Source organism: Larus michahellis, chromosome 6, assembly GCF_964199755.1.
Source record: "Larus michahellis chromosome 6, bLarMic1.1, whole genome shotgun sequence".
NCBI lineage: Eukaryota > Metazoa > Chordata > Aves > Charadriiformes > Laridae > Larus > Larus michahellis.
In genome coordinates this window covers 62,726,571-62,798,659 of record NC_133901.1, presented here as the reverse complement: position 1 = coordinate 62,798,659, position 72,089 = coordinate 62,726,571, and the positions used below count along the sequence as shown (strand labels likewise).

Sequence of the window (72,089 nt, the reverse complement as noted above, 5' to 3'; positions counted from 1 at the left end):
GAGGAAGAAATGTAGATGAGCTCCAGATTTGCTATCAGAGTGAGAAAAAGGATGAGAAGACAAGTGAGCAAGAACGTAAGTAGTGAAAAATGAGTCAGGGAAGAGGACAGAGTGCTTGTGCTAGCACTGGTTTCATGGGTTACCCTATAGATTTTACTTCATTATTAGGTCATGGTCATTGAAAACAACAGAAGTTACAATTATTTCAGACAACACCAGAGTGTTTTTAGCTACTGCTAACTCCAAGAGACATCGCCTGGACACTGGTAAATGTTATATGTCTCTATGGTTAAAGAAATAAACAAACAAGCCTGACAAATGTTGAATAACTCATCTGTTATTTGCAGTGGAACAAATAAAAGCAGAGTGATGCCTAAGGGGAATTTGCGTTTGAAGACAGATAGAAGGGAAAGTTGTCAAATACCTAATGCAGCATCACTTAGGAAGTTATAAACAGGACTGAGAACTGCTGGAAAAATATTTAGCAGGTGAAAAGAGAAGGCTATTTAGGCCGAGCTCACCTGCCTCTTCCCATTAATTATCAAAGCAAGCAAATGTTTTTTTGTTTTGTTTTTTTTTTTTTTCTATGGGCTAGTATAAGGCTGTGTAGAGTGTTCCTCATCAGGAAGGGGAGCTTTGAGATTTTCATCCCTATCCGCCGCTCTGTCACCAGCTTGCTGAACAACCCTGGGTAAGGCCACTCACGTCCCTGTGCTTCAGTGGCTTCAACTACAAACACCTAATGGTTAGTTCCTCTGCAGGGTCCCTGGTGAAGGATCACTCTGTAAACAAGGCAGCAAAATGCACCAATGGCAAGAGTCAGATAAAGCCTTTGCAACAGGCAGCAAAGGCTGAGCGCACTGCCTGACACAGAGCGAGGAAGCAGCAGCACGCTCTATGGCACTGCGGTGTCACAGGGGTCAGAGCAGTTCCCTGGGGCTGCTGCACGGGGTCCCCAAGGGTGCTTAGTGCTCAGCTCCTCCTGAAGACCCGTGTGGACTGAGGAGCCTACCAACAACAGGGCTTCTGGTTTAAAACTGTCTTTAGTGGTAACTGTGAAATAGAGCCTGTTGGAAGGGAAGAACACCTGAAATTAAGAAAGCCTGATCCAGAACTGGCACTTGCAGATACATAGTCCTCAGTCTGTGATGTTGAATTGACAGTGATTTTGCAAATTATTCTAGATAAACATGGTGGAAAACATTTGTGTTGCCAATGTGAAGGGTAGGATTCTCTTGACTATAAAAGGAGTGGAGAGAATCAGCTCAACTGTAGATACTTACTGTGTTGGCATGTAAATTTGGTCAAATGGACCTTGACCTCGATGTTTTGAAATAGCAGTGATGATGTGTGAGGTCTCCAGACTCCTAAGCTTGGACTTTTTATATGCTTGTTGTTGTTTCCGTGCACTTAGGGCTGACATTTCTAACCTTTCCTCTGCCCCAGACTGTGCTGGGAATCTCATGCAAAATAAAATCAGAGTGCCTTCTATAATCACCTGAGGCCAAGAGTTGGGGGAAAGTAAAAACCACTTCACTCAGCCAAATACTGAGACACTTTGCAGTATAGCCAGAGGATCTGACAGTGCTGAAAAGTTGGCTTCACTTCAGTTCCCCTCTGCCGCATCTTCATCACTCGCTTGCCTCCCAAGCTTAATTCAGATGTAATCTTGAAAACAGCCACATTTTACACTAGTGAATAAATATGACAAGCTGCCTTGTTCTCCTTCTTCCTGATTCCACCTTCTATTGATTTATTAAACCCCTGAGTTTTGATGACAAACTATTTTTCAGCATACTTCTCTGAAGGGACTGTTATCACACATAGATCATTGCCGATGTTGATCCATGCCTTCTCTGGAGAACAGTTCTTGTGGATTTTCTTGCTCATATTTATACTTGTTCATAAGCTATTCTGAAATAAACAGTACTCATATCGAAGTTTATTGATATGATTTTCATGTGGTTTTGGGGGTTGTTGTTTCCCCCCGCTTTTTGTTCTGAATTGTTTTGTCATTCTCTGGATGGGTGTTGGTTGAGGTATGAGTCACAGAAATGAAACAGTATTAGTGCATTCTTTAGTGCTTTCAAACCAATCACACTTAATAGAACAATAATGCTTTATGTCGCGTATTGTTCCATAGGCTAATTACCTAATCAGATAGTGTTGGGGAAGCAAACTTGTAGCAGACATTAATTATCAGTGCATGGACTGGTAGCAGATGGCAGTATTTGCAGTGGAGAATAAGCTGATGGTTCAGTGGATTAATTAAAGCTTACACAACTTCATGCCCTCCACTCAAAACCCAGTGTAATAACAACCGTGTGCTTTTTAAAAAAGGAAAACAGTATTTAGCTCTAGCTCTTTAACTGATTAGATTTTCCTGCAAGTAGTAACAGAGAGCAAAAAGAACAGTCGATTTCCCAAAAATAACTCCAGTGGTCTCTATTTGCCTCAGGAGGGCTCAGTATGGATTTAAAATAATGACTATTTATTGTAAAGCATATCAACAGTTCTGGGAACAGGGACTAGGCGTAGCTATGTGCTTTTCTTTCCAACTGTTGGGCTGTAGAATCTGGCTCCATTTTGCTTTGTCTGTTGGCCAAATTAATCCATGTTACTTTTCCTCGCATCTCCCTCCTGAACTATATGAGAACACTGAGGCATCTTCCCTGCAGATTGGAGATAGTCTGAACTGTCTCAGCGCACACACACACGCACACAAAAGATGCAACTTTCGTCTGGCCAAAATCTGAGTAAAAGCCATTCCAGCTCAGATCTAAGGGAAGGACAGATGCGGCCCATCTTCTACCAGGAGAGCATTCTCTGTCGGGCAGACATTGACCCGCTATCATGAGGAATCCTCAATGTGTTAAGTGTGAATACTGCTCGGCAGTGCTTTGTCTGCTCTGAGAACCGGAGCTTTCCTCAGGGATGATACACAGGGCTGTGGTGCTTCCCAGGAACTTTGTGAGGCTGCTAGGACAGGTCAGCTAGAGCCCTCCCATGCCATGCTGGCGAGGGAGGGCATTTGCGGATGCTGCATGGGCAGCTTTGAATGAAACATCACTGCACCAGCGAGGAGGTCCAAAGGGAAGGGAGTACCAGAGTGGTTTCCAATACCCAGATACCAGGGAGAAATCTGTGTGAAACAGAGTGGTAGACATCTTGTCTTGATAGGCTTGTTTGGATAGCAAGCCTCATCAGAAGCAAGTATTAAAAAGAAAAGGGCTATGCAAAGAAATACCTTACTGCTGTTACAGGCAGGTTTGCTGTGACAAATTGTTTAGAAGTGCACGAGAGAGGCATGCTATCATGTGATCTATTCATAAAGGAAGAAAAAGCAATAACTGCTCTGACACTAATGAGGTATAAAATATCTCACCTGACAGCACCAACACATACAGGTCTTGATTTTTCTCTCGGCAATATGAGCTCAGTCTAGATTTTATTATCTCCTGCTGGCTGCAAACTTTATGGGAGTGACAAAATCGAGACACTAGGCTCCCTCTGTAAGTTGTAAATAAGTTTAAAGATGCAACAGTTTAGTTTATTGTCAGTTTTTGAACTTTTGACAGTGAATATCTGATTTGGTAAGCGATAAACTCACGGTACCTGGCATTTTTATGTACACATCTCAGCTTTTGTCACTGCTGCTTTTGCATAGATCACATTTGGAATCTAGTACCTTGGGTTTCCGCAAGCCCCAATCCTGCTTCCACAGATACCAGGGTAAATCAAGAATAACTTTACCGAGGGTCATAATACACCACTATAAAATATTTGAAAGGACTGGATAATTGGCCCAAAATGAGTAATACTTTTATTTACATAATCTAAGCTCATAAAACCCAGTGCCTGGTCAGTGGAAAAGAAATCAGTGTTACCTCAGAGTCCAGAATAATCCCACACAGACACACTTCCCTTCTAATTTAACAAACAGATTTTCTTGTAATTCTTTTTTTTTTTCTGTTAATTTTTTAATTGCCTCTAACTCACCCTAGAAATGAAGGATGGATTTTCCCAAGTAACAGAGGGTTGGGTTTTTTCCCCTGTCTGTCTGCTGCCTCCCGTGATTTTAATGCATTTGGATTTCTTGACTGATTTGGGGAATTTCTCTTTCCAAATCACCTACAATAAAGAAAACCCTGTCATTTCAGGGAGACGTTAACCAGATTTCTCACAGTCCTTCAACTTTATCTATGGAAGGTTGGAAGCTGTCCTCTGTTGGCATGTGCCAAAGTGTTGTCACCCTGGTTCTCTCGGCCTTCTCCCTGGAATAGCATTTCCAGTGGGATTTCAGAGGCAGATGGACTAAGGGTGATGCGGAAATGGGACTTGCAGGACAACAGTGCCCTGGAGTCACACATATCAGTTGTTAATGGGGGCACTGATAGGAAAACTTTTTTGGCTTTTTCCTTGGTTCTAGTTATGTGAGGAGACCCCATCCTGCACATATAGATCTGTCCCTATATCTTCTAGTAAACGTTTGGAAAGTTAAATAGCTCTGTGTGAATAAGGGCTGGAGGAAAGCTTAAGATTTAAAAGAAATACTTTTAAAGGACCAAAGTCTTGGCAGTTTGATGCCTTAGGCCTGGATTGCTTGGAAGATATTCACAGTCAAAGAGAGCAGGAGTTATTACCATTGTGTTCTGACTCTCTGTTGTACCCATTTCTGGGCAAATCTCTCCAGCTGCGAGAGCACTAGTTTGATTAGTTGACTCTAGTTTTATTTTCCCATTCTATGACACAGAGCTAGTCGTACAAAATCAATCCCAGCAAGGCTTGGTGGCACTTTGCTGCTGACTCCCTGGTGTTTCATGACTGCCTTGAGACTAAAGCTTCCCGGTGTGGCTAAATCCAGTGTTCAACTTTAATTTTAAAATATTGTTTCTCAGAAGTTCATTCAATATATTTCTCATAGCTTTCACCAGTCACAAAATGTGTTTCCACAGTAACAAATAGGGCAATGTAATTGCCCATGCACCCTGCCATAAATCCTTCAGGTGGTGATTTTTAAAATGTGGATAGCATAAAGACTTGGACAACTTTGCTGTTTCAAAGTAAACTTGCAGATTTCAGAGTGTCAGCCAAGCCATTTCCTACCGAGTTTCACTCAGCTGGAGATATGAATATGTCTCTGAGATAACTCACACTCTGGTTTGTTTTTGTTGTTGCTGTTGTGTTTATGTGTCTATCCTTCCTCTTCCCTATGGGTGTACCGGTGGGTCGAGTACAGTCAGATCCTGCGCAGGACTTGCCGAATGGCCAGCTGTTCGTTTGCTGTCATGAGCCCCAGCAAGGGCAAGGGTCTGTCAAAGAGCAGCTCTTTCCCCACTGGGGAGCCAGGGTGGTGGTGGTAGCTCGGGGAGAGGATGTGGGCTGTAGTCTCACTGAGCTCCTCCAGGTGTTGTAATCTCTCCTCCAGTGGTGCATGTTCCCATTTAAACAGGTGTGTGAGTGACCCCTGTGTATTTGCAACAAGCAACAGGCGAAAATGGTCGTGAGTTTTCAGATTTCGTTAAAGATTGGAAAATAAGGCTGGACAGACCCCTGAGAAGTCCCCTAGGCTTGAGTTCATTCTACGCAGCAAAACCTCCTCGGGAATTTCCCTCACTACCACCCCTGTTTCAGACAGCTATTTCGCTGCCCTGCTTCTGTGGAGTTCTAACTGTGGAGAGTCCCCAGCCTTTCTGGGTGATTTATTACAGACCTTACTGATAAGTAGAAGCAAGGTAGAAGGTTTTTTTCCCTACTAACATAAATCTCCTTTCTGCAGCTGAATTAAAATCATTGGATTGACAGATTATTGTGCGTATTTGTGCCAAGGACTGTGTGATGCTTCCAGCAGGCTGGATAAAAATTGGGCAGCTCAGAATCGGCTTGCAGAAGGCCCATCTCAACCTCTAACATTGAGCTCCTGTAACAACCCAGTGAAGACATGTAACGGTCAACTGGGAATTCACTGCATCTCTGCCAAGCAGTTGTATGTCATTCTGGCAGCACTGGCTGCAGAGAGGCACAAGATGACGATTTGTCCAGTTTGAAAGGCAGGAGTACTGCTGGCTTAGACTTAACTGCAGCGGAGTACGATATTCCAGTCTCCATCTCTATTAGGTGTCTCTCTGTTATACTGAGCTGCTACATCGGCCTGTCCTTTAAACCTCCTTTCTCTGCAATAGGAGATGAATGGGCTGGGAAAAGATGCTCCATATAAGGATTTGATGTTAGTGTGATAATATATATGAGAACAACATTAAGTCTAATTTTTAGTATATTAACCTGTCTCCTGCCCTGATTACTAAAATCCTGCCTGGATCAGTAGAAGTGTTCATAGCAAACAGCTACATGAAAAGCACACAGAGTAACAAGAACACGAAATATATGCTGGTAATCCATTTAAATGCAAATAGCTGGCTATTTGAACTGAGATGGAAAAATTAAAATATGTTCAATATTGGATTCATAGATTAAACTATCAATAACAGTAGTTTAAAAAAATATGTGCATATGCATCCTCAAGGAAAGTATTTTACAGTTAAATTCAATAAGTTTTAGCTGCCATAAAGAGAAAGCAGACTGTTTCTTATTAGATTTAACTAGGGCACAACACTTAGCTTCATGCAAGTGTTTTCTCTGAACCCCCAGCTTTTCTTTTACTTTCAAAAAAACACAACCTCAGAACAGGGCTATAAAAGGGATGACGGGCTCATTTAATTGATAATGAACTTTTAAAAGTAGTGTTACCTAGCGTAAGTACTCAATAATCATGAGTTGAAATGATGCTCTAGGCTCAGCTTCTGGTGCTTTTTTTCACTGGAATTTGGAGTCATTTTCCATCTCTCGGAGGCAGAGTTTTTTCCAAATTTAGATGGTCTGAACTCTCTCTTTGAGTGCAGTCTGGATGGGGTTATTACTGTGTGCCCAGCCAAAATTGGGGGCATCTTTCTCCACCACAGACCCAACTCCATGCCTCTCACCATCATTTTAAAGTCTGTTACTTTTGCTACCCTCCAGCAAGGTGAGGTTGCTGCTGAGGAGAGGAAATAATGAGCCTTGCTGAGGTGCTGTGCAAAATCCATTTCAATGAGTCGTCCTTTGCTGCGAAGACTAAATTCACACAAGAATTTCACTTGAGTCTGTGAGCACACCTGGCCAAGATAATTAGAATATAATTCTTTTGCCATAGCTTTGTTTGTATGTTAGAAAGCAGGAAGCTGGAAACCAGGGAAAAGGATTAAATGCAAATAGTTTCTGTTATTGCAAATACAACTTGTTAGCAACGAGTGTTCCTGAGGCTCCCCTGGCACCTGACTGTTTATACACTCGTCTTTGCTTACTGTGTAGATACACAGACACCTTCCAATTTATAAAAAAAAAATAACAACAATAGCACATTCTTGGCACTAATGTGATTTCTGTACCCTTGGGGATAACACGAATATCAATTTGTATTTTTATTGGCTCATTATTTAAAGATCATCTGAAGTCTTCATGGCAGACAGTGAAATGCTTTTCTTGAAAACAGATCTCTTTCAGAATATTTTCTCTATTGTTCGTATCTTTGTTAATTTTAAGTGGACTAGTTAGGTTTGGAAATAGCATTTTTTAACAAAGTAATCATCTGGTATAAATGACAGTGGCTGAAAAATTGCTGCAGGCACATTATTTGTAAAATTCCCATGATCGTGAAGGTAATGCACTTGCCCCTGGATGATGGGATGTGAGATAGAAAGTCATCAGCAAGGAGTTTGTGTACGCTTCTTGATCACATGGAGCTGGAAATTCTCCTGCTTAATCGTCTTTGAGTCCTCTGCTGTCTTACCATGATTCTGGTGTATTTCACTTGCACTTATCAAATGAGCCGCGCTCCCACTTACTGTGGTTGCAGCCCTATTTCCAAGGGCAGGTGGTAAGTTCAGTTAGGAAAGCAGCATTACTCACGTCACTGAGCACCTCATGGCGAGGTCTCTGCAACCTTGGTTAGACTGCTTCTGCTACACAAGTTATAATAATGGCTTGGCTATATCTACCTTTTGCTGCTGTCTCCAGTGAAGTGCATCGCTTTTAGGGCTGGAGGCTGCCTGGGTAAGATTCTGAGGGATGAACAGTCCATCATGTTAAGTAGCAGAATCCTCTCAGCTGTGTGCCAGCTGGTGTGAACTGTGGGAATAAAGTTCTCTTATCTCTCTCGATCACTGATTCTTCTGCCTAGTATAAAATAATCTTTTGGTTAGTTTGCCATATGCCTTGTTTTCTGAAGTATCTTTTAAGCGATGCCTTTATAACCCCATATCTCCACATCTTATGAGAATTATGTCTAGACTTTTAATGAACAAGAATATGAAGCATAACTGTATAACAACCTGGCAATTTCTTCAAGCTAACTATGTAGGACAAAACTTGCTCTCCTGAAACACTGAGCACAGAAAGGGTAGAATTTTTGTATTGTGAAGAATGAAGTTGTCCAGGGATAGACATAGGCCTAATCAGTTTACTTGTGTTGACAGCTCTGGAGCTATACAGTCACAGCAGCTGAGCATCCAGGCTGCAGTGATGGCTGTGGTAAAACTGGCTATGTAAAGGTGACAATTTTTGAATGAAACAGCAGGAAGGACATAAAGCAAACAGCACAGGAAAACTGGACACATTTCTGGTGCAGGGAGGTCCCCTGAGAACAATGTCTTTACACATAGGCTTGCAGTAAGGTAGGATGTGACTTAAACATTTTCTCCTCTTGTAGTGAAAGTGTTCTTGTGAAAGGAGGAAATTGTAGATCAGGGTGTCTTCTTGCTTCTATCTAAAACTTTTCTGATTATCAGCTGCCAAACAGCAAATCACCGTCCCCATCCTCTTGCCCAGAGCTTTCACTCTTCAGGAAAGCAGCTTTCCCTCCCTCTCCCCTCTAGAGAAAGCATCTCTGATACACTTTTCTTACCAGCTTCCTCCAAAATAACTCTAAGGTCCATTAACATCTGGAGTTTGAATGGGTACACAGGATGTTTCAGGAGTGAGCCTTTTAAGGTGAAAGAGCAGAACTGCTGTGTTGTATCTTTAGGAAATACACTGCTAGTTTAGTCATTGCAGGTGCCAAATTAAAACGAAATTGGATTTCAGATTTTTTACATTATGACTCAGAGTAGTACATTGCTCTCCAAGCACAGAAAAGAAGTCGACAGAATGTGAAGAGCTTTCATAACTAATGATTCAATCATTGGGTTTTGACTGTTGTTTTTTTTATTAATGCAGACATTATGACTCTGGGCAGATTGCTAGGTGTTTCTTTGGCCTTTAATTTGCATGAGTAACCCCTGTTAGCCCTAACACCTTTTGAACTTCCAATTCAAATGTTAATTTTGGAAAGGAGGGAGTTGTGAGCAGCAGGGACAAGGGAGAAGAGACAAGCATTTCTTCATGCACACAGCACTGCAGCTGTGCTATCCCAGCCTCTCAGGCTGGGCACACGAATGCTCCATGGGCACACAAATGCCCTATCCCCACTGAGAATGCCACATACAGGAGTAAGGATTGAACAATTCAGTATACCTAACGCTCGTGGGTTGCTTTATCCTTTTGCCTTTCCACTTTTCCTGTTCTTGCAGGTAAAATTGCCTACAGAAGAAATGACTGCAGACAAAAAAAAAAAAAGCCACTAATTTGGGGTAACCAGAGTCAGCAATCCATACTGCGATTAGTTAGTGTAGCTCAGCGTGACAGCATCCCTGACCTATTCCTCGCCCACTGATGGCTGTCTCCCTCTTTCTAGGCTGTGATGGTATGTGTATAAGTACAGGAGCAGCTTTGCCTGTTGTGGCGGTGTGCTCTCCCCTTTGCCCCCACCCGGCTCCTGCTCAAGCCATGGTCATCAGCGGGAGTTGTTACGAGTTGCACTTGAACTATGGGGGATGGCTGGCAACACAGTTAAAATGCTGTCTGGAGTAGGGACGTAGGTATCTTGTTCCTTTGCGAATATGACTACAGGTCAATTATCTCACTCTATAAACAGTGGACAGCCCAAGAGCCCTTTGAGCTCTCCTGCACGGCAGTGGGCTGCACAACAAGAGCAAGGATCTTCCCTTGAGTTGGGGACGCTTGCTTAAGGTTCTGCTCCTCGAGGTTAAGAGATTCCTTGCTGCAACAGATTCTCGGTAAGTGACTAAGAGCATGCTAAACTTTGAAATCTTAGCTAAGTGATATAAAGGATTGATTGCACATATATAATCCTTTAGACATAAACCGTCGACCAAGACTGGGACTAGGATTGGATCCAGCTGCACCTGGACTCGTCTCTGAGGAGTTTAGAAAGCAAGGGGGTCCTTTCTGAACCTCATGACTCAATGGGAGGGTTGCCCTGACAGCTTGTCTGACCCTGGCCTCTATGCAGCAAATAAGCAAGTGTACCCTGGCATCAAATCTCATGAAACACTGTTTCATTCACTACTAACTTTGTTAAATCACTGTTTTATGTTAATAAATATTTCACTACTTCTCTCTTACAAGTGAAGTTAATCACTCCGCCCATGACACCTGTGAATATTTGAGGCAACAAAGGCACGGAGCACTTCAGCCTTTCCTGTGTCATCCATCAGTCTGCCTTCTCCCCATTCATCAGCAGACACAACTTTTCCCAGAAAATCTTTTGAAACTATTGTATCTGTTGAATCCCTTCTTATTGCTTTGGGTGTCCTTCACTAGTTTTTCCTCCAGTTGGGCTTTGGACTTCTTTTCAGCCCTGCCAGAGCAATGCTTTCATATTTCTGTTGCCTGTCTTTTTTTCACCACTTGAGCTCTTTCTCTTTCAGTTGTTTGTTAAGAAGCCCCTTACTTGGGCAAGTAGGTCTTCTGTGGAAATTCACAGTCTTCCTATGGAATGAAATGCTTTGTTCTTGAGATCTCAGTAAGTTTTCCATAGAAGTCAGCCAGCAAATCTTTCTCTCCCATGGCTGTTTCACAGATGATTTCTTTCAATAAACAGTGATGTGGAAATCTTGGTTGCCTTTCAGGGTTTAGGGGAGATATTTTCTCCATTGCATGCGTGCTCTTCATTTTGTTCCCTTCAAATTGTCCCCTGATCTTTTTTTATCCTCCATGTGTCTTTGCTGTTGGTGTGAACACATCTGGTTACTACTCATAGCTGTTGAAGGAATTCACTTGAATTGAATTTGGTGAGGTTGATTTATTTAGGATCTGTTTCCAAAGCAAAAGATACTGTACAAGTGTTATGTCTGCAAGTTTCATAGCCAAGCTTGAACACGCTTACCAGATAAGCCAAGCAAACAGATGTATGCAGAAACTGCAACTATGTCATTTTACCAGTCCCAAAGGAGAGGACAATTGAAGGTGCAATCCTCAATGTCTCTGTTCCGGTCTCTTAACGCTGTTGGTTCCCCTATTTTTTAGTGCTTGTCTTAACATTTCCCAATAAAGTGCCTTAATTTTGCTACGTAGAGGTACCAGTCCAATGACTATGGGTCACAGGACCTGTCGCCATTCCTCATTAACTCCTTCTGTAATACATATCCGATTTAATTTGTTACTGCAATGGATTGTTTCAGCCCACCCTTATCTTTTTTTTCTTGATAGCCTTTTTTTTTATTAATTTCCAAAACTGCAAAAAACACAGTTTCATCAGGAATACTTTAATTTTATAGAAAACTTCGCTTAGCAAATTAATTCCTGCCTATTTTTAGTTCATAAAAAACTTGTGTTATTAAAATAAATGTGCAGTTTACTTCATAGCTTGTTTTTAAAAGCAGACTCCACAGAATTGTTGGTACATTAGATTTCAACATGTGGCGATGTGGTGAGCAGAGCTCTGAGACTGGACCAGAGCATTATGCTCTGGATGAAATCTTTGGAGGTTAGAGTAGCAGAATATGGAGTTTCTAGAGAACGTGTGGTCTGTAAATTGCTCCCCCCCACCACCCCCAGTCTTATAACTTGATCAAATTTGGACAGTTTTTTCACACAAATGGCAAAAGACATTGACAAGAGTTTATTCTGTTCCCAAATGTAAATGGCTTCTGCAGAAGGTGGGGGAAAAGTCAGTGTTCAGAGAAATGAAGACCACGATTCTCCTTCACAATCCAACTACTGTAATATATTTTTCCTTCACCATGATTTTAGCAATGACAGAAGAATCGTTTTGGTTGAAATTACCCACAGTCTGTCAATCCTGGATGGCCAAGCAGAAAGACATTACGTAGAAAACTTCATCTCCAAGCGGTGGCCAAAATTCTGAATAATTTATAATGGGCAATGGGTTTCCACAGCAAATTCAGTCTCAGTGCTGTCAGCTGTGCTTGCTGTAGGTGTGTGTACCAAGCCATTAGAGGACCTCAGTCAGGGTATTACACAAGTCAGGGTAGTATGCAAACTGCCAAGAGCTCTGACTAGGAGGTTAAATCCTACGTTGGTTGCTAGAACAGAAAATCAGATCTAAAATTTCTTGGTAACGCATACTTCAGTCATTTATATTTCACTGCTGCCAGAGACTGCAATAAAATTCTTTTGCCTTCTGATCTGTTGATGTCCCTTTTTAATTAATAAGGTACTATCCTCTTTTAGATCTCTTTCTTGTTCCTCGGGCTTGCTTTCCCGTGTAATAAGAAAGATGAATCAACTGAGACTGAGTTGATGAAGAGATGGCACAATGCCTAGCTAAAGCAAATGAATGTAGCTTCAAAGGACAACAGTATCTAAGAGGTTTATATGAGAGTTGAGCAGGGATCTGAGGATATTCGTATATCAGAAAATACTGATTTTGTTGAAATTTAACCTGCTGTAGGAAAGAGACGAGGTCAACACATATTCCATTTGAAAATTAATTTGATAAATTCCGCTATGTAGCTCTGGAATTGGATCTACTTACGTCACTGAGTCCTTTTCCAGCACAGGCAAACAGTTGGTAGATTCCTGGTACGCAGGAGACTAGAGAGCATCTCTGCACATCATCATACGTGTTGGGCTGCAAAACAGTCTGGTAGGTTTGCATCAGCCTCTCTGACAGCGGTATCACATCAGCGCTCACAGTCATTCTCTGATTGACCTGTCTGTCAAGATACATTCTCTTCATTGTGGCTTTCAGGTTAAAAGTCCCATTTTGCGACAATTACAGCCAATCTTAAGGCACCTTGCTTTCAATTTCACATGCCAGTTCTTTCAGTAAGCTGATGTGGAAATGATCCAAAGCTTGATTTTGTCGTACTAACCAACCAAAGATTTTCTTACACTCTGGAAGCACTTTTTGCTTTGCTTTTTGTTTTAAAATTTCTTTTCATTTGCAATAATAGCTTCACTTCTAGTGAAAGGCACAACAAAGTATGAAATCAGGCAAAATTTGATACCGTTTTTGGGGAATTTTCAGTTTCTGAAAATTGTTATGTCTTTTTTTGTGTCCTTATATGGAAGGAAGAAAAGTTTCAAAACCTGATGTTTTCTTTGGGTAAGAAAATGCTTTCCCTCTAAGTCCTTGCTCAGGTCATGTACTGCGTGGCGAGGAAGGGAGACGGAATAAATGATTAGGAAGGAAAGACAACATTCTCCATATTGTTTAGACATATAATGTGAAAACTACATCCCTTTTCTCTTGGTTTCAGTTGGACTTGGTGATTATATTGCATCTATTAAACACACAGCGGGAATGTTAGCTTGGTCACAGATACTGCATGTTCAAAGGCAGTACAGACTGCTGGCAATTTGCATGTGCAAATGATTATTTTCTTTTCTGTCTTGTTGGTTTGCTGTCATGCATACGGAAGACTACTCTTGGTCTTAGTAAGAACCACTCACTTTTCAAATGATGTGAGTCACTCGGTCTTCACAAGGTCAGTCCGATATCTCAAATGTTCTCCAACTCCACTGCGGCAATGAGCTCACTTGCTATTGCCTGGTCAGAACATGATGCCTCAACTGATCCAATTTGTTGTCCTCTTAAGGGGCAGACCCTAGCCCTGAAAAAAAAAAAAGGGAATAAGTCCACTGCTTTCAACTGAAGAAAGTAGATCTGGTTTGAAGTTTCTAATTCAGTCTCTTTAGCAAATCTGTCATTATTTCGAATTCTATCCAAGCCTCCAGCAGCTTCAAAGAGTGTCAGGGACATGCAGTACAAAGCTACTGCTATGCAACTCAATGTACAGTATAACATGTCAGAGGAATATTGATTTTTCACTGAACATGAAAAACAGAAAAATAGGAAAACACTTTAGCATGACCTTGGCCTTCTGCATGAATAACCTAATGTTTATGTCTCAGCTTACTTTCCTCTTACTTGTCTGAAGGCCTTTGTGGAGCTTTTCAAAAGACAGTGATATCAGCTGTAATATGGAAGTGATTTATCAGCTCCCTGTCGATTTAGGTTGCTATTTCATTTTAAAGTAAGATTTTTCCCTAGATGAACTGAGATGCATTCTGGGGCACTGTAGGTTAGTTTAGCCTCATCTGAAACTCACTTTAACGTCACACAATCAAAGGTTTGTCTCCCACTTGAGTGCTGTTTGTTTTGACATCCTACTCAAGGGCTTCTGGGAAAGAAGCAGAAAGGGCAGGAAGAGAGATAGGCCTGAAGAAAACAAGTCTAATGAGACCAAATGCTTAGCAAAGTGCTCTAGAATTGTCATCACTAGAGTCCTCAGGCTGCAGTTTTGTGATGGCTTTAAGCTAATCTAAGTGTGGGTAGCTGCAATCCCACCTTGTTCACACTTTTGAACCTGCTGGAAGTCATGGTAGCAAAATCTGCGTGTTGGGTTGCAGGGAAGCCTGCCTTACTACTTCAGAAAGCTGACAAGAGAAATGGAAACTCTCTGGACAGCCCAGATGTCTAAAATATGATTGTAGAGAACTGGTTGTTTAATTGAAATAAAGGAAAATTATTTTCCTTGGTTAGAGTTTGGAATAAGTCCATGTAGTGTCCTTTATACCTAATGTAACATCAGCACTACTAAAAAAATCCTTCACTTGCATTATTTTCAAACATGGTTTCCATAAATGAACCTGGATGAAACGTGCATTTCTGAACTTTGTGCTACAGTGTTCCCAATGCATGGGATGAGGTACTCCAGCTGTAGACCAAACTCCCACAGATGTCTCCCAGTAAGTCAGAAAGAATGGCAGAGGATCGTTAAGAACAGAACCACTGTGGGTGCTGAGACAGCTTTTAATCTCTGCCTGGTTCAAGTACCATTCAGCTTCTGCTGTCTTCAAGTCACTGGAGACTGCAACATAAAATATTATCATGCACGTAAAGGAATGTAATTTTGTGTAAATTTGAGTAAGATGAACTTTAACACGAAGTTCTGGGACACTACATTGATTTTTCTATACGGAACTAATAGAGAATATATTTCTTCATGTAGGCTTGTCTCTAGAGACTATGGTTGTGGAAAACTAGTTAAATTAATGGGGGAAAGGATATAAATCTGATGATTTTTTTTTGGATGCTAAATCAATAACTATTTGTGCAGATTAAATGCATTGCATCACTTAGGCTTTATTTTGTAGCATAATGAGAATGTAAAGAAAGAAATGAAAATTAAAAAGTAAAAGCTTCCTGTAAAAGTTTCAAAAGGAAATCTATCTGTTGTCAAGGTTGGATGTGGAGCACAGACACGCTGTTTTTATCTGGGTCAAAACTTTATGTTGACCAAGATAAAAAAAGTACAATTGCAAATTATTTATGAATTTAGCTTAAAATTAAAGATGGAAAGATGGACCTAATGAAGCATTAAATCTGTTAATACCATCTTACCACTCAGTTTACGTCTCACTCATAAATCAACAGCAATTCCTGAACTAAACAAAAACATGAGAAAGAAATGTGAGCTGAATGGGGGATGGAGAAAACACCGCTCCTGAGATTTTTTTAATTTGATGCTGAAACCAACAGTACAAACGGGTAGAAATAAATAACCTTCTCCACCCTTTCTGCCCTCCTTGCAAGCTTTTGAGACCACAGAATCCACCAGAGTATCAGTCAGCCTTTATTTCCCTGACCTTCAGAGAAACCCTGACCAAAGTGTGCCACAAGAAAATTTAATATTTCTCACCTGGAGGATTACTTATCTTCCCACTGCTGCACACCTCTGAGCCTGTGCTCTTTCTGTTCTTGAGTCTGTTCCCTTTCTTTCTTCTTTGCTTTTTATGAAAGAAAAGAATCTAGTTTGAGCAAAAAAGAGTGTGTCTTTATGCTGCTTTCAGCCTGTGACCAGGAAGGCGTCTATGTCTTAAATAGCCCGACAGCGATGTATGTTTATCCAGTTCCGGGCAGCAGATAAGTGTACTGACTCCCTTTCTCGCTTACATAGACACTTTATGCAATTGTCTGCAGAAACAGCACATTTATCTTTGCTGTTCTTTCTTCCTCATTCCCTGGGTATTTGTCTTATTTTGTCTCCAAGAAAACATATTCATACTCATAAGAGAGGTCAACAGCAGCATCTTCAGCGGCTCCTTTTGGCTAACATTGTCCTGAAAGAAGACAATTAACGGCACCTTCATTACCAACAGAAAAGACGGTCAAAGAAGTGGGATCATCAGAAAAATTTCTCTATACTCAAAGAGAAAGGGAAAAACAGATCGTGTTAAAATGAAAGCTTTCCTTATCACTTTAAGTTTTAAATGTTTTATCTGTCTAGGGTGTTGCTAGTCTGCCAGGGATGCTTTTTCTGTTGCTTTAAATAGAAGGCCGTTGAAAGAAGCACTTGCCATGGAACTAAGCTGACCAACGTTTCAACTCAAAGTATTCCACCCTGCTTAAGGGATATTTGAACCAACTCTTTTGATCCACTGCAGATTTTTCGTTCTATTAAAATTAATGCCATAATTGACTCCACTGTATTACAATGGATATTTGGGGATTTAACCCCCAAAAAAGGGTTTGTAGTCTCAGATGGAGGCAAATGGTTTGGAACATTCCCTAACCATAAAGCAGAATGTTACGTTCAGAAGAGGAAATTTGCTCTTGCAACTACTGGCACTATTTTTACGTAGTACCAATATGGTGTCTCAAACAGCTCTAAAGCAGCCATGTGGATTTCTCAACAGCCTGGGTAACTGCTCTTTAACTAAAATTACCCTCAAGTCAAGGAAATTTTAAGAGCAAAGCAGTCACACAGCAGAGCTATATGACACCACTAGCCAAAAGTCCTCTTTATCTCCAGTCTAGTAAAACACCAGCAGAGTCTAAAAGATCATTTGCAACAGGGCATCAGCTGGTCACTGAAATTTAAGGCCAATAGCAACAGGCCTAGATTTGTTAAGTCTTCCCAATAATTCCCATCACTAAAAAACCATTCCAGGGACTGTTGCCATCCATGGGAAGTTATCAGTGAGATTTCCTCGAGTTTTTATAAATAAAGATTATTAATATTTAGCTAACATGCAAATCACATACTAAAGAATTATTATTATAGCTGTTGAGACTTTAAGATGAAGGATATGAAATGAAAAAGCTTTGTACTGATTTTTTCATGATTGACATTGGAGCTTTGACATACTCTTGACAGTCCCTGCATGCTTCCATTTCATGTCTCCTTCCTTTGTGTTTTCACTTATTCTCTAGTTAAAAATAACCACTGTGCACAGATTTCAACCCTGTATTTCTTCTTCAATAGAACATGTTAGGTTGTGACAGATGTGTATGTTTCTAACCTGAGTCTTGATGATGCTGAAGTTTGACGCAAGTGGCCTAAATTACATGCATCACGTTTGAATAGCAAACTCTCTGGCAAAGTAACGCTCTCCCAGCTTGTTTTTATCACACAGGCATACAGACTTGGAGAAATAAAACCATCTCTCTATCCCCAGGGGTGTTGCAGACATGAATGACCACTGAATTCAGATGGAGTTATCTTTGGGTGCTCAGCTGGAAGCTACCAGTTATTTTGAACCCAGTGTATTGTACTGCTATACTGGCTGTGTGTGTGCCCTCCTATTTCTACTGTATGAAATGCATATCTTCTACATGTCTGTCAGGTGAACAATACCTCTGATGGTAATGGTGACTCTGCTTCAAAGCAGCAGGTAACAACCACTTTTTGGTCAGGCTATTCTTTGTTCGTGGAAAGGCTGTGCAGTGTTCCAGGAGTTAGAGGTTTCACAGCTACCAAATCCACATGCCTGAGTTATTTTTCCTAAGCAAGCCCAGTCTATATTTGGATTAATAGTGAGGGAACCCTCAGGTTGTTTTCTCACTTCTTGGACGGTGTAATAGTCAGTGCTTTGTCCTTATTTGGCTTCTGATCAGCTGAAGTCATGATTCTGGTGCAACACCTAGTGATAGAGTCTGCCTCCCTAGGCTGGCTATAAAGAGTGGCTACAAGCTCTGTAGAATCTTAGTGCCACCAGTCAACTGGGCATTTAACTTATTCCATGAAAACGGAAACCTTTTTTCTTATCAAGACTGAAGTTCTGGGTTCTTCCCAAGATTAGGAATGAAATGAGAAAAATATTATGTGAGTTAATCCTTTTTGTGGTGGTGGTGTCTGCATCTACCAGATGGATCTTGTTTTTCCAAAGCACAGTCTTCACGCAGCTTTGGGAACCTGGTAGGGTGAATCAGCCAAGCATGATGCAGAGAGCCAATAAATGTAGAATCAAAATAGCTTGGTATGTTCTGCTTGAAAAAAATAGTGTTTTAAATTTTCACTGATATTTTTGCATTGAAAGCTCAGATGAATGTTTCAGAATTTAGGAGATCTTTGTTTATTTTTTTCCTGATACAAGTCCATTTTCTAATTGTCTATAATGAATATCTATAAAACACCCTCAAGATTATTATTCATTATTCAGATGTGAGATTTCATTGCCAAGTACCTTCAGGTATGTGTACGTTGCCACCTCTTCTTGGGTCAGACGTGTGCTTTTGAAGCAACATCCACTTGCCATACTTGAATTCACATTGCAGAGCAGTTTCAGAAGATGCAAACTGTTTGGGAGTCCATCTGCAGTAAATCTCCCCCAAAATAAGCTCTTTGAAGATGTCAGGTCCTTAGTACCAGGTGTTTTGCTCTACAGATCCATTCCCACCTGAGTTAGTATAGAGATAGACATTATTCAGAATGATTAGAAAGGTTTAGTAGTTTACGTCCAATTTGCACAACCAGCAATGTGAATCTTTGTCCAAGCTACCCTCATCTTTCAAGTTCCCAAAACGCGTCCAGCAGTTTCACACCATGCTTTCTCATGAGATTTACCATATCTGTGTTCCCAGATAGAAATACCTTCAGAGTTGCAGTGTGTCTTTAGTTCTTATTCTGGCTGAAACCCAGAAATACATAATGAATACACAGAAGTTAAAACCATTCGTACAGAGGGTAGAACTATATCCTTGCAGATTCCTTTACACAGAAGTGCAGTGACTTGAAGGCACAGATTAGATAGATTAAGCATAGATCTTTAATGTCCGTGTTTGGTATATTCTCTGTTATTTAGAATACCATGCTGTAAGTTGTATGGGCTTTTATTGCTATTAACGTGCACTGCACAAGCCATCCTTAACTTCTCTGCATCTCTGCAGTGTGCTGTATACCACAGCTTAGAATAATCGTGGATGTTTCTGCTGGACTTGTTCAACCTCTTTGTAAACTTCACGTGGTTTTAATGACCAGTTGAATGAGTGCAGAATACACATGAAGAATATTGCAGAAGGACTGAGAAGTGTTTACATTTGTAGCATCCTGGCTTGTTTGCTTTTGCCTTACTGTTTCTGTTTCTCCTTTCATTTGCTTTTATTGTGTTGTCATTTATTTAGTCTCAGAGGTAACTGTTTGGGTGCCTTAATATGTTCAGCATCTCATAGCACAGATATATGCTTTCCCTCCCTGATTGCACCAAGCAGATACAGAGATTAAACTGCTATGATCCAGTTCTCCCTTAACTCAATGAGAAACACTTGCTGCCATTTCTGCAGCATTGGCTCTGACTTGCTGTCTGGAGAAGTTTGTCCTGCTGTATCAACTGAATTGGGTATCTTGGGACACTAGTCACCCAAACTGAGTGCCTAAAATGTGGCTAAGTGTGTCTCTCTTACATATTTTGTTAGTGGTTCTGGGCACAGACAAAACATTTTCTGGAGATATATCATTAATTCATTGCCCATTAATGGCCTGCCATATGTGTAAATGTCTCTGGACAGTCCCATGTGTCTAATCTGCTTCCTTCATCATTCAAAGATATTTCGTCTGGCCTGGCTTATATTTCGCTGTGATTACACTCGAGGATAAGAGTTTTCCCATGACCTTTGTATTGGAATTAAGGCATTGGAAAGATCTCAGCATTTTTAAAATATTGTTACCAAATCAAGACAGAAAAGGGACTATAAGTACAGATGAGAAGTTGCAGAATAGTACTCCACGTTGGCCAAGCAAACAGGAAACCCTGAAATACAGATATAGTATTATCAAAATCAGATTAGATGTGGAGACTTTTCACGTAGGGGGCTCACTGTATGTTCTCTTTAGATTAACTACCTTTGCATACGTGTCATCAAAAAAATTAACCTAAAATATTACTGTACTGATGAGTATATTTAAAATCTGATGAAAAAGCCAAGGGATTTCTTGCAAAGACACCTTTGCCTGCAAAGGACTTGAGATCTCCCTTTAGAGACGCCCAGAAGATACTTTGTCACAGCTACAACTGTGAGAGCAAATGATCTCTGGAATAAAATTACCGGTGTCACAGCTGTCAAGACTTCTGTGTAGGAGCAAGGAAGCTGTTGGTCTTGTTTGGCTTTAGCTACTTTTATGCTGATTTTATTCAGGTGCATCGATCTGGCAGTACTGCCATAGGTCTGACTCCTTTTATGCTGCAAGTATCTTAGCACGTATTTATATTATTTTTTAAAAGCCAAAGACTTTTAAGAGAGAGGGAAGCTCAAAAAGATCACGTCAGTACTCTAGTGCTAAATTAGACACACTCCCGTGGTTAAAGAAGAAACAAAAATACAAGATTTCTCTTACTGACACAATCTTCTTTTTAAGACTAAGTCTTTCCAAAACAAAGGACTTCAGCAATGGATTAGATGTCAGTGTGAATGTATCAGGACAATGTCCCCATTGCCAAAAAATAAGGGTGGTTAATACTGTTCAAATATCTAGATAAGCAAACAGAATCATCTTTTTCTTTTTCTTTTTTTTTTTTAAAAAAAGGAAGTCAAAATCAACCAGGAACAAGAAGCTTTCTGTCCATTCTCTTCTACAGCTAAGTACCCAGAGAATTTAGTGCCTTCTTTATGATTTTCTGACTGTCATCTGCAGTACCAAGTAAATTGTGATATTTCATGACAATTAGGACTCTCTTAAAAACCTGCTTGTTCATCTTTCATCTGGCAGGACAAGCTTGTTTACATTGTTTCCTTGGTAATTCCTCCTTTTTGACAGCATTTGGCAAGTTGTCCAAATTGTAATTTGTCCCTGGACACTAAGAATGACGCCCAGATGCTTGTGGAAAGTGTGGTGCCTTCTTTCATGTCACCAATCTGTTTTCCATCGCCCCTGTCAGCTGGTGTCTGCAGCGTTGCAGAGCTCTGTGGAGGAGCCGTGCCGTCAGTGCCACACATCTCCGATGGTCCTTCTGGTTTAGTTTGCAAAATCTGGTTTCAGCTTTTTGCATATTCAAACATCAATTCAAGTGCTTATTTGCACTGATATGCTCTTTACCTCGTTATTCTAATGTTCATTCAACTACTTGAGGGCTTGATACCGTAGCAGCAGTGCCTGACTGTATCAGGCCATAACAGATGTTTGCACAGGGACAGGCACACAGCTCAACAGAGTCACGGTGCCTTTTCCATTTCCCAAGACAAGATCTAAAGGCTCTTCCAGAGCAGTGTCACATTTGTCTTCAAGGCTGCTCTAATACAAACAGTAATCTTTTGAGGAGAGAAGAAGGCGCATCCCAGAAGAGGAAAAAAGTAACTTCAAAATGAAGAGAAACAACAATCTTCCACTGAGAAAGACAAAAAAAAACAATTGAGAAAAATAATCTTTTCTTCCTACATGAACTCATGAGCTCAACAGACAGCAATAATATTTTTGAAATATGCTTTAGAAGTATCTTTTCTTTAGTGTTTAAAGGAAATAATTAAGTTGGAATATTTTGGCAAAGTGAGACAGTGTCTGAAGCAGAATATTTTCAGCAGGTTATATTAATAGAAAAAATCAGAACTCCAACATTTTCAAGAGCAAAGTTGCATTATGTTTGTCTGGAAAACCACAGAAGTCTCTTTTTCTGCCTCTCTGTCTCTCTCCATTTTTTGAAGGCATATTAAGATGTCTTTCTAGATCAAAAATATTTCCACCTCGTTTGTTTCTTTTCAGACAAAAATTGTTCTCTCTGATGTTTTCATGTTTCTTCAGAGAACAACACTAATTGGCTTCCATCGCAAGAAAACATCTCTCTAGAAGAAAATAAATGGTGGCTGCTGTTCCTTTACATCAATTTTATGTTTCTTAGTTACGTCAGCACAATGGATGACTTTGATTCTTTTTTTTTGAGAAAGGGTATGGTTCCTGCCTAATTTTTTTTATTTATTCATTATTACTTGAGGTAGATAAGAAACAAATAGAGGTAGCTGAATAATTTGATTTGGGGGCTGTATTACATTTTATTTCTTTTACTCTGAAATAAATTGGTTTTGTAACATTTCCTTTTGCTCCTTCAGGCTTAGTTCTCTTCACTAGTCACAAGAAAATGTTTGTGACACAAAAACTGAACATGAAACAAACTGAATGTCTCCCACACATAGACAATAGAAACATCGAAGTTCACATATGTAGTAAGACTTTTTATTATTTTTTTTAACATTTACCTTGGACATTTCAATGCTGCTTTGCCAAGTAGATGTCACCTGAAACCAGTAACTCAGAAGAAGTGACTCAGCCCCAAAATTTTTATTAGGAGCACAAGATTTGTGGATTACATCTTGCCGTTTTGTAGTGAACCCCCAAATCATTTCTCTTAGAGGAGTTTCTCTTTCAATTTGTGACTGAGCCTTCATCTATCCTATAGAGTGCTGTGCTGATATACTACTACAGGTCCAGAGACCTCTGTAGCTGTGTCAGCTCAGCGTAGTCTGTGCCTAGACTGATGGATTTCAAAATAGGGACAATAGCACGCAATCTTGGCATTCCCAAGAACTATAACCCTTCTCTATCCTGTTTCCTATTTGGATAATGGGATAATCATCATCATCATTTCTCCACATACCTTTTGGTATATCTTTTCCATTTAGACCCTAGGTGGCCAATTGGTGGCTTATTGGCTCAGATCACCCTGGTCAGCTGAGGCTCCTTTTTTAGAGTTACATCACGCAAATGGCCAAAAGATTCCTTCAGCATGATGGTGGCTGACAGACCTGATCTCTAACCACGGAATGAAGTGAACCAGCAAGGGCTGAGGAAACCAACAGTGTGCCAGATGCACGCCCAACAGTGAAGTGACGGGACCCTGGAGGAGCCATTCTTCTCCTCTTCTGGCTGGTATTAATTTTTTACAGGGAGGTGGTTCATATCTTTTCACATGACATTTATAGTCGGTGAACTGAGGAGGTTGTCCACCCTTGATATCAGACAAGTTGGGAGGTTTAAGTTGTAATGATTGAAGTTCAATACAGGGAGCTTGTTGACTGTACAGGCAACACAGGCAATGCAATCACGACATTGTAGGGAGAGCAAGTATCAACCACTCAGTCATATAGTCTGAACTTTTAGCCTCACACCACTTTAATTGCTAAGGAAACACCAAAGCAAATGTCTGTGTCTTTTTTACTTATCCTTTGTGGTCCTCTCTAATTATAACTGCTCATTTTAAAGTTGGTTGTTGTTCTCAGACTTTGATACCTTTCTCCAAACACTTTTGGAGAATATCTCTTTACCAACCCAGGCCTTCCAATTGTACCACTCATTCCGAAATATGAGCAAAGAGTACTGGACTTTGGCAAAATACTACAGATGCCTCTTGTGCCTCTGTGATGCATTCTACACTAGTCAGCAGGTAAATGGGACTCAAGGTACAAGCAAGTAAAGGCCCTTTATCCATTCATTCTGTGCAGAGTCAAAAATTCAGGTGGCATAAACTACAGTAGCTCTGATGAAGTCACCTGCTTTTGTCACGTTAGGCTCAGTAAATCTCTGCTGGTTTGTGTTTGCCAAATATGTGACCCTGCTTTTGTAAAACTGCTTATTCCAGAAGAACTTAAAGATTCCTAAACATTTCATGTTTCTAAGAGCGCACACTTGAAAGGAGGTGAAAAGGAGAGATCAAGCTACTGCTAAAATGCCCACGTATCTAAATCTCCCAGAATTTGATAAGATATTTGACTCTGTACTGATACATTCTGAAATTTGGGTACTGCTCTCTCTGGCAAACTGACACAGAAGTGTCCTTGCTGCTGAGAAATGTCACCAGACTTTTCTCAAGGCAGGACCGGACTGAAATCAGTTCTGTCTTCACGCAGGAATGCTGAGCCTATCAAAACAAGGGACTTTCTAAACCACAAGATAACACGGGTTCACTTAATCTCTGAGAATTGTCAATGCCATTTTCAGCAAAGGAAGATGAAAAATTGTTCCATGTCACCAATTATTCCAATCAGAATAAAATTAAAAGATCGGTCACTATTTGTGCTCTTGGGTATAAGTTGTTCAGAGGAAGGAGATATTCCTGAACTCAGCTGGTGTTCACTTCATATCCTGAAGCATGAAATTTGATAACACTTTTAATTTTATACCAGCTATTATAACTGCACCTGTCCAACCCTTTCATCTCTGCCATGACATTTTCATATCTCATTATTCTCCCAGTCCTTCAAAGTCAGGTGATCTTCCTGCTCCAGGTTAATGGCCATACAGAAGCCTTGTGACCAGGTGAGTTATTGGATAGCACACCAGAAAGCTTGTTCGTATCTCCCTAAAGCAAAAATTACTTTGTGACAAAGGAATGTTGTTGCTTTTAGGTTTGATCTTTAATTCAGTAAAGTATCAGAAATATCATGAATTGCATTAGTGGCTCTGCTACTGTTAATGATTTATACAGGGCAAATAACTAGACAAAACTCCAAGCGAGCTAGAATTTCGTAATTACATGCACGCAAATTACCAACATCCTTGAACATCAGAAGCATTAAGACAATGAGAAGCTTTCAGCATAATTTCCTCTAAAAAAAAACCCCAAAACACAGCAAAACCTGTGTTGGACCTTTTTAATTTTGAAGACAATAGTGAAAATGAAGAGAGATGTAAATCAAATGAGGAACATTTGGGACATCCTTGGGAAATCATCTTAATCACTGGGAACAAATCCTCAGGCACACACTGCATGCTGGGTGATTAAGACAGGCAGGGCTGATTACTGTTGAAGAAGTGAATCAGCCTTTCACAGGTCAGTCTGAAAAGGCTGAAAAAAAACCAATGCAAAAAGAACTTATCACAGAGCAGAAAAATAATATCGGTATTGCAGTAGTACTAAGTTTAGGCAAATTCTGTTCAGGTCAGATAAGCAAATGGACTACATGAGACAAATACATTAGAGGGAGTTAAAAATGAGCCACATGAGATTATGAGGTGATTCACTCACAATGGAAGATAAAAGAAAATACTTAAAGAGATCTAGACCTTTGAATACCATGAGATCGGAGAAAAGGGTGGTGAAGGGTTTTGTGAACTGTACCAGGAGACAGCTTGAAGCAAAATAATACAAATAAAGAAAAACAAATACAAGCCGACTGTTTAAACATTCCTGACAGTACAGCATTTGACATTAAATTAGCCTCCTCAGGCTACTGAGAATAGCAATATCATCTGGATATTTTATAATAAGCCTAGACAAAGAAGAATAATTAATAGAGACTAAAAGGCTAAATAAGCTGCATAACTACAACCAAAATAACATTTTGATATTTTAGGACAAATTCTCATCTGACTTGACAGTTTGGGGGTGTGGGAGGCTGTTCATATTATTCCTCCTGTTTTGCAGAAATGTTTCCATATAGCATTGTAAGTTCTTTAAAGTCCCCATCAAGGCAGTGGAAGAGATGGGGAAAAAAAAAAAGTGGTCTCCTGTGTGGTGCCCCTCATCTAGAGTCCCCTGTGCTTTTGTTTCTTTGGACCTCTGTCAAGGAACATGAGCTGAGTTTGTCTCACTGTGTAAAGCACTGAGAGATCCTTGGATGATTCCTCTCTGTATGTATAAAGGAGGCCTAAAAGATTCAGGAGGATGAATCTCACCAGTATCCTGAAACGCTTCAACAATGTTCCATTTTCCCAGTGTTCAGTTCTTGCATAGTAGACTTGATGGCCAGCAAAGCTTGCGAAGCCTATTTCTTTCACAGTTGTTACTCTTTGACAGAATATATTGCCTTTGTGAACAGGTTTTATCAAGGAGTGGCTGAAGGGCACTCAGGCTATCTAAACTTCACTGAGGATCCACCAAACTGCGTGTGGATGAAGGTTTTCTCTGGCCTGTCAAGGGTAGCTGACTGCAAACTGCAGAATTAGAAACACGGGAAGAACATGAGTGCAGAATTGGGCCAGGATTACAAGGAAGAAAACACTGTTTGAGGCAGTATTTGTTAAAGATCCTTAGTAGTAGTAAATAAGAGAAAGTACTGTAGGATCGGTGATTAACGATAGCTTGGTATTTGGCAAGGAATAGACATTTTCAGCATTTCTGTTTTTAAGACTATTTACATGAAATTTCCACAACTATACCTAAGCTGTTAAAAAGAGTAGAAAAACATGCTGTATCTCATAGTGCTACATGAGCTGGATCTGTCAAGTGGGCACTGCTATCTTTTTTAACCTTTTTACTTCCTTCATTAATGTTTCTCCTGTTGATACAATTTTGTTGTCTGTGCTACAGGGACAGCGAGGGCGTCAATTGAGATAATGACCGTAATACGGAAGGTGCTGCACAGAAGAGGAATGTTGCTAGCAATCACATTGTAGCTAAACAAAGGTGAGCAAAAGACAGAAGTCTTGGCCCTGCTCACAGTCTGGCAGGGTCACCACCAAAATCAAGCTCCGCTAAATGGCTTAATTTTTACAGAAAATCTTGATATAGTCAAAGGTCAGCCTTTAAGACCCAGAGAAACCACATCCTGAGTATGCTTGTGTCAGCAAGCTGTGGGTACAGGCACGCAGGCCCACCTGCACGTGGTTGAGGGGGGGAGTATTTGAGGTTCCTCTTTCTCAGTACAGCTTTCTATCCCTTGTAATGCTTACTGGCTATGTAGATCTTCACTTTACGCACGAACAAAGCCAGTCGAGCTTTCCACCCATTCTGTTATATTACCAGGCTTCCTTAGGAGGACACATTACCTTCAGAGCGAGACAAAACATAAACTGGAGAGAAAGCACGCTAGAGAAACCTGCAGGTGAAGAGGGAGTGAGAAGAGGAAGGAGATAAATTGAGCTGGATATGGCGGTTAGGGTTTGGAAAGGCAGAAGGTACATCATCTGTGGGTTTTTTTCCATTTGCAACGCTGAATATTCTGTTGTATTAATCAGCGTCAACTTCACAGTGGCCACTTGGGTGTCAGCAAAAAATGAATGGCCAGAGTAGTACTGGGGGGATTTAATCAGTCTCTGAAGCACAGTAATGAATTAATTTGTTACACACACAAAATATAAAACCATAGAAATATGTTCCCTCCTCTCTTTACCTGAGGAGGGTTTTAATGTGTGAGTTCTTGTTAATATTCACTTCTCTGTCAAATATAAGGGTTATGCAGCTTTGCTGGGTGATGTTGAGATGTCGCAAATGTGCTTGCATTGCTGTCCTGAATCAGTGATTCTCCTTGTAGTCATCAAGCCCATTTGTATGTAAAGCACAGCTTTACTTTGAAACTGAGGAAATAACGAACCTGAGTAGTTCCCAAATGCTAGGCTAAAGCAGTATATTTTGTCCCCTCGCCTTTGCATCATGCTGTCATTTCTCACTCAAGGAATTAGACATAGAGGTTAATGAGTGCCTCTCCTCCCCATTCAAATCCTGGTATGGCGGTGTTACGTCCCAGTCCAACTACATTGGGCCTGGGAGAGGTTCGCAATGATTCCAAGTGTGAAATTAAGATGTAAACAAGGTCAGATGCCGCTGACTGCAGGTTTGCAGGTTTATTGATATTCCCCAGCAAAAGTCACTAAGACAAGTGATAGAGTAAAGGCAGAAGTAGAGGAAGGGCAGAAAAGAGAAGCAGTATTACGGAGCGTAGCAAGAGTATAGTCACCACCACAAGCCCGACGACATCTCAGCGGTCCTCCGGAAGTTCAGCGGCGTCCTGTTGATCCATTGTTGATGGTTGGGGGGGTCTCGGTCCCAATTCCCAAATTGTGGTGGGTTACTGCGCCAGTTATAGTCCAGGTAGCCCAGGTCAGTCTGTAGCTTGACCGATCAACGTGACGGTGGCCTTTGCCCAGCTAATTGTCATTTGACACGGATGCCGTATAAGCTTTTCCTGCCCCCTTGCTGCTTGGGCAGCGCTTGGCTTCAGCAATTTTGGAGTTAACAACAGAGGCTCGGGTGGCCCCACGGCTAGGCAGGGTCTGGCCACTCCAATAGCCAGAGGCCTACACCCTTTCCAGCTGGGGGAGCAGCACACCCTCTTCAGCTGGGGGCAGTCTTGGGTGGTGACTGGTCAGCAAGAGGATGGTCTGCAGAAGGTGCTAAACAGATACAAGCAAGATTCTTATCAGCCTGTGAGCCTGCTGTTGATTTGCAGAAGCTTAAGCAAGCTTTGAGACAATTAGTTTCAAGTTCCAGTATTTCACAGGCGGAGGTATTAAGAAGAAAATATGAAGGCTGCACTAAGGGCAGCGTGTTTAATCATCAGTGTCTGCAGATGTAGCCATATATTCCTGACCGCTGAAAAATGCAGCCTCATATAGCTTTGTGGTAGTTGCTTCCCCAGAGGTAATCCGGTGCCTAGCTGACTTTCTAAAGGAAATGTCCTGGTTCTCCCACAACAATGTTGGGCTGAATGTGGAGCTGACTGGGTGATATTCTACAGTTTGTACTGACAAGAGGTCAAACAAAATCAGAAGAGCCCTTCTGCCCTTAAAAAACATGTGTGTCTATCTCAGCAGTTTAATCTGTGCTCCCATGTGTCTCTTGAATGTCAAATAGTGGTTTCATTTGTATAATTTATAGTGTGGTAGCAAGCAAAGGTTGTAGCTGGGTTTGCTCTGTTTTAAACACCAGTAAAGTAGAGAGCAAAGTCTCTGCTCCAGTGTACTTCTATCCTACAACCCCAGTTGGTGAGATGAGAAGAGAAAGGGATACCTGTACGAGAGAGAAGAATGGGTAAAGGGAGAAAAGTGTGAGGAAAATAATCAGATCAAGAGCCAGAAAGACTAAAAGGAGGCTTCGGGAAGCAGTTAAAGTGATAGAGCTATTTCAGTGGTAAATGAGAAGAGAATAAGATGAATTGTCCACTTTTCATAGTCTGAGTCAGCTTAATCACAGAATCGTAGAATCTTCATGGTTGGAAAGGACCTTTGAGATCATCGAGTCCAACCAAACAACCTACAATCTCTGCCACTAGAGCAGGCCCTGAAGTGCCACATCTAGACGTTTCTTAAACACCTCTAGGGATGGTGACTCCACCACCTCCCTGGGCAGGCTGTTCCAGTGCCTGACCACTCTTTCAGTAGAATCATAGAATCATAGAATCATAGAATCATAGGGTTGGAAGGGACCTCTGGAGATCATCTAGTCCAACCCCCCTGCCAGAGCAGGGTCACCTAGAGCAGGTTACACAGGAACATGTCCAGGCGGGTTTTGAATGTCTCCAGAGTTGGAGACTCCACCACCTCTCTGGGCAGCCTGTTCCAGTGCTCTGTCACCCTCAGGGTAAAGAAGTTCCTCCTCATGTTTAGGTGGAACTTCCTATGTTCAAGTTTGTGCCCATTGCCTCTTGTCCTGTCCCCGGGCACCACTGAAAAGAGCCTGGCCCCATCCTCCTGACACCCACCCTTTAAGTATTTATAAGCGTTGATAAGGTCACCCCTCAGCCGTCTTTTTTCCAGACTGAAGAGACCCAAATCCCTCAGCCTTTCCTCATAAGAGAGGTGTTCCAGTCCCCCAATCATCTTTGTAGCCCTCTGCTGCACCCTTTCCAGCAGTTCCCTGTCCCTCTTGAACCGGGGAGCCCAGAACTGGACACAGTACTCCAGGTGCGGCCTCACCAAGGCAGAGTAGAGGGGGAGGATGACCTCCCTCGACCTGCTGGCCACACTCTTCTTGATGCACCCCAGGATGCCATTGGCCTTCTTGGCCACAAGGGCACATTGCTGACTCATGGCCATCCTGTTGTCCACCAGGACTCCCAGGTCTCTTTCAGCTGAGCTGCTCTCCAGCAGGTCAGCACCCAACCTGTACTGGTGCATGGGGTTGTTCCTTCCCAGGTGCAGCACCCTACACTTGCCCTTGTTGAACTTCATAAGGTTCCTCTCTGTCCAGTAAAGTCATTCTTCCTAATATCGAATCTAAACCTCCCCTGCCGCAACTTCAGACCATTTCCTCTGGTCCTGTCATTATTCACTTGGGAGAAGAGGCCAACACCCACCTCTCTACACCCTCCTTTCAGGTAGCTGTAGAGGGCAATGAGGTCTCCCCTCAGCCTCCTCTTCTCCAAGCTAAACATGCCCAGCTCCCTCAGCCTCTCCTCATATGACCTGGTCTCCAGACCCCTCACCAGCCTGGTAGCTCTCCTCTGGACCTGGACCTTAATGAGACGGTAGTAGATGACTTCTGAAATATCAGTCTTGATGACTGATTTCTCTGAAAGAAATTCAAATACCCTCCCCAGTGGGGCAGCGTGACAGCCATGAACATGCTACCATAGTTTATGGCACTTGCAAAGGTATTGTTATTACTGAAGACCAACACACAGTTCAGGCAAAAGTCTCTGCCGTGTGTTTTTCCATCCTTCGTGGTGCTTGAGGTGCCAAATGATGTTTCATCATCTTTAGAAGAATCTGCTTCAGTGAATTTATGATAGTGTGTCTCACTGCTTTCCTCAAGAAGGAGACCTTCTTGGAAATATTCCAGGAGCAGGAAGACTGACCAAAAAGGAAAGCAGATTTTATCACTAGAGATCAGCTGTAGCTCAGGTTGAGTTTGCTGCTATTATAAATGGCTTGAGATTTATGCAGGCCAACAGTGCAAACAGCTGCTCCTTGCTATTTCAAATGACTGCTACCAGTTTTATTGTTCCCAGGCAGGTAAGCACAGTGCTGTGAAAAATACTCGCGTTTCAAAACTGGACTGCTCAGATAATGCACGTTACAGAGTCTTCTCGTTACCTGTCTTTGCAACCAGCTGGCTAACTGCTCTTCTTCCCATCCGTAAAAAGCAGGGGGCATGTGTGCCCCTGTCGTGAGCAATTCAGCAACCACGGCCATGCTGGCTTTGCTGCATTCTTGTGTGTGATGCTGCTGCGGTTGTTATCATGGCAATTCCTGACAGCTCTGTTTGAGGGATCAATCTGGGATGCCTCAGTTTTGGTAAATCCATCTATACCATGAGTGAATTGCAAAAACACAGACTGTTCACGGACTATTCATTGGCATTGCCTTGCCTGACCCATGGGTTCCTCCACATGATGTCTCACAGCAAGGTGTGTGACAAGGGCCACCTTGAGAACAGGAATCACCAAATTTTGGTGAAGAGGAAGTATAACTAACAGGTTTGCCCAGTGATAATATGCTTCCTTTGGAATCTTCTCATGGCCTCTGTGGCAGGCAAGATCCTGAGCTGGGTGAACTTTTAGTTTGTTCAAATACTATTCAGTGTGGTTTATTTCTATGTAGTCACGAAACAGCCCTGGGCAGCCTGTGGTACCATGCCGCCTGGGGCTGGGTCACTGTGCCATCTGGTCAGAGGCGCTGGAGTCAGCTGGTCACTGCCTGCGTAACCTCAGGAGAGCTAACAAATGTGTCAGGAAAAGCATTGGAAGTCACAGCACCACTGCCTGGCTCTCAGGAGGCACCACACTGGTGTGCCAGTCATTACTCCCAGCCGAGAGGTCCTGAGGCACAAGGATCACGCTTCAAACTGCCCAGCAAAGAGTTCAGCACCATACAAACCCGAGCACGCAGGTGGCCCATTTCTCCCTGTGCCTCATCCTGGTAAAGTTTCAACACAAAGAGTTTACCTGGTAAATTATATCATCTTGGTGAGTGTGAGGGCTGAGGGACTCCTAGGGGTGCAGAAGAAGGAGGTTCTGCACCCAGCTCAGCCGTGGGCTCCTCTTGGCTTTGCCATTTTCTTGCTCTCTGCTCCAGTTCCTCCTTGATGAGGGAAGGATAAAAATCGCTTTGTTTCCTTAACAAGTGAAGTGTGTGCTGACTGCAGCTGAACGGCACCTCTTGCCCTTTCCAGGACTGTGCTCAGGACGGGCAGCTAAGGACACACAGTGGCACTGCTTCATCCATGTTTTTATTATGTCTAGGTTTGGATTTCATCTTCTCTCACAGAGCTTTTGTGGCAGCCAGCATATGGTGCTGTAGTACCTCACAACCCACGTGCTGTACTCACTGCCTGGCAAAACTGCTGCTGCTACCGCTGTCAGACACAGTATTTTTGCCCTTTAGTGTTAGATTGTTTAAAAAAATCTGACAGGCTGTCACCCAACAGCTGGTCTTTTCACAGGTGCCAGAAAATTAACCTCCAGAGGGATCCTCATCTCCATCAAGGAGTTTGTAATAAACAACTGTTTAAAGCAACGAGACCTGAAAGGGGGAAAGCTCCGGCAATAGGGCCAGCGTGGCCGTGGACACGTGTTCAGTGCTCACCTCTGCTAGTGCTCACCACAGCCAGCCTCTGCTTTCCATCGCCTTGTACATCAGTGGTGACCAATTTAAAGCAAACTCATTAATCCTGCTGCTACAGAATAAAAATCCCCATGTTGAAACTGCATATTTACCCACATCTTAACTTGGAAATAATCACAGTACACAGCAGAAGTACTGTTGATTACTTTGTCTGATCACATCCTTAATTAGTGTTACGCAAATTTAGCGGGTAACATTGAGACTCCAGGACATGGAATCATTCAATAGGATGAAGCACAGGACCAGCCTCCAAGGATTTTTAGCACTATGCGGGAATTCACTGAGCCTGGGCAAGTCAGCCACATTGCGGGCATCTTTAAATACAACATGGATACTTATTTACCCCAGAGCAGAGCAACGAGGAGGTAATTCCATCTTACACCCTGCTCTGATCATTGCTGAATTAGAAATCCTAGATGGTGTTATCTCAAATTCTGATAAATATTTTTCTCTCAACCAACAAAAAAAGGGAGATATGGATCTTAATCCTCTAACCTGTAAATGACTATTGAATTTGAGCTTCCACAGTTTCAAGTCTCTCAGAAGATGTGGTTTACAGAAAGTCCTGAGGATCACTCTGCTGAAAAATCCAGCCTTTCTTGTAAAAGTGAAAAGTTTCCACCTTTAACTTCCCACTCATTTTCTCTTCGTGTTTACTACAAGTTTCCAGGCAGAATTGCTTTGCAGTTCCCTCAGCCTCCCCTGTGAATAGAGGTGACTAGTCAGAGGAAGCCAATACCTCCTCCTGCTTTTTCATTTGAGGGCCACCTTCAGTTTTGCATCTATAGGGTGATATATGAATGCCTTTGCTTTGGACTAGTTTTATCAAGGTCACAGAAGGTGTCATTATTGCCTATAGCAACGACTGCTTCCCTCAGCAATGTACATGACGAAGTGTCTCGGTGATTTGCTTTGAGGAGGAAGTTTGGATTTTGAAAAGCAAAATCAATTTATGTTCTCATTCATACTCCCAGATTATGAGAGCATTGTTATGAGATCACTCATAAGAGTTAGGAAACAGATCATTAGCGTAATTCACTCGATATGGTTATGCCAAAGTTAATTCACTTTTCAGACATGTAATAAGGTCCCATAGGATCATTACTTCTTTGCTACATCATCAAAAATAATGAGATTCATTTTTCTCAGTTTATGTGGAAATAGACACTGTCTCTTATCATCCTCGGCTGAGTGAAATCGACGTCTGCCGCAGTTCCTTTCTTGAGGTTTTCCAAGGTGAAAAATTATTATTTAAAATGTGTGATTTGACACATTAATACAAGAGGTTCAGATTGACTTTCCCTGACAGTTGAAAATTTTATCACTAGCAGGATGTGTAGATGGATGGACGACTGTGATAATAAGATTTCTTGTATATTATTTCTGAAAAATAGAAATGGTATTTCTCAGGTTCATTAATAAGAGAAAAATAGGACACAAAAAATTATGCTAAGATGAAAATTGTTTGCTATCACATGTAGTATAAATCAGTATGTTTTGCCTATGTGCTTGACAAGTACCGTCTTAAAACATGAAGCAAGGCAGAGAGACTATAATTTACTTGAAGGTTCTACCAATTCAGGAAGGGGATATGCTGGGCTCTCGGTAATGATGCGTGTGCAGAAGTTACATGTAGTTTCACCCATGGAAAGTCTCACATCCCTTCGCGTAATAGATTCCAGACTGCATTTGAACAAAGTTGAACAAAGACTTTTTCATGATCATTTTAGGAATGTGCACAAACATAAACAAGAACATTTAGAGTTTAAACTGATGGGACAAAAGATCCAAATAATTTTATAGTTCTGGCTGCTGGTGTTAGTTTTTTGTCCATACGGGCAATTTTCCAGCCTTTGCTCTGTTATCTGCCCTCCCAGTTTGTATGTTCATGTAAAAGGATGGACTTGCAACCCTCTCCTGGATTTTCTACCCTCAGTATGGGAATTACAGGGAGAGGGGCCCATGCTTCCTATGGTAGCCTTTTATTTGTCATATTTATGCAGTTAGCCAAAGACTTATCTTTGTGTGTTTCATCTTATGCAGGTACACAGGCTAACTTGTCATTTGAAGGTATGGTTTTCCCTGCTGTATTCCTTGCAGGAGACTCAGACTAACACTTGTTAAACTTGTATAGCATCAGTTCATTGATAGCAAGCCTCAAGCTTATAGAAACCTTACAGTCTTGTAATACCTACCTGGGTATTTCACCTTTGTCAGGCTTCAGTCACTACTCTAGTGTCACTGTTTTCTGCTTCTGTGGACAAGGTTTTGAGAGTATTTCTGTTATAATCCTCTTGCATTTTAAATGACTTTACATTTCCTCTCATAAACAGTGTCCAGGGTCACTGCTGGCAGAAAGGCCTCCATTGAAGGAGAATAATATTTATAGTAGGAGTGAAAATCAGAATTGCCTGAACAAAGAAAGGTTCTACAACAAAGGGACTTGGGAGACTCCTTATTTCTGTGCAAGGTATTATTTGTAGGGACTCGGCACAAGACATCACTGCCTCTGTGCCCACAGAGGGAACCTGTCTAGGCCAGGAACTATGGCTCTTGCACCCACCAACCCATTTAATGTAGTGTTAGCGTATACTCAGGAGGCTGGTTTATAATGTGTCATATTGTCTTTCCACAGTGCTGTCGTATGACCTGCAGGGCGACCAAAGGTGCACAGCTCTTGAGACAGGTCTCTGAGAAAAGTACACAGGGCCATTACTGCAGTCCTTAGTTGCAACTAATATACGGAACTTCCTCTTTACTCTTCAGTTCTGAAGAGCAAGTGGTAAAAGTTGACTTCCTCTGGTAGAAATCCATCAGAAAAGCACCTGACAGCCAGACTCCTTGGGGACAACCTGTCATATTCCCAAAGATCCCTGCCTATCTCCATGCAACTCAGCCTGTACTTCCCGTACTGGCATTATATATATAATTCAAGCACCCAAGATTCCTGTGTTGGCATCAAGAAAGCCTTATGTAAATTCCACTCTTGTAGGCAACTTTGTGAACGATTCATTGTGCATGAGACTGCAAATAAGGAAATCTGCATTTGAACGGCAAGTGTATCCCTCGTGGTAAAGTCCCATTGAATTTCAGTAAGGCTGTGTCAGTTTGTGCTCATTAAGGAACTGATTGCTTCAGTTTGTTTAGTATATTTCCTAGCCTAGACAAAGCTGAATATAAAAACCACTCCTTGTGTGTCAGCTTAATTAGAAGTGAGTAATTTAATGAACACAGTGTAATTAATGTCTATTATGCCATGCAAAGATCTTATTTCAACAAACTGGATAGATTTTTCTTTCTCCTGCAACTGTAGCAGCCTGATTGCATTTGATCAATGTAATAAAACATACAGTTGCATAATATTGTTTGCAGGCCTTCACTGGGAACTTTAATTGCCTATTTACTAGTGCCCAGTGCGTTGGGCATGGACATCCTTAACCACAGTGTTCAGCAGTGTCTCAGTGGAGGTTTACATGATGTTCTAGTCTGAGACTATTTCCCCATGAAGTTCTGAATTCAGGTGATTCTTTGAAGAGAGAGAAATAATAGAAAGAACAGTAAGTACAAAGAGCTCACAGTGTATCAAGTCCATTCAGCCTTCCCTGTGGAAGGGAAAAGAAAGGACTTAGTTTGGAAATGTTTTTAAGATGTGACCTTCGTTTCAGCATAGCTAATTTTTGTCAACATTAAATATAAGGAAATCCACAAGGTGATGAGTTCAAATTCCTGCTGGGCTTAAAAGCCAGCTTGAATAAACAACACACAAATAGGGGAATCATGGAGGTAAGAGCAAGAATTTCTGTTTTGAACCCTGAATTATCTATTTCTCTCCAAATATGAGAGTAATGCTATAGTTCAAACTCAGTGCTCAGAATAATTTCTTTTAGGCTTTTTATTTGTGAAATCTAATATCCTTGGTATTGAAGAATGGGAAAACTAGTGAGGAAATGCTCTTCAGGTGTCTGAGTTTCCTAGAAGAGTGAGCTTCAGTTCTGTGATGCTGAACATATGCTGTTGGCTTTCAGGGTCTTTTAACAGAATTGTCTTGTGACAAATTCAGAATTATCCCTCCATTAGGCTTGATTGTATTCTCATTTAAACTACAGTAGAGAAGGAGCAGCTGTTTTCAAGACAAGGAAATTTCATTGATGTAAAAATAATAAAAACAAAGAAAGAAGCAGATCTTGCCATCTCCCACCTCAGTTCAATGGATTCAGGTACATTACTGGCAGGATTGAAACATGAAATTAGAGTGGGATGAGGAGCTCCTTATTTTCAGATGTGGAGAAAAATAAAATTGTGCAACTCATGCAAATCATAAAACACCTCCAAAGACCAGAAGGTCACACAATGAAAAAATGAACTATATTAATGAATAATGTGCCTGAACAGAATGAATATGTATTAAGGTCATAAATAATAAATAATAAAGTCACCACAGGTGTTATCTTTTGAACTAAGATGAAAAAAGAAGATATTTAGACATGCCTACAAATGTAAATAATGTGGAAAAGCAAGTACCTCAAGTTGTATGTGCTAAGAGAGCTCAGATTCAGATAGCTTAAATGACACGATTGTCTTAATTTTCAACAATAGGAAGGTGTCTTTCAGTACTTAAGGTCAGCTACCTTACTGAACTTTCATAGGACATATTTGTAGGCATTCCCAGCTTTTTATTGTACATATTAGATGTGCTTGATTTAGGCTGACTTGATATATTAGAAATGATTTATCCTCAATATGCATAACAAGAATTTTTTGATATTTTTTTTATGGCACATAATAATAGTCTCCAAAGTCATAGTTCTCCCTGTAGACTAAAACAAAGGCCTCATATCTCAAGAGCTTTATCAAGGGTTCCAGTGTTCTTGTTCTCACCACTATCTCTGAGGCTCTTTGCTTCCTTATAATTTTCTCAAAGTAGCATCAGAACCAGAATGGATACCAAAATCACTTTCAACAATTGTAATTTAGTTATTAATTTTGAAATAACCTATTCACGCTTAGCATGTGTTTGCAACAATAGTGAAATAGGCAGCTCTCCACAGTGCACCAAAAAAAGAGTCTCCAAATCTCATAAAAAATGTAGTGGTAAGGCAGCTTCTTATCTCTGCATGAACATGACATCCATTCAATTCAACTTACTAATCCGCTTTTTCCTAGACATAACAGCAAAATCTATATTGACTACAGTAGAATCAGATTCGGCCTTTTGAGTATGTAGGCTCTTATATTGCAAATTATGGTGGGATGCAGAGGAAAGGACTCGGGGTAGGACATCATAAGACTACATGAGTCAAACTTGTTAAAGGAAGTTATGAACAAAAGAGGAATCCACTAAAACATGTATATTTTTGCTTTGCATAGGGCCATAACTAAATCGTGCCTTTCCCCAGTGAAGTCAGTTGAGTTTTGATACTCAACTTATTTTATATCTTTATTTCGCACCTAAATGCACATACTTAATGTTACAGCTATAGCTCACTGTGTAGCAGAGATCCCATCAGAATTGAAATCTCAGTGCCAGTCACCTGCTTCATTTATTTCTTGCTGTGAGCCTAATGAGAAAACAGCCAGAGCTACCCTGAGAAACTGAGAGAAGAAATATCACTTTTCCAGAGGTACCAGGAAATTCAAACTGTTCTGAACATGGGAGCCAGTAAAAGCAGCTGAGCTATCAAGAAACATCATTGTGAAATAAATAATCATCTCATTTTCAGCGTGATGGGCTTAGATTGTGAGTGTCGGAGCCACAGGAAATAAAAAAAAAGGGAATTGGACAAAAACTTACTCAAAGCCTGGTGAAGTGAACTAAAGTTTATCTAATGGCTTCAATGGAAATTGCATCACAACACTTTTATTCCCACCTTCTCTTGTGAGCAAAATTCTCTCAGAGTGTCCAAATAAAGTACGCCCTCAACGTTGTTTACTAACTCCTGAGTGTGCAGCAGAATTAGTATCCAAGAGATAAGCAGTGTCACAGATGACTGTTTTGAGAAGAATATGTGGTTTCAAATATCATGTTTATGTGGGAAGATGGAAGTTAAGAAAATGGCAAGTTTTGCTTGAGGGAAGAGCGAGGCAGCAGTTCTCATTGCTCAGTGGATCCCTTCGTATTGAAACTTCTTTGTTCTGCAAAGTCAGCAGAAGCCATTACGGAAAGAACTGATTGAAAGTTGTTTTATAGTAAATAATAAAAATAGTTGGAAAAAGTTTACTTTAGCTATAGCTTTTGTCAAGCGCTTAAACTTTGATAAAAACTTTGACCGTTGTTGATCAGAACTCAGCTTCTTTTGGTCAAGCTCAAAATACTACAGGATTTTTAAAAAGGCCTGTATTCCTATGGCAAAGACATTTTCTTACTGTCACAGAAAATTAGGGATAAACTGCTGTGTGTTTATGACAAGCAATTTTTGGTACTTCAGATAATCTAAGATTGTTCAGAAGGTTTTATTGTGAAAAAGCAAAGCTGCATGCTTTCTACAAATGCATTATTAAGAGCTCTCTAATGGTTCTCCACATCTGCCAAGAAACTAGGTCACAACAGAACTCTCTGAATATTGCCAACATTTCAAAAAAACACATTCTGATCCCAATTTGGGGAAGTGCAGAAAAAAAATAAAATCAGGATTTTCCATACTTTTGACTCTGTTAAGAGTACTGAGATGTTGCCATTCCTAGTGTTAGTTGCAGTTGGACTAGATGACTGTTGTGGGTCTGTTCCAACTGAAAATTATTCTGTTCTACTCCATTCCATTCTATTCTGTTCTGTTCTTATCGGTATAGCTGGGTATTGGTTTAATGTGGAAGGCACTCAGACACTAGAGAGGCTGGTGGCAGCATGAGATGCCAAGACATCTATTGTGGCAGAACTGATTTCAGAGATTGTGGGAGAGAGCATTTCTCATTTCCTGTCGGTGCCATTGTCTCCATGTCAGCAGTACTAAGCTTGAGCTTGATCAAAGGCCATCATGCCGAATAATGTAAAAACACAAAGGACTTTCAGTCCTGCAGAAGAACATTAGCAATAAAAGCTAGGATCCGTCTGATTAGATAGCATGTGGAAGTTCAGTGATTATATTATTATTATTTTTAATAAGTGTGCATATCAAATTGCATAGCAAATATGAAGTCATTTGATTGTATTTTCCAGAAAAGTATCTTATAGCAAAAGGAGTAATGACTAGTTGTTCAACTACAGAGAGGAAGGAGTTTACCTGAGTGTGGGAATCCTCATGAAAACAACATCCATTCTGGCTGTTACAAGCCTGGTGGGTAATCAAATAACTCTGTTGCTCCTCCCCTACCTGCAGCTTCATCTCAGCTAACACAAAATGTTGCCTTTTTCTTCTTGTACCCTAATCTTATGACTCAGTAAAAACAGGCATTGAGCCAGGCTGGCTTCGTGCAACCAAGCTTCAAGATGTTGTTTGTCTGGTTGTTTCCACACTCACTTCCACTCACCTTATGGTGGATACCAGATACAAGTGCATTCTGTTCTTGCTGTGTCGGTGACCACATCCTGCAAATTCTTAGGCTTGGCACCATGGGCCCCTGCAAACGTACCAAGATTCCTCTTCTCTACAGGACCAGGATGCAATTAACACACCTTTACAGTAAACAGAGGTTGTGTTGTGTAGATACAGACTTAACTGTCTGATTTCTAAGGAAAATTTGTATCTCTTGCCCTTAATAGGTTTAAGAGGTAGGAAATTGCACAAAGGTTGGGAAGGAGAAAGGGAAAACCTGGCCTTAATTATTTTGAGGCCATTTATCATCTCTTCTCTATGTAGTTTTTTGCCCTATATCTAAGATGATGTGGTACTGAGTGGCACTTGACCAGGTTAGAATGACCAAGCCACAGGGAAGGATAAGGATTTTTACACTTGCGTCACACAGAATCAAAAGAAAAAACATTTTTATTTCACTTTCACACTCTGTAGGATGTCAGACTGTGCTTCATTTTAGGGCATTCGATGAGAGAATTGAGTGCAGAGGTGATGGTGCCTCAGTGGGAGATGTGCCTTGGTGAAGGATGAATAAAAACTGACTGCAGACGCTTTGGGTGTATGTCAGAGAGAGCCCAGGTTACAGCTGTGCCTGTGCAGAGAGGAGGAAGGGCATGAGAAGTTTCCTCTGTTCCCAGGTGCATTTTGTGCAGCCTGTCCTGTGATTCAGCCCCAGTAGTTGTCCATGAAATCCTACCTGCAAGAAAACCAAGAAAGGATGGAGGACTCAGAAAGTACACTAAGCAGTGCCTCCACCTATATATAAGTCCCAGCCTCAAAATCTTTTCTGACAATGAGATTATTTCCCCCTATACCCGGGATCATTAGAGGTATTCCGTTTCCCCCAGCACTTGCTTCCTTCAGCCACAACCTTTATTAGCTCTGGCAGAGTATCATGGCAATCTCTTTCAAAAAAGAAGGGGGAAGTTGCAGAACAGCAGTTAGTATTTTCGTCAATGAATAAAAAGGAAAGAAACAGAAAAAATGGAGGTGAAGAGAGGTCCTGCCTTTCCTTTGGGAACATTGCAGTACCGATATCCGAGGATGTACCCAATAAATAAGTTTCTTCTTGCGTCACCAGAGGCGTCCACTAGCATTGCTTTATTGAATGGTATTGATGCAGCTGCCATGCGCCTGTTCCACATCTGAAGAAAATGAAGAGGTTTCTGAGAAGAAGACAGGCCAAAGGCATGCCTCGGATGGAAAATAAATTTCCTCCTCCACCCTAAAAAGTGGAATAAGTATAATCTCCCTGTGGGATTTGCCATGCTTTTTATTATAATAAATGCTATCATTAGTGTCTACTTTGCCTAATTTCCAGAACGCTAAACATGAAAGAATGATCAGAACAGCATACCTGACTGCTTTCTTGCCACATATCTCTATGCTTTTGTTTTTTTTCCCCACAATCATCTTGATAGGAACCAGATTGTAAAGGTATTAACGTAGTTTAGCAGGCAGGGGAATGACAGCCAGGCTTGCAGAATGGTATCTGCTCACGCATTTGGAGTCTGGACGCTCCTTGCAGCACACTTCAGTTTAGCTGTTTTGCTGCCATTAGTTCACTACTGTTTCCTAGCACGGTGACGTGAAAGTCGCACCCCTGTGGTTTGGAAGAATTCTTTAAAAAGTGACAGTCTCCTAAGCGATGATGAGGAAATTTTCATATTTTGTTTCTAGCATTTTCTAGCTGAATGTTTCATATTCATATGTACATATTCATATTCAATACAATATTACATATTCATATGTAATATCATATGAAATTTTCATATTTTGTTTCTAGCATTTTCTGCTGAATGTTTCTTTGCTCCCGCAATCCTACTCGGAGAAGGTTCCGGGAGGAGCATGCTTCTCTCCGCTGCCTAGCTTTGCTTCTTCAGCCACGTACTGTGCAGTTGTGAGCCCTTTCTCCTGCGCGTTTAGCTGGGGTGAGCATGCAAAGCCGAGGCCCAGAAACTTGAGTTTGATCCCAGGTTTCTCCATAGGTCCTCCCCGCCTTCCTGCAAGGCCACCGCCTCACCGCGCGTTTGTGCAGCGCTTCGAGCGCTGGAGGCCCGCTGTCCCTGATGCCTCCATAAAATGTTTGATAAACAGATCCAAAAAGGGCTTGTTATTTCAAACCTGAGAGTCATCACAAACAGTGGCTGTTTTTCAACTTTTCTGTCATCTCGCTGTAGAAGTATTGTGAGGAAAAAACCTGGATTTTCAAGCATTCACACTAAAAATCATTCTTAAAGCAAAATAGCTCATGTATCCTGAGCAGGATAAAGCCATCTAGAAAACAATAGCAATCTGCCTTTTGAGGCATCTTGTATTTTTTGACAGCCTTAGCCCCCAGCCTTTGATTAGATAAAGGCCTGAATATTGCATTACAGCAGAATTACCTACATTATCGAAGCTGCTTGTTGCAATTGTGTTGACATGACTAGCTTCTCGTGTGAATGTATTCTGGTCTTTCTAATCTCTTTAGCATCAGCAGCAGAACATTTTATTTGCAATTGATTTTTAAATTTAGGAGTAATTGAAGTTTAAGCGCAGTTACCTTCTTGCAACAGGGACAGGTTGATACTGTTTAAATCCTAATTATGCACTGATTAAAAGTGATTGCATTGCCAAAATGAGCAAGGGCTACAATTTGTTTCATTCTTAAAGGCTCAGCATAGAGAATTAATTGTGTTTCCAAGAAAACAGATCAACATAAAGAGGAAGCAATTAAGAGTTCATTGTTGAATCATAAATTTCCTAGCAATTTTTGGAAGATAGACAAGGTAGACTTAACTTTGAAAGCAGATCTTGTTGACAACAAGGATTAGCCATTTAATAGTTTTGGTGTTTGATGATACAAGCTTTACCTACTGTCAGTCATGCTAATTTTGCTTAAACACGTAAGGCAGAAATGGGCTTATTTTCATTTCATCCAGTCTTGTAGTGATCTGGTGTTTGCTTTGTTTTCAAATTTAATAATGAAATGACAGCCTGCAAATTGTTCTCATATAATAAGTAGGATAAACAAAACCAGTCACACTTTTCCTCTGAGCAGGAGTCATTTCATAAACACCATAAAAAATAAGAAAGCACAAGAGGGAAACCAGAGCAGCAAAAATCACTTCTACAATAGTGACAAGGTAAAACCTAGAGCCTAAACAGGTTAGAGCTGGGAGTTCTGGATCTGAGCTTTGTGATTGTCACAGGCAATGTCTGAGCCAGGTCTGAATGATCCCAGATTTTGGGAAACACTTAGTCCAGACCTGTGTCTGTACAGTATTACTTTTATTATTTCTTTTTACACAGGATGTGTCTGTATAGTGGGCTCTGCTGTTGCATCCGATCTCTCATTGATGGAGTATCAGGATTCCCAATGAAGTGTACAGGCTGTATATGCCAGCATCGTGGTGGAAGTTGAAAGGTTATTTTTATCCTAGTTGTAGGGTTTTCTTTCCTCTCTCTTTCTCTGTAGAAAACAGTGGTTTCCTTAATTTCTACCAGCCTGTTATTGGCAGGAGAAATTTCAGTAATGAACAATGGAAATGGCAAGCAAAAGTTGCATCTGTGCTTTTATAATTGTACAAGCCATTTGGTGCAATACACACAAAGCAGCTAAAACAAGCAGGTACAGAGAATTCAGTCAATAAGGGATGTTTCCAGAGACACAGAGGGTTATGACAGAGAAAATTGACACTGCTTCCAGAGTGGCTGGAAGCAAGGAAAAACAATGCTCTTTCTAGAGCAGTAGAGGAGCCTGAAGTGGCATGTGTAACTTTTGGTTACTTTGATTTTCTCAGTGGGTTTTTTGGTATGCGTTATTTAGAGAAAATGGCAGCTAAATACTACAGCAGCCTGCCCAATGCTTTTTTAGTTTGAATTCAAGTAATCCTCTATCACTTCTGAGCAGACACTCCTGGTCTATAACCCATGAAATCAAAGTGGGGATGAGCTTGCTGTCTGAAGGAATATCCTTTGAAGTGTACCTACTGTTTCAACTGGTTTCATTTTGGAGAATGGGTTGGGAAGGGCTGAGATTTTTCTTCTTGTCACGAGAATCGTGAATTAAATAATTTTGCCTCTTTGCGCTCGGGTCCTGTTGACTTTCATAGCCTGCAGTGACACGTCCTGGGCACACAAGGACATGGGGCCATTGTGATTAGTATTGTCACTCTGAACATGAGATTGTGCAATATTCACCGCGGGCCAACTAAAAAGTTATTGAAGCCAACTTTTGGCCCTTTTCTTTTTGATGAACGAACAGAATCTGCTGGAATAGGGGAGCGCTGCCCACAGCACTAGCTCAACTCACTGCTGTTTCATACAAGTGCTTCACATCACTGCTAGGTTGCTAATGCTGGTTTCTCAGGACACAGGAAGCTCCAGTTTTTGTCAGATTTTGAGAAATCTCCCAGTATTTCAGTGACAGTAGTGCAGAGAATAGTACCACCACTGGGTTAGGCTTCAGTATGCCAGCAGTTAGTAGTAAACTATGTCAGTACTACCCAGAAATTCAGGAGGGGCACACACACGGTTCATTCATAGGTTCCCACTTTTAGGATATTAAGATGTATGGGAGTTTTCCAATCTGTAGAACAAATTGTCACTGGGAGACCACTGTGCAACAGGAACTGTATGAATTCTGCAATCTTCTTCATGTTACTTTACAAAGTGATAGATACAAACAGCTCACTCAAGTCCTTTCCCTTTTTTGTGATTGCAGAGAAAGACACCAGTTCATGATAATTGTGAAAATTAAGATTGTTTTTAGCCTGGCACCTTATGAAAGTATGGCTCACCCATTACTCTGCATGTCATCTAATGACATTTGATCCCTTTTAGCCAACATCTCCCCAGTGTAGCAGAGGAGCGGAGCTCCCAAAATAATTTAGTTCCTACAAATTTTTGCCAGTTCAGTCAAAAACAGTAGCCCAAATGTCATTGGCACCATTTTTTTTCTGCTGTAAGAGCAAAGCACAGAAAAATAGCAGGAGAAATTTACAATTACGTAAGGCACAGTAGAAAGTCTAAGTTTTATTCACTTATGATAGAGCACCTCTCCTATGAGGACAGGCTGAGAGAGCTGGGGTTGTTCAGGCTGGAGAAGAGAAGGCTCCGGTGAGACTTTATTGCAGCCAGTACCTAAAGGGGGTCTACAGGAAAAATGGTGACAAACTTTTTAGCAGGGCCTGTGGCGATAGGACAAGGGGTAATGGCTTTAAACTAAAAGAGGGAAGATTAAAACTAGATATAAGGAAGACATTTTTTACACTGAGGGTGGTGAAACACTGGCACAGGTTACCCAGAGAGGTGGTAGATGCTCCATCCCTGGAAACATTCAGAGTCAGGTTGGACGGGGCTCTGAGCAACCTGATCCGGTTGAAGATGTCCCTGCTCATTGCAGGGGAGTTGGAGCAGATGACCTTTAGAGGTTCCTTCCAACCCAAACTATTCTATGATTCTATAATCCATTCACTAGGACATGCACATCCATAACAAAGCAGGCATAAAGAAACCTGTATTCTTTTTATCTTATACTTGTCAACTAGTAGTGAAATCAAAAACCAGGCTTCAAGTCAAAAGAAAAATCCTTGATTATGGACTAAGGAAAGGCTTGACTCATAGTAATAATGTGAAAAGCAGTCATCAAAAAGTGCGTAACTTCAACTGAAGGGTTAAATTCACTGGGGTAAATGCATAGCAATTCCACTGAAATTAAAAACTGGTCCAGAAACTGAACAGTTAAATAGCACTTACTGCATCAAATAGTCCTTCAAGAATCCACTGTCATTTTGGGTGACACTCCTGAAGTCAGTGAATTGTCTCCAGACGTATACTGGTGGTAGTGAAGTGAAAACGTCCGTAATTCTGAATTCTGGTCATGAGTTTAGGTAGCAATTTCTTTCTCCTCAGTAACTTTCTATTGTGGTTGAAACATAAACCACTTCAATGGCTCTACTCAATACTTGTTTACTGTCTCTAGTAGAGTAATTGTTCCCAAACCTTTCTAGGATCATAATGATCACCTAGGGAGGTTTGAATGCTGTCCACCCTGGACATTGGCTCAGGATATTACAAAAAAATATTGATTTTCCCATATTCCTTTTTATGTGCGTTGGTTTCTCAATTACATGATTTGTAGGAACTTTCAGGCTCAATTGCTGCATTTGAGAAGATGCAGAAAAAGAGCAAGTCTAACACAGGGTGGCGTGTAAGCCTAAATTTCTTTAGGGAATGCCGTTCCAAAACTCACTGAAATAAGTAGACTTTTTTTGCACTGTCTTCAATGGGATTTGTGTCAGGCTTAGAGGATGTTTACAGATCAGAGAGTATTAAGTTAGAATCTTGGAAATGTTAATGTGTAATATATGCATAATAATAGAACGGTGGTTAGAAATCAATATTTGAGTTTGTCTTATGAAGAAATAATAGAAATCTGCTACTCCTGGGATTTAATGCAGAGTGATTAAGAAAAAAAATCCAGAGCTAATGTTTTTCTGTGCTCCGAGAATTAAGAGGATTCTAAGACTAATCAAAACCTTTCACACACTCTTTTTTTCCATGTTGCAAATGGATCAAAAGTTTGAAAATGTGACTCTGAGATTATTATGTTTGCATAAATATTTTACAACCTGTAAACAAGACCTCTAGTTTGTAAGCAACTTCTTTGCGGAAAAAAAATCAATTTTCCATAAAGAATTCACAGGAAGAGCTGTATGTTCAAAATGTACTTTCCATTTATTCCACCTCAGAAGGTCATCTGACCAACTTCCTGTTCAAGAAGGATAACTGAAAACATATGCTTGGTTATTCAATATTTTTTTTAACTTCTTGAATTTTAGTAGTAAGGAGATAAGTCTGACTCAACATAACCTAAGGATGGATAAAAACTTTGATTCAGCTGTGAAACTTTCCACAGCTTCAGAACATAACAACAGAGCTGTTTCCCTTTTCTGCTTCTGCATTAGCTTTTTCCCCTGACTTGTACCTAGAATATTACGAAGCATCCAGCAGACATGGCTAAATCTGTTAAAGAAAATGATCTGAGGTCATGGCACAGCCCAATATCACTTTGTGATGAAGCAGTTTCTTTTTACAGTCAGTTACGGACACCGACCTGGTATCCAGTGGATAAGGTCAGCATGGGGCTCTTTTGCAATTGTCCTTCTTATTCAGTAGCCTTGGGTTCTGTTTGGAGAATCTGTTTCTTGTTAAAATGTTTGAGTACCCAAGTGTAGCCTCTTTGAATACTGCCACTCACTCACCAAATGTTTGCAGAACACTTGTGGGCTTCCCAAGACATTCCTGAATTGATGGTGGTCTCCTATGATTTCCAAGAAAATCCACACAACCGTAAAAAGTCAGATACCTTGAACTTGCAAGGACAGTGTTCACCAACAGTTTTGAAATGTGAATACCCGTTGCTAGGCTGCTTTGAAAATAAAGCCAAAACAGCATTTTATTTTGACTTAACAATATTAGAGAGCTGCCTACTGAGCCTATTCAAATCTTTTCTGTTATCTGAGCTCATATGGGATGAAGTGAGAAAAACAAGCTCCTGTTCTACTTTTTTAGCATTACAGAGTAGTGGGTCTTTTATACAGCTGAACCCAAAGGCAGGGTTTGGCTAAGATGCTTTACTGTAAAATCTTTATCTCCTCCTGCAGATTTTTCCTATCACTGTACAATCCAACTGAGCAGACTGTATTAACCATTTATTTTTCTCTTTTGAACTGGTTGTGAATTTAACCACTGTTTGCCTTCCTTCAGTCTTATCTGCCCGTTGCTTTTTCTCAAAAATAATTTTGGAATCCAGTCAAAAGGCTGCTTTGGAATGGTTATATCTTATACAGACTGTGTTTCTGCTACAGGTGAATTTCATCCCAAGTACTGCAGGTGAAATTAATCCCAAATCAATCCCCTGCTCCATCCAACCAGTAACCAGCTGTGCAGAATTAAAACTAATATAAAAGTCGTCTTATAGGTTTGATCTTGCTCTGGTTGAGTTGTTCATGTTTAGGTGCTTGAGGGTGATTAGTGGAGACTCTCTGGGGAAACAATTTCTTATGGATGAGCAGTTTGAGTGACAATTTTTATCTCTGGTTCAGCAAGCAAAGGTAAGTGCTATGGAGACTCTCTGTAGCAGGTTATGAAATTAATTGTTTAATGGAAACTTTTCTCAAAACTTTCAGTGGTACGCCCTATGTTCTCAAAAAGATATGATCCTATGTCTTTTGAGTGACAATAATACTAATGTTACAACCTGAAGAAGCCTCTGGGCACTTCTTTCTAGGTACTGTGTACTCTTAAACAGCTGCAGAGAGTAATTGGCTTGTGACTAGTTGCCTAAAATTTAAACTGTTTTCAAAGACTCTACCAGATAACATATGTTGTTCAGTGCAAACAAGAGACTCAATCAATGTCTTGGAGACAATCTTAATTTTGGTATTTCTAAAAAAAAAAAGCTTAGATTTGGAAGTCTTGCTGTTCTTTAATGCTGGGATTTGGGTCCAGGGTTCTCCATTTTTATACTTTCTTTCTGAAGTCAGCACAAATTGTTCTGTAGCTCTGGGTTTCCATGAGCTCTGGACTATTGGCATAAATTCAGAAGGACAGTGTTTTCTCTATGTTACGTAGCAGAACAGAGCTTGGGAAAGGAAGCATAAATAGCAACTCACTTGCTAAATCTTGCAGAAAATAAAGTGAAGAATTCTAGCCCTAAAATTGTGTAATTAAAACCTTGGCAAGTTGTTGGAGTTTTTTTTTTTTAAATATTTTATTTTCCCATCATTTTAGCAATGCAAGAAGCAGAACATTTTACTGATAAAAATGGCTTAATAATACAAATCTCATAGGACAAATTATTTTTAGGCCAGTTTTTATTACAATAATCCATTAAAAAAGAAAGTCAAATATTTTGATACATCAGCCTTTAAATTAATACAGGAATATAAACATATAATTTTGTTTCAAACCATTTATGAAGAACGGCTAAGCTTAGGAATAACAGCGATGCTGGGCTTCAACCTCAACTTCTGGCACCACCGTTTGGAATAAAGGTTTTGTTGAAATAAACAGTCAAAGATTCCTTTAATGCTTACATCCATGTACAACTATTACAGAGAAAATCAAAACAATGAGTGTATGAAATGCAATTACTTTTTAGACAAGATTAATCACAGAAAAAAAAAACAAACAAACCAACAACAAAACCCCAGGCCCTTTATTACTGCTGTTATATGCCTGATCAAAGGATGATAGCATGTTAATTACTGTACAAACATATTAAACACAAATCAGTCTCTCTTCCAATTCTTACTCTTCAACAGGAAAGGTCAAAACCAGAAAGCGATAAAGGGAAGTTAACTATAGAAACACGAAGCCGGGGAATAGATCATCTGCCAGGCTGGGTATGGACTGCAGTCCCCGACTCTGTTTCCTGTTCCCTTTTTCCTTCTCTTTCATGACTTCGTGTAGGGTTTAGTTGCTGGATGCAGTTATCTGAAAAATCCTAGTTCTTTCCGTTACTTCTAGAAATATCTATATGCTATCCCTGCTGCGTACAAGACTGTCCATCCCTTACTACAGGCTGTACAAGTCTCTCTGCTGTTTGGATGCATGGGGAGAGAATTGAGCATATTGTTTCTAGCTTAAATCACTCTCTCCACCCCTGGTAGATCTTTAAGGATAATTACCCTCTCTTAGCTCTGTAGCACAGGCTTGCCTATGAAAACGCTCTTCATGAAGCCTCAGGCTCTTGGCTGATGGACAACCTGAGAAGTTAAAGATGGGTTATTCTTTAGAAATTAAGCCACTTTGCTGATTAGGCTTGACTTTTCCAGCTCAGTCTGATTTTAAAAGAAAACATGAATGTCTCATCTTCTTGGAAATTACAAGGAAGATAAACCCTGCAGTACAATGGGAACAAAGTGACTTGTGAACGGATCATCAATTTCTAGAACAAGATAGTCTGTAACATGTTCAACTAGTCCTGCACTTTGTGGTTGCTGTACAAAGCAAAGTGACAGTGAGTCCCAGGGGTGGCATCAAGGGAACACATAAACAAACCAAATGTTCTTATTTCAAAAAGACATTCCAGCCAAATTAAGCCCTTGTAGCAGGATCAGATAAAGACATAGAAAGTGATTTCTTTTGTGAAAGACACGGGATTTCTGTTCTTATTTTTAATCTGTTAATGAAGTAATCACATGAAGCACTTGAAATTCATGAGAAGGCCGTGATATTGTGTTATGTGAACCCATGGTTTTTGTTGCCTGTGAAGTGCTGAAAGTTGTTGTGGCTTGTCTGGTGAAGATCCTGGGTTTGTCCATGCCTAGCAAGGTGTCCAGGCTGAAAGAAATCCATATGTTTGGCCAGCTCAGTAAAGGGCACTCCATGGTGGTGATTCCTCTTCTCAAACAGCTGATCTCAGGGACACATAGTTTGCAATGTTTTGGCAGATATAACTGGTTGTAACAAAGCACTTTGGGAACTGGAGATGGGTGAGGTGGTATTTTCTGTCTCTCAAAATAAGAGCAGCAGAGGGCTAGTTTGGTTCTCAAAATCACTTTGAAGAAAGGTTTAGTGTTGAGCAACCTAGACTGGGAGGGGAAAATGGTAAGCAACACTGACAAATTGCTAAAAAAAAACCCCAAAAAAACCAAACCAAACAAACAAAAAAAACCCACACCAAAAATTCTTTACAAAGAACTTTTAAACAGTTGTCTTTTCTGCACCACCACCACACCGCCCCCCCCCAACCAGTGAAATAGGTAAGTAACAGCATTACAACTGACAACTTGATATTCCTCCCAAGTAGGCAAACTTAGTTTTTATTTTTATTAGGACACAGCATTAAAAAAAGATACGTTAACATGTGAACTTACAGAACTCTTGGTCTGTGTGCATGCTATTCCCCATCATGACAAGAGACAGTTTGCCTGTGAAAGTAGCAGCTATCCTGTAAATTTACTCTGCCAGATCCTACAAAAGTTGTTAGTCAGATCATCCAAACTGTCTTTATTCACAAAAGTGTAACATGTGTTATATGAAAAATGATTGCACTGGTTGAATTCCTGTCTACTTGGTGAAAAGATCAAATTCCTGGCTCTAGTGGTAAGGTCAGAATCAGCTGCTATTATTTGTTACTATTTGTGTCATGAGCTAACTCTGGAGATCAATGGACAAATGTCCTTCCCACCCAAAGCCACTATTTAAACTAATGTTTTTGGTGGGAATATATGCAAAGGGATCAGTGATTAATTTTGCAGGAATGCCTTTGTACTATTTTAAGTTTCTTCTCCGCATGGGGCATTCTGAGCTGGTTGACCTAGCTGAATCCTAAAGACCTTTTACACAGCTAAAGGCTCACAGTGGAGTCAGTCAATTGACACAAAAGGTCAAGAGACGCCATTAGAGCTGGAATTGGTTAAGAATGTCTTGATGTGCTGGAGCTTTTGTAGGAAAATGGGGTTTTTTCCAACGTGACCTTAGATAGAATCTCTCACTGAAACACAAGAGATGTGTCACAGAAAGCAACTAACCTCAGGGTTAGAGTATTTGCTTAAGAAAAGGAATTGCAAATTCATTATTCAGACCAAGAATATGAACTCGTGTTTTCTGCATCCTGGAAAAGTATTGTCATTGCAGCCAAGTTATTGATATTAAGGTTTGCCTGTTTTTCTAGTTGAAATGTTCCATTTGTGAATCAATAAACAATGAACTTGAGAAGGCTTTCCGTCAGGTGATAGTTTTAATATTCAGCCTACACATCATTCTTCTTCTGGCCTGCTCTGTCTTGTCAAAAACCATTTCTAATTGTCTCAATTTCACCCTAGCATAGTCTTGGATGGGGGGTAAAAAAGCCCAACTGTTCATAGCAAAAGCCATCCACAACTATGTTACCTGAAAGGGTTTCAGTGTCATAACTCCTAGTACTATGTAACATTTAAAAAGAAAATATATCTGTGCAAAAAGGAAGCATGGATGAAATCAGACAATGCCTTGCTTTTATAGTTTGTCATTTATTATAGGAAACATTATTATGACTCCGGGCATCTCAGTGACAACATTCAGTGATAAGAAGTCATCTGAAAGATGAGTGAGGAATATTAATTGGGTCAGGGAGAGAACAAAGCTTGGAACCCAATTCAGCTCAAATCTCGCATTTAGGAAGTAGGTTGTACTGTTTGTCTCACCTCCAGGTCTGAAGTGACGATGGAAATAGGTGGGCACTTCCAAATGATCATTTAAATTTCTACTAGCTTGAGACAAAATGTAATGCTACCGAGAAATCTCCATTTCTTTCTGACTGCAACAGTATAGCTTTCCACAAAACAATTTTTATTATAACTAAATCTGGCCGTGATTTTTAATGGTGTGGCTTTACAGCTAACTTCCAGTGTTCCATGGAGCACCGGGTGAATCTCTCAGTTGAAACAAGGTCTGTTTATCAAGAAATAGCTGCAACCTTTACTGCTGCTAGAGTTTGTGTTAAGGAAAACTATAAATCATCCTGTTACATTACTTCTAAACACTACTAATTAAACTATTTGCCCTTGAGCCCTGTCTTGAGCTTAATCTTTGTCTTGACCAACTCATCTGGAAGATTATAGTGCAGAATTGATTCAAGGACATGATAAATCCACCAACCCTCCAGTAACTAAAGGTGAGTTTTCTTGACCCCAACCAATCCTTTTCAGAACCAGCTTCCTCAGCTTTTACAGAAGCTGTTTATGTGTACAGTTGCATCCTGCTGAAGGTAACTTTGGAGTGACCTTCTTTCTTTTGCCTGTTGTTTGTGTTTTTCATAACATGGCCAGAGTAACTACATCCTGTCATGTGGTGATAACTCAGTCTTTCCAAGATCTCGGGTGACTTTGTTCTATTTGAACACTTTCCATTGAATACCAAAAGTTAGAGGGGAAACACCCTTCTTTGGCTCCAAAGGCCTGTAGATGCAGCAGCCAGAATGTTTTTCTATTGCAGACGTACAGCAGAATCTCTTGATTCAAAGCCCTGCTTTTGTACTTAAAGCTTAGCTCTATGCAGGATGCTCTTGTAGTAGAGTGATGATGAAAAAAGGGAGAAGCAGAGGTTGAGGAGCAAGCCTTCCATCACTAAGAAGCTGAAGTGGAGGGTTTCCTAATAACTCTTTAAAATAACAAGTATAAGCCTTAAAGTAGATTGATTTCACATATCATATGTAAACAGAGTAAAACACCTGTGATTTAATTATTGGCAATGTAGTGCAGGGTGTCTCTCTTAAAGCTGCAACCCTAGAAGCCTTATGGCTATACAACCTTTCTTTCCTTTAAAAAATCCTACCAAGTTCCCAACCCTCATGCCTGCAGTGAAAAGCCAAAAGATACCTCAAAGGTCAAAAAACAGACGCTCTGAATTTTGTACGGCTAGTGCTAACTATAGCGAAAGTAAGAATGCCTTTGCCTTGGAGAATTTTAGTCAGAATATTAAAGATAAATAAAAGGAAAATCATTAACCCAGTTTTCTGGATGAGGAGAAATAAGACAATGAGATTAAGTTACTTGCTGGAATTCTCAAGGAAATATTGTGCTAGTGCAGCGAGCAGAGATGCTTTCCTTGAAGCTGGACAAGCTTCTTGACTGCAAGGTTCCCTTGTGTCGCATGTTGAGAGCAGGTATTCGGCAGAGACAGCCCCAGCACCCTACTGCTCTAGCAGCCACATTCTTTGGCTCTTTCAGTGCTGACTGGAGAGTCTTTACCTGCTTTTGTGACTCATATTGCAGAGATGGATGGTTCATGTTGGAGGGAAGAGGTGACTAGGACTTACCTTCTGAAAAGTTTCTTTTTAACAGGACAATTATAATAGGAGAGGCTAAGGAAGATTTGAGGAACAACAGGCTGCCCAAGCATTCTTCAGTCAGTAAGTCTGAGAAGTCTCTGAAATTCTTTTTATCATTGGATACGGATTTTTCCTGTTCTGGACATGGCTGGACTGTTAGAGCAGGACTTTCTCTGCTGCTTTGTCTGCATCCCTCTCTTGCTCTACCTCCTGCCCACCTCTTTTGAGCAATTTACTGCTTTCTTATCTCCGTGTTTCTGTGTTTCTTAACTATTCTATACCACAAAGTAAATGAATCCTCATTGGGAACTCATTTTCTGTTTCTTTGTGCCCAAATTCAGACTGTCCCACAAAATATTACTTTATACTTTATAGTCTGGAAAAAAACCAAACAACTTTTATTGTCTTATTTATATTTTCTGCGATACATGGAAGTAACCTCTTGCTTGCTGCATTTACTAGTAGCTCTGAGTGGTAAGAACATTCAGCTAGCTTTTTCTGAGATGAGAATATGTTGGTTATGATAAAATTGAGAAATCCCTACATATTTTTTTTTTCTCTCAAGTATCTTCTGATTTTTCTTGGAGCAAAGGGCAAAAGTCTACATCTCAGCACAAAGGGAATTTCAATGAAACTGTTCACCTGCTCCAAGTAATTTTTTGGTGTTATTACTTTTTAATAGTTACCCTTTAGCATGCCTCCTTCTGTACTTTGACATTTAGTTTTAATCTGTGTGTAGCCATAAACATCAGTTCTATGCTTAGGTTGGAGTCTGCCCTAGTGCCCTTGAAGGAGCTTGCAGAGGTGAAGTACATTAGAGGAACATGGCAACGATGTCATTTAAGAACAGACGGTGAAAACCAAACACAATCACAAGTATTTTATTTTCCGTCTCAAATATTGAGATCTAATCCAAAATTCCCTGCATATGAAGCCAAGAGAGATTTAAACTAGAAAGAAATTCAATTAATAAAAATATCTTTTTTGTTGTAATTAGGCAGGAAGAGATCTATGTAGCAAGCTGTAAATGTCAAGAGACCATTGGGCTTTTCGTTCCCAGGAGGCGTGTGCCGAACACAAGAGTTATTTGAATTTCATTCTGATGAGCAACATGTATCCTGATCTGCTCTAGGAGACAAAATCAGAAATGTAGGACTAGAATAGATCTCAAGAGTACATCTAGTGTAAGTCCCCTTCACAGAATTATAGAAAGCTTCTAAAGGACCTCAAGGATCATCTGGTCCTACCATTCTTGGCAAAAGCACAGCCTAGTCAAGGTGGCTCAGCACGCTGTCCAGCTGAGTCTTAAAAGTGTCCAATCATGGGAAATCTACCGCTTCCCTGGGGACATTATTCTAGTGGCTGATTGTTCTCATAGTGAAAAATTTTTCTCCTGTGTCCAGTCAGAATCTCCGTAGGAGTAACATCTTGTCCAATAAAATGTGGTTGAACTTTATTTTTGCAAGTGATGGGAAAAGAAAAAGAAGAAATTTACATAATAGGTACTAGCCCACATATAAGCTTCTATTTTAAAGATTTTATTTTTTTTTGTACTTCCATGGATTCAAGCCCTATTCAGAAACACCACAAAACTGAATAAAGTGTTTTTGCTGGTGAAACCAGTGGGTCCTAGAAATCTTAACAGGAGTTTTAAGGCTTCCATCGTGATTAGAAAATAAACCATATTGGACTGAGCATGTCTAGATGAGGTTTAATAAGGTATAATCAACTTCAGCTTTTAATCTGAACTGGGAAATACGACACTGAAATACATTTCTGTTTAATGTTTAGTTATGTGTACACTCATCTGAAGATAAACAAGCAGTTCCACCAACTGCTGTAGGATTTCTTGAATGCTGGCATTTAAGTGGATTTAAAGGACTTAAGCACTGTACTTAGTTCTCAGTTATCTTATGTACTATGAGATTTTATTCTTTCCTATGATTCACTATTCTCCTCTGTCTTGACTTTTAGTCTGTATTCCTCACAGAAAGCCTCCACTGAAACCTGTAGCGAAATTTTGGGGATTTCATGGAACCTCTGAGTTGGTTTTTGGTGCTAATCTTTGCATGGATAGGATTTTTTGTTTTGATTAATTTGTTCCTTTTCTTTTCATAGATATCTTTTAGGCTAGGGTCAAGGGAATGCTTTTTGGAAAGTTATGCCACATTTCAAAATAATGGCCAAACACTATGTTCAGATACAGTGTCAAAGAACTTTCCCTCAACATCTCATGTGCTTTGTCCCAGGCAGTGGGATCTTTCACAGAAGGATGGCAATCATGTTGGGGGGGTGTGTATATATATATAGATATACTGCGTTCGTACATCAGTCTCCCACATTATTTTAAGTTAAGGAAGCTAGGGGCTGCAGGAGAGCCTTCAGCAGAACTCTGATACACACCTCGCAGAGGAAGTGTAAAGACAGCAGGCAAGCCCTGTTGTACAGCTGCACCAGTCTTCCTGATCATCAAAAAGTGGATCAGAGAAACCCTATTACACAGATAATTTTCTGGAGGGTTCCCTCCTGCAGACATCAACTATGTACTGCCTAAGGAAAGAGACACAAAAGATGTACTATTGGACTGATAAATGCTTTTGTCATACTTAATTGGGATTATTCATTTAGCTCTCTCCATTTCCCCTGCAGAGGTTAATCACTAATGCACACACAAAAAGGGCCTAAAATGTGATCTGAGCAGAATATGCAAAATATCTTAGAGTTACAGCAGTTAAAGAGATGTCTGATTTATCATCTACATTGTCTCCACAGTGCTTGAAGGACTTTGCTTTAAAATTACGTTAAAACAAAACTAGCCAGAGAGCTGCCTTATTCAAAATGTATAATTAAGGATCTATTCAGGGTTTGTTTTGGGTTTCGTTGTTTTTTTCCTCTTTGTTCCTTGATCTTTCAAATCCATTTGTTCCTTGAAGAATATTTCCTGCACTGCAGGACAATTTCTGCTGCAACACGTTGTACACCATTAAGAAAGCATTTCTTTCCCACTAGAATGGGAAGAATTTCAAGACTTCAAGATTGAGGTTTTCTTTTGTTGTATTTTTAATATATCTCAAAGCTATACGATATCCGTATTATTTTACCCCTTACTATTATTATCTGGTATGCCACTTGTATACTGAGCAGATATTTCTAGTTCAGATCTCCATGATGGTATCCAGGCCTGTCAGTGGTGGTTGGTTTTGGTTTTTTTTTTTTTTGGACAACAGACATAGATATCTAACAATATTCCTTCAGAGTATGATGAATGTTGGGTTATGGTAAACATCTGTCACCATATGCTCTTTTCCCCAGCTTGATGAGATCCAGACTCAACAGTCCTGCATAGTAATTTTTATTCTAATCATATCTCAAGTGAAGTGTTCAGTCTGCAACTTCTCTTTAAGCCTAGATGATGAAATATGCTTCTCCACTAGCAGCACCATGTGGTGAATATGTCCGTTTCTCTGAATGTCCCAAAAGACATCCATCTGTCTCTCACTGAGTCTCTTACGCTTAGTGTGAAACAGGGTATCCTCTCTGTGTTGGAGACCTGTAATTCCTGTGTCCATGCAGATCTTCCAGTAGGTGCCTGTCACCTGTGTCTGGCCCTGGTCTTTCTCCAAGCCAACAGTGGGAGCTGTCTAGTCAATATGCTAACACTGTATATTTATGGCAAATGTTGGCATATCTTTGCATACAGCTATATGGACAGATGTGTTTGGATGCCTGTATCCATGTTGCTATACTGGTATGCTTGGGCTAATATCACCTGAGTCTCTGGCTTTATGCTTGATGTGGTAGCTCTGGCTCAACGCATTAGAAGAGTTGTGGATTGCGGTTCAGGACATGCAGGCATACAGAGAGAGTGCAGGTCTGTAGTGGCAGGCTCAATGCATTGCTTTGTCAGCCTCCTGTTGCTTCTTCCAGGAGGCCTCAGAGCATGGTGTCATTTCCACAATCTCTTCTCCAACCCTTACAACACTTCCTGAAAGCATGTTTCTGTCCATGATCCCCTGTTACTCAGCCCATGTTGGTAAGCAGCGACACCATTCATCGTTCACTTCATGCTGTTCCAGAACCTCCCCTGAGAAGATGGGATCTGGCAATATGTCCCTCCTCAGCACAGATACCATCTTTCCTCAACAACTCTGTTATCCTGAGTGCTTCTGTGATCCGTTGGTTATTGTTATTGAGACTGGAGTAGTCAGATGCTGTTTACTTGTTGATTAGTAAACAGAAGTTTCATAAATATAAACTAGTCTTTTCAAAGTAGCAGGAAAGATACCTGATATTCCTGATACAAAGCCAGTTTACTACCAGTCTCTCTTCTGAGTAAAATAATTGGAAGGTCCCTGCTATGGCCCGCTGTTGAGCATAAGTGACCTCATTTCTGCTTTGTATATAGAACTTGATGTTCTGGACTCCTGCTGCCTCAGGACTACATTGCATTGATCACTTCCATAATTCATTTTTTCTATGAAAGAGATGTCACTGCTTTGCTGCCAAAGGAACTGAGTGAGTGATATCCCTGGAGCTGATGCTTAGGGAACATTTTTAAGATCTGTACTCTTCCCAACCAATGGATAATTTATTTCCTTTGCTTTACTGGTTCCCAAGAAACTCTCTGGCAGGAAAACATTGTGTTTCTTCCTTTTTATATTAAATATCAACAATTTAATTGTGTTATCAACTTCATTATGTTACTAGAGAGCTTGTAGTGCATTATCTGAAATGCAAGGGTGATGCCTGTATAATAAATTCCAAACATCCTCTCAAAGTTCAAGATGAAGCAAATTAGCTAACGGAAGTTACCAAGTATGCACAAGTATTCACTTTTTGATAATGCACAGTGTTTGGTCAAGAATACAATGATGATACTTCTCTGGTTTTTGTAGTAATCATTTTTTTTCAGGCAGGACACTCTGTATGGTATGTGACAGTCTTTCAGGAAGTTTTATGCTATCTATTTATTTCAGGGAAAATGAGATGTTAGTTTTAATATAAGTGCTGATGAATTCGACCTCAAGACTACAAGTACTTTTCAGTTCAAGTAGGAAACTGATTTTTGCCTATCTGCTCCACAGTTCAATAATGCCTTGGTTTTTCGGAAGGGCTGTTAGGATGATCGCAGCCTTGTGGGTGGTTAGTGTGGAGTGCACTCCTGAGTGGACTTTTTGTGGGCCTGCATGCACCAGGGTCTAATCAAATACAGAGCTACAACGAAGGGACAGGACTCAACCCCATGACTGGCAAAATCTCTCCGAATCCTACATCCCACCTGAGTCAAGCACTTCAAAAACAGCCTTTGCATTATGTCTGTTGGTGATGACTGAACTACCTTCAAACTGTAAACCAAAGGAAAAATGTGTAGCTTCTCAGTCCTTTAGTGAGATGCTTCTGTCCTTCAATATACTTATTCCTTTTTTTCCTTTGAGTGTGTTTGCCAGTCACTTCACATGTCGATACACAAAATGCTGCGGTTTGCTAAACAAGCAGGAATTCTGTATTGCCTTGCAAAGCTGTAGATATAATGCTGCTATCTAGAACTCAAGCTTTGGGGTATTTGCCATTGTTCTTGAAGTCATAAGCTACTTACCTCCAGGGGACAGAAAAGAACAACTTTTTCCTCTGCATCGTTACACTTAATAATTGAAGATCTACATGCTAAGCAGAGTTTCTTTGCCTGGAAGCAAAAGCAATTTCTGCAGGCAATATATAAGGCTAAATAGGCAATATGTCTCATTCTGCTTACTCTAATGGTTCTCTGACTGTGAATTTTCTTAGATTTTACCATATGCTGAGTGGATTATGAATGTGGTTAAAACTGCGGAGTAGTAAACGTCAAGCAAAACCAGTAAGGCAATTTAAAAAGGGCTTAAATAAATCACTGTTGGGAAATGTTGTTTTCATACAAAGAATACTTAAAAAAAAAATCAAACTAGACAATTATGAACATCAAGGCAGAGGAAAGAGCTAAATTCTGTCGCTTTGAGTTCTGAGGTTGGTTAAGCTGGGGAGGGGTGGATTGTTTTTATTGGCCACATTTAGTTATATGAAGAGGGAAGGAAAGTATTTCTTGGTTTTGATTGCAGTTATTCATGGGCCAAACCTAAACATTAAATTAACCTATATCAGCCTATATAGTAGTAGGTCTGACTTTTTTTTTGAGCTGGTTTAGAAAGCATATTGTAAGAGTTGCTATAAAGAATTTTAAAAGCTGGATTCTCCAAGGACAGAGCAGGAATTACATCTTTGCCTTAAACATGTGCTTAAACCTTCACATGCTGTCTGCACTGGCATTGCAGTTCAAATATCTTTAGAGAGTAGCAAGATTCCTACCCATTTTTCCAAGGCAGAGCCCTCAAATAAAACCTAAACTTAAACCAAAAGTCTGGACTCACGCTCAAATCTTGCCAAATGCTAAAAGGAGTTAAAGTTCTAACTTCTCATCGGGTAATTATTTGAAAAGGGAAACTATTGAGCTGGAGCTGCTGGGTCAGGGGAAGAACCAGATACCCCAAGCAGAGTTGCCAGCCCAGGTAATGTGTGAATATCCCTGTGTGCTTTTAGAATATGGGAATAGTGTCCCTATTCAGCAGAATAGGGAATAATAGCTAATAGTTTCCAGCGGAAATATTTTTCCTTGTGGGGAAAAAACCAAAAACCACAAACATATGTAGCTACCCTGACAATGAAGTTCCTGACCATATTCTTGTGTAGGAACTCTGTTAAACCTTTACAAATGTATCTGTACGCCCATCACAGGAGCAAGCAGCAGTGTACATCTGGGTGAGTCCTTTGGGTTTTTTTTATGCAGGTTTATCTGTGCTATGTAGGGGTTATATTTCTTTGTTTATACAAAAACCTGCATTTTCAGGGTTTGAACTGAAACTTTCTGCATGAGTGAAAAACAGGTTCAGACCATGTCCACTCTGGTCTTGCCTTATGTACCAAATCAAGGTTGGGACACTTGACAGACCTCTCCACTCAGGAGGGAGGTAGAACAAAAAAAGGCTGCTTATTTGGAAATGTTTCTTCTTTTTCTAACACCTAGATATGCCCAAGGACACTACAATGAAAAGGAACAGTTATCCAAACTGTCTGACTTGCAGATATAGGACCTGATTTTATTTTAAATGCCTCTCCAAGTTGAGTAAGATACCCCATGATGCTGAATGGCAATGTTTAGGACTGCTGAGTGCTGCCTCAAACTTTCCACTTCATCTTATTGGAGTCACGTAACTACCCACATACCTGTGCCTCCATACATAGGAGGTAGAGATGGCAATGCTTGCTCAGCCCAGCAACCCCCAGTTTGTTTGTGGAAACGGATTATCAAAGCACAAGTTATTGGTCCATCACTAACCCCTCTCTATGGATTAGCTCAGGCCAGCCCTGGGTACAGACTGGCAGAACTGAACACATGTGACTGGTTATACTGGGCTGTGTGAAGGCTGTCTTGGCAGCTATCAGCTTGGCTCCCTCTGGCAAATAAATAAAGGGAGCGGATCTCTCCCCAGCCTGGCATGATCAGGTTAACAAGGTCAGTGCTGGCCTGGGAAAGAGGTTTCCTACAGTCTGCTGCCTCCTTCCAAAAGCAAAAGAAAAGAAACTTTTTCTTCACAGCTCAGCTGAGCCTACATCCCTCCGCTGTGTTGTGAATCATTGCGGCAAGTGCTCCCCTTGTGCAGAAGCAGCTCTGCTCCTGAAGTTGTCGGAGTCCGCAGGGCTGGTGGGTGACTGTCCCTCAGCTATATGCCTGAGTTTTCCCTAGGAGGGGGAGAGCTAGCAGAGGATGAAGCGCAGTGACTGGACCCAGCCAGGCAGCTGATGTGAGAACAAGCCACCCCTGAGGGAGTGCAATCCCTAGCACAGCCTGATGCCTTGCAGTGTGTCAATGTGCAGGAGCATGGGTTGGAGAAGAGACAACAAAATGGGAACGGGAGAAGGAGCAGGGCTTTAACTGGGAGATAAAAATATTTTCTGAGAGGGAGAGAAAAAGAAAAGAAAACTACCTTCAGTGTGTATGTTTACATCAAGAGAAGAACATCTAAGAGCATCCCCAACCTGGACTGAGTTGGAAATGTCCACTTTGTTGGACCCACAGTAAAGACCTGAGGAGTTAATGGTCAAAAGTAGCCCAGTCTCCACCTTGCTTTTGATCCATTCCTTTCTCTTGCCTGTGTCTTGCAAGCAACTCTGCAACTAGTCAGTCAGTAGAAAAACTCCACTTCCATGCACGTTGGATCAGACTTTGGAAGAGCGGCATTTTAAAAACAACAGAGGAATTAAGAGTCTCTGAGCTAATTAGACGTGCTGGCATGTGTACCATTCCCTCCATCTGCCATGCTTCAGACAGCTATGTGGCTAGGAACAATATTTCTTCACATTCTCATGGCAGATACCATATGGTTTCAGAAAAATCCTCTGGCCATGACTCCATTGGGCTATAGTTTAAGCTTGCTCTAATATAATTGTTACATCTGATTTCATGTTAACCAGTTTGTCTTACCTGTGACTATTTTTTTTTTCTTTCCAAGTGCAACAGTTAGTTTATTTTAATTAGCTTGTACATTTAAAAGTATCTAGCCAAAAAGGTATGAATCCAATGTCCAAATGAATTCTCTGGCAAAAGAAACACGGGGAATATGATCATGATATAAATCATGTTGCTCAAGAATCTGAAGGATTTGGGGACTCTTTCTAATCTTCCTTTCCTCTTTAGATACTGGCTCCCATTAGGAAACACTAAATTTGTTTACTTGGTTTAGGTTTGCATAATCAGAATCATTTTATGTGCTTCATAAGATAATTCGTAATAATTATTTAATTATGCACATTCAGAATATAAGAATAGCAAAGTCTGAACGTGGCTGCTGGTATAAATTTGGTCAGAGGTTTTGCATTTAAGACCTTTCTTTTCAAGCTGTTTCTGTGAGCAAGGTTTGTAGCAGACACAGAGACATAGGCAACTAACTGCAAAACTTAATATTACAGTATCAAAGGTCCTAGTTAAATCAAGCCATGATTAGGTTAATTCATCACCGCTAAAGAAATGAACCCAGACAGTAGTCTGATTAAATGAGATTCTTACAGTGATTAAAAGCTTTTTTTATCCCTTTTTGGCTCTGATAAAAAAAAAAACAAAGCCAAATATCTTCTTGGAGTAAATCCACCATAAGTGCAAGTTTGCTCAAGGGAGGCAATTGCTTCTCAAGACTCTGTATGAGCCACCTGAAATTACTATTAATTATCTGATTGGTTTCAAGGTGCCACTGAATGTCTTTGATGAGTGACTTTGTCTTTCAAGCCTCAGTTTCCTGTCGAGCTTTGTCTGAGCGCTTGAGTACTGAGCATGAGCAATGTTGGGCTCAGGTCTGTCTTTCTAGAAAAACCTAGAAGTCCTAACCCATTTATTCTCCAGCACAATTGTGGCAGCCCAGAGGGCATCTTGCTGCTTGTTTTTCTGTCACTGATCAACCAGAGTGTAGATTTATAATGTCATTTATTTTCAGGTGAGCCATTTCGAGTAGTAATAAAAGGAAGAAAGAAGGCAGTAATGGGGCTATGGGCACCGCAAAGGAAACCTGTAGTTTCCTAGAAACGCGGCAGCAGCGCTGCGTGCCATGAAGTGTGGTATTTAGGGAGGAAGGAGCTTCATTAGGGTTTTGGGCTGGTTGTTTCCCTGGGTAGCTGGGGTGCTAGTGGAGGTGTAAAAGCCTGCTGGAGGAAGGCTTGGTACTTAGGGTGGAGAAGAGGGGGTCCTAGCTGGATTTCCCTCTGCAAAGAGGATAGAAGGAGGGAAGGCAGTGATGGGGAATGAAAGGCTTTGTGTGACCTTGTGAAGTGCTGCCACGGGAGCACAGGCAGTCAACCCAAGGGATGGAGGAGACACTTTCGTTCAGTCCCAGCAGGCTGGGGTCTCCAGGGAAGTGTGGAGCTTGTTCCCTCACCATTCCTGTGTCCACATCTGACAGTTGAGGTCTCTTCTGATGGCAAAAGTCTTGGTGATGTTAATTGGTGAGCCTGCTTGATAGTAACTCCTTGTCCCACCATGAGAGGTTGCTGAGGGAGACAGCAACCATGGCAATGGCCACTGCAACCTTCTCAGGTTGCAGCAAGTCCTCTCCTGAAGATTTATAAGCACTAGAAGCTCAAAAGAAGAATTAAATGGAAGTTTTTCTTATTTTGCTGAGATGCCCAGGGAAGAAAGCTGTCCAGGGGCCGCTTCAGCATCTTTTGCTGTCAATGGAAAGAGAGTCTTTTTTATTGAGACTTGTTGATACCTCGTGATGGGATCTAAGTAACCTGTATCAATTAAGAATCTCAAATAATCACTCTTCTCTGTGTAAGGGGGTGTTGCAAGTGCTGGCCACAGCTGTCATGGGGGTTCATTTTGCAGAGAGGAGGAGAAGTCAGTCCTTTGACCAAACTCAGAAGAGAGATTGGAACTGGGTGGATCTCAGATTCCAAATTCATGCTTTCATTGGCATATATGCTCCTTGCACCAAAGGATGCAATACCCTGGCCATCTCTCTGCCTCAGCTCTTTTCTGTTTTGTTTTTTTTCCCTGTTTTTTCATTTTATGAACAGGGCTTTCTGGACACTATTTTTATTTGGGCTGCTGCCTCTCAAGGAGAGGTAAACAGAGAGGAAAAAATTGCCCTCAGGCCAGCTAGAAGATATTTTTCTCCATAAGTCAGAAGTCTTTAGAAGACCTTTCCTACTGAGCTGATAGGCCTTTAAATGGAACCCAGGGGCCATTTATGAATAGACTTGTCTAGAGATTACACAGGAAGAAGGGACTGTCATGTAGAGAGCCTCATTCACTTTGCTGTCACTTTACTGGCTGGAATTTTTTCTGTGGAATAACTTTGACCCTAGTTGCATCATTCACAAATAGCAGAAAAACAGCAGAAAGGCAAGGCAAAACTAAATACTCCCTTTTGAGTGATGAATGCTAGCAGCAATTGTTAATAGATGCAGGGCCTTTTCCTTTCAAAATTATGCATGTCTTATGATCAGTGATTAAAATCTTTAAATTTTGTTTTCAGTCAGTAAATTAAGCTTTCTAAATTTACTTTGAACATTGAGTGGACTATGTAACACTTCTGTCTCGTGTATGGTGCTTCACATCTCGGAGGTCCGATAATGAATCATAGCAAACTCTTAAGGAGAGGCCTTTTTTGTTGCTTTGGGGTTTTTTTGGATTGTTGTTTTGTTTGGTAGCTTTTCTTTTTTTAATCGATAGAATCCAGAGTGCTTGTGAAAAGAACACAATGTATTTCCCAATCATAAAGTGGACAACCAAAGGCAAAAATAGATGGTACAGTTTGTCGAGAAGGGTTGCAACACAGAATGGCAAGGCATAGCAGTGGGCTGCTGACCTGTGTAGCGAAACAGTTGTATCTGTGAGGCTCCTCTTGCTTCTTAGTTTTACAGGTTACCCAGTAATAGCCAGCAATATTGAAACTTGTAGCACCTCTTCTGCTTAGCATCCAATAACAGGAGAGTGGCAGATGTCTGCTGCAGGAGTATAGATTTAGACAAGTGACGAGAGAAACTAAGGGACTGAGCGCAAGGGCTGCTTTTAAGCAGCTCTGCCTATAAAGAATCTGTGAACATTACTGCAGAAATAAATCACCAGTCTATGGATATTAGACTTCCTGTCTAATAACATCCTTGCAGCTTATAACTGCTTTCTTCTGCAAAGGGGGGAAAAAAACCCCGGTAACTCTGAAGATGACATTTTTATCTTGTGAATGGATGACAGTACTTTTTCGTCATATGGAATAATCTAAGAGAAGATTCCATTTGCCACAATGAAGAAGCTGGTCCTTTGCAACGTATGTATTAGATGGACTGAGAGATTGGGGGAAAAACTGGAAGACAATGACAAGGCATGCAGCAGAAAAACATGAAGAGCAGATATTTTCATAGTTGAGAAAGACTATGTATAGGTCTTAATTCATTATTTATTATCTGGAATTATTGACTTATGTTTCATTAAATGAAGAGTCTGCTGCACTCGATATGAAAAGTAAGGAGGTGCATATATACCTGAAGAACATCAGATTATAACTGCTTTCTTCTGCAAAGGGGGGGAAAAAACCCCCAAATCCTTTGTTACTCAGTCCTACACCTGAACTATAGGTATTGCATAGATCATAGGTCAGGAAGAACCAGCAGAACATACAGTCTAAAAAAAACAAGGGCCATCAATTTTTGTCCCATTTCTCCTTTATTGAGACCAGCACAGTCAATTTGGCAAAAGCTTATCTTCTTAAAAGGCATGTGGTCCTCAGAGGAGGACTTCAGAGACAAAAAAATCCAGCTTTGGTAGGTTTTCTTCACCACTGTACTATTCTGATTTTAGAACTGCATGTTTCAAACTTCATTTTAAATTTCTATTTCAAATCTAAATATTTATGATGACTACTTTTGAATGTAGAAGTTAAAATGCAGAACACTGTTATTTTAGCTAGTGAGACAACGTAACTTTTCAGGTTGCATCTATATGTGTCTAAACACATCTGAACTTTTTTCATTTGGCAGACAATCTTGCAATTTTCTGGCATTCAGTCTCACTGGGAGAGGTCCCAAGATTTTTACCTCTTCCAGATGTGTTTTTTGTGCCTGCTTGTGTCATGAATCAAAAAAAAAAATTAGCCCATCTTTATGATATAATTAGTGTCAAATGAAGTGCTTATCTTCCTGTCAATCCATTTAAAAATAATCACAGATCGTATTAGGATTCTTCTTTAAAAATTCCCTTATGGCTATGGAGAAAGATGAACTTTGAATATCTACCCATCTGAATGTATTGTTTTCTTCATTTGCTTTGTTGATTGTTTATCATCAGGAAAAAAAAAAAATCAGTGTTTTTTGCCTTTGGTTTCCAAGAGACTAGATGTTTGCTCTGTATTTCAGGACTAGAAATAAGAAATAGAAAAACAAAGCAAGGCAGATGTAAATGGTCCTGGTTGGTGACATCAGGAGAACCATATAAGCATAGAGCCTATTTATTTTTAAATCATGTTTTTTATATTCATTTCAGGTCAGCAATAACTGGAAGTCTTTGCTGCATGATAGCTATTTGGACATTAAGTTTTAAAATATGGCGCTGGTCTCCTTCCAGTGTCTGTTACAGCATATACTGGTCTACAGCACAAATCACCCCTAATTGACACATATTAGATTATGAAGTTGATATTCATGGGGCAATGTAGAGAGTATTGTCACTGCTGTCCTGGCTGTATTAGTTCTATTTGAGACAAACCTTTTATATAAAGGCTGTAAAGCTAATATCACACTTCCTCAGGAGGGCATCTCAAACACGACCTATGAAATGAAAGAGGAAAAGAAAATGCTTGTGCAGCCTCAAGGAGAAGTCAAACAATACATTTAACCAATTACATGTTCTGAGGGGAGGATGGTCAGGGTGCACAAGGTTCTGGTACACTGTCCATTCAATTTGCGGTTTTCCCTGGGAATTTATCGGTATTTATGCCATTTGGTGATATATGAAACAGCAGTGGAGACATCAATCAGTAGAAACAACCTTGAAGGCTTGATCTACTAATTCTGATGAATTTTGATTCTTCTTGTTGTAACTGATGCTAGCCTTAGATCAGACACTCAAACCGTTTTCTTCATCAATCCTCTATTTCCAGCATTGTGACAGAAACTTGATAATTTCTATTGATTGTACTTTCATGAAAGGAAACAGGAGACAGTTACCTCTGTCCTCTGTGTCCTGGGCTGAGTCTGAATTCCCAAGTTTGGTCAGCCTGCCAAGAACTGATGGGCTTTATCAGCCATTAGTTTTCTGACTGTTCAGCACAGACAATCCATAGTGTTTTCTTTCATGCTACCTTATTTCATCTTATTTTCTAAAAAAAGGACTTCTGTCTTTCCCATAGTCAATGCCCGCTTACTCTGCGTTCCTTCAATCTAACACTGCAGTTCTTAATATGCTTCTGAAAAAGCAAATTGCTGGGAACATTTTAAAGTGATGATTAAGTAGTGCCAAACCTAAGCCAGTGCTTTAGGAAAGACAAGCTTACGTTATCTGTCGTTTCAGCAATGTTGCCCTATCCCTAGTTAGACAGGATAATAAATAACAATAAAAAAAAATAACGTGAGGCAATATGATTGATTTCAGGAAATGCAAGAACTAGCGATTGCTTACAAGCCAGGCATAATTTCCTTTTAAGTATGTGTGCATACCTTTATGTATATAGACTTGACAAAATCCTGTATTTCCCTACAGTTAGGCAGGTTCTTTCTGAAAAGGCAGACCAGATCTTTTCTGTCCCTGGCAGCAGCCCAGCGTGTCAGCGCGCTTACAAGAGCCTTGGCAAAGTGCAGAGGGCAGCTGGAGTTGAGAGGCGAGTTAGAAGAGCTAAGCTCCGTGAGCTTACAACTGTCAAATGGTGATAAAATATTACTTAGTGCTGTGAGTTGTATAGCTTAGCAGGAAGCTGTGAGGTGTCATCGTTTGGACTGCCAAGAAGTGAATTTTTCTTAAGCTTGAAAGAGTGTTGATAAAACATGTCAGGGGCAAGAAATGTTTCTGTGGGTGTATGTATTTCTACCTATGTTGTTTTGCCTATGTGTGTGATACTTGAGCTTGTGAGATGTGCTGATTTGACAGCCTTAGTGCCAGAACACACCGATTACCTGCTGCACGTGCCCGGTCCTGACAGCAACAGGGCAAGTTTTGATATGCCTGAAAAGGCTATCCTCCAGCTCGTTCCTTCTGCCCAACTGCAATCAGATTTTCAAAAGCTCTTTTCTCCCTTTCAGGCAGTTGACAACTTGGCATCCAATGTTCCAAAAGCTTTTGAAATTTGGCTACTGACTTTGCCAAACTGAACTCTGCCCATGAGGTCCCCAAGTCCCACTATCGATATCTTGCTGACATGGACCGTTTTTGCCAGTCCTGGTGGTGACTTCACTGATGGGAGCATTTGGCCATTAAGAGCAAAACTGAGTGGAGTGGATGTGTTTTATTAAAGCCACAGTGCAGCCAAAATAGTCTTTTGAGTGTGGCTGAGTTTAGGCAGAGGTGACTGAAAACTTGCCCACAAGGGCTCTTCTCAGAAATCCATCCATTTCAATTTCCTTTTCATTGTCAGATTTCAACTGCAGGGCACAAAGCTGCCGCTATTTCATAGATACTGTGCATAGACACTGCACCGAATCCATTGTCATAGAGAACATTAATTCCAGCATCCACTTGCCCCACCACCAAATGGCTTCTAGGCTCTGTTTCCATATGCTGTTAGTACAAAAGGATTAAACCAGTTCAAAAAAAAAAAAAGTACATCGTATAAAACAGTTCTGGAACACTATTGCTTCTTGTAGATTCTGTCACTAAATAATAAAATATCCATAACACTGGTATATAAGAGAAAGCTTTCAAGATTTTTTTTTTTTACACAAGAACTATAAAGGAGGGAGAAATCTAATAAATGCATATTGCCTTTTTCTTTTTTTCTTTTCCCCCTTGCTTGTGAAAAGCAAAGCTTACTGCATCAATCCAAATTTCTTATCTGGAGTCAGTGGAATTTTGTTTCTTTCATGAGATCACAGGGTTTTTTACAAACCCTAATCACAGATGGAAAACTCTATGGCCTAAGAAAATGCCTATAGTTTTATTTAAAATAATAAATATATAAAGGAACCTGATCATGAAGAATGACGTATTCCTAAAGTCACACAGAAGAGACTGTAGAAGGTCTAACATTAAACCTGAAGAATCCAACATCCCGCAGTGCCTCCAAGCATTAAACAGGAAGCCCTGCTATCAGCAATATATTTGGATTTAAAAGATTAATTCTTACTTACTGGGTATTGTGCTACCTTCCTGCCATTCATTATGGGACAGGCAGAATCTTGTCATCTTGTTAATACAATCATTGCCATGGTTGTAGCGTTACGGCAAGCGATGAACATGAAATATATGAAGAGGGGTTAGATTTGACACAAATCTAGACAGATTACAACCTAATCCATTTTGCAGAGGAGGATCTCATATGGAAGCCAAAATTAAGAAGAAACTAAAACATAAATCATTGTGAGCTTGTGCACTATAAATAAGTCTTTCCTTAAAAACAGTTAATTGTACAATTTGAGAAGTTTGGTTTTCCATGGACTATATATAAGAAAAGTGATTATATTATTAAAATATCTGTAACTAGTACTACAAATAAAAGTAAATATAAAAAGGTATAGGCTAAATTTCTGTCCCTAGTAGATAATGCCAATCTCCCGCTGATTCCACGGGGTGTTCAATTCACCCTTCCATAAATTACCGAATTCTATAGTCACAATCTCTGTTCAAACCCCTCTTGAGGCTATTCTAATGTCTGCTGGTGTAAGAAGTGCATGACATCCTTGTGCAGCATGTAACATCCCTTTCTAAATGCTCTAAGGAAGACAGATATTAGTATTGGGAGAGGGCGAGACAGAGCTGTCCAGGAAGGGGGCCCCCCCTTAGCAAGGGATGTGCTGAGGCAGCATATGACCTGGCTGGATTCAGAGGACCTGCCAGTGCCGTATAAAGCTCTGACAATTTTTAGAAAAAAATTAACGTTCCTGAAAAGCTGTTCTTCCCTCTTCTCCCCAAGGAACCACCAGACCTAGAGAGCTGGCAATCTACAGCAGGTGACGGTGTCGTGCACAACTGCCCAAGGAAACCCAGGGTGGCACAGCCACATGGCACAGTGCGATTCCCTTCTGTAGTACTGCCTCATACCTGAGCTATTCGCTGTGAGGTAGGGCACGGGAGGTGCAGTTAGAGGGCTGCAGGCTTTGAAACCACACAGTTTTGACGAGTTCTGGTGCCCGTACCTTGCCTGCCAGTGCAAACGTAGCTCTGTGAGAGGCAAACAGCAGTATACAACGTGAAAGTTCCTCAGGGAACTGGAAAGAATTGTGTTGTCCTGACAAAAGCCTCCAGTGGCATGGAGGCTGGACCAGGAAAATTTGCTTCGGTACTGAAATGTGCAAAGCAAACCTGTCGCAGTTTGTAGAGCTGGGTTTTGCTGGCCATGTGGTTGGGTGTTCTGTTTAAGTGCATCCTTTCAAAAGACAATGTCCCTGTTCCTGGTAGTGCTTAGTTCAGAGATTTATTGGCTACCACTTTCCTGTTTGGAGACAAGTGACTATTTGATATATTATTTGACAAAGCTGGCAGCTAATTGTGGACATTAAAGGAGCTTTTCAGAGCTGGAGATGTTTCAAAGTTATTTACATTTCTCTTTTATAATTAAATGTCACTAGTTTAAAGAGGAGAAAGAAATGTTATTTTGGGGGTGGCTTAAGTGACTGCTAATATCTTCCAAATGACTCCTGGGAAATTATAGTGTGTTTGGGGGCAAGGAAAGGCACTCCTGCAATCACTCCAGCTGGTTCACGGTTATCACCTATGTCATGCCGTCTGTCCAGGCTGCTGGAACTCAGAATTAAGCATCTTTTTTCCACAGGAAGGTAGTCCTGATAGATGGTAGATTTGTTAAGGCTAATAGCACCTTTCAACCTCACAGGAGTGTTATGCAGATAATTGCATTAGGATAGCCAGGTAGACCAAGGAAAGGGAACTTTGGTATCTTAAAGTTCATCCCAAGCTAATGGTTGCAGTATCAATTCCCTGTTGAGTCTTATAGCCCATGCTAAATCTTGTTGCCATGGTTCTTGCAGTATGAACAGTTTAAAGATAGCCTAGGTATGGTTTCCCAAGCTGCAGCTGTGCCAGTGTAGACTCAGTCCTTTTCATTTACCTTTACTCCATGGAAACATGGAATTGCAACTATGATGAGAAAACTTCAGAGCAACAGAAATTAGTTCTTCTAAGAGTACTGATATAGGAATGATTCAAGCCATAGTTCAGGCTGACCTGAATTGTCCGAAATTAAAATAAAGCCAGTTCACAATGACAGA

At 40.6% G+C, this 72,089-nt stretch overlaps 1 long non-coding RNA gene across 1 annotated transcript; it reads left to right on the top strand.

The window, feature by feature from the left end:
* The first annotated feature begins 48,330 nt into the window (after positions 1-48,330).
* LOC141744345 (uncharacterized) lies at positions 48,331-61,573 on the top strand. The gene is made up of 3 exons (XR_012587420.1): positions 48,331-48,438; positions 54,157-54,224; positions 61,198-61,573. It is a non-coding gene; the product is annotated as an uncharacterized LOC141744345 (long non-coding RNA).
* Positions 61,574-72,089: the final 10,516 nt, after the last annotated feature.